The sequence below is a fragment of the Microcebus murinus genome, chromosome 8 (assembly GCF_040939455.1).
Source record: "Microcebus murinus isolate Inina chromosome 8, M.murinus_Inina_mat1.0, whole genome shotgun sequence".
NCBI lineage: Eukaryota > Metazoa > Chordata > Mammalia > Primates > Cheirogaleidae > Microcebus > Microcebus murinus.
The window spans coordinates 59,535,130-59,606,821 of NC_134111.1; the positions used below are offsets into that span (position 1 = coordinate 59,535,130).

At 37.7% G+C, this 71,692-nt stretch overlaps 1 protein-coding gene across 1 annotated transcript; it reads right to left on the reverse strand.

Annotated features, from left to right (window-relative positions):
• Positions 1 to 312: 312 nt before the first annotated feature.
• FRZB (frizzled related protein) lies at positions 313 to 31,131 on the reverse strand. The gene is made up of 6 exons (XM_012785786.2): positions 30,016 to 31,131; positions 22,643 to 22,690; positions 8,209 to 8,274; positions 4,775 to 4,979; positions 4,331 to 4,394; positions 313 to 1,267 (listed from the first exon to the last, which is right to left on the reverse strand). Exons 1-6 carry the CDS (start codon positions 30,497 to 30,499, stop codon positions 1,151 to 1,153), a joined length of 984 nt encoding a protein of 327 aa, XP_012641240.1. The 5' UTR covers positions 30,500 to 31,131; the 3' UTR covers positions 313 to 1,150.
• Positions 31,132 to 71,692: the final 40,561 nt, after the last annotated feature.

Consider the following 71,692-nt stretch of genomic DNA (forward strand, 5'->3'; position numbering starts at 1 on the left):
AAATCCAAATGATAAAGTTATTTATCAGTGGCAGGCCTGTAACTTAGTCCAGCTTGGGTATGAGTGCACACGTGCACACACACACACACACACACAAGTACACAAATACAGACGTATACACCAAAAAAAAAAAAAGAAAAGAAAAGAGGGAGAGAGAAAACTTGCACATTTCATCATCCTGTAATCTACAGCATTTCATAGAGCTATGTACTTTTTAAAAATAACACCCAGGTGCACATGCATATATAATTTTCTTTTCCTGGTCAATACAGCAAGTCTGATTTTTTTTTTTTAAAGAAGAGAAAAAAAAGATTTCCACCAATGGGTTTATTTAAAAGGAAGCAAATTAAACAGAACTATGGTGATAACAGCAGATGTCTAGTTATAATTCACTTCCTAAATGTGGATTAATATATTCATGAACAAATCAAATGTATTGCCAAAAGAAGAATGCTACTGTGAACACCCCAATGGCTACTGGTTTCAGTTGTGCTTCTCAATCAGGCAAAATGTTCTTTCCCCAGCTCCCAACACTATTTATTTTGCTTCCTGCCAATCTCAAAAATTATTCATCTTATGTGTCATTTCCTCATAAATGCTTCCTGGTGCTTGATTGCTTTGCCTATATGGCATTTGATTTCAAACTGCCATTTTACCTTTATAAACATTTAGAACTTTCTAAGCGTGAGGAAATGCCCAAGAGGCCTGGAAAATGAGGCTGTAATTAGATCAGCAAAGTGTATTTTACAGCGTAACTAGCTTTCTGTGGATACCAGAAATCTCTCTTTGCATCCAATACTGCATTCCCTATCTGGGTGCAAAATAGTAAATTAACATCTGGGGACTCCAGCAAAGAGACCTTAGTATCAACATGTTTAATTTATTATTAATGCAAAAGAACAGTTTTCCTATGATTAGTGAAACAGAGAGCATATATTTAAGGATCTGCCCCCAGTCCATTAAAAAGAGGGTGGGGGAGAGAGAGAAAAAAGCAGAAAACAAAAAGGAAAATAGAAGTATTATCAGTTACCACATGATTTTTGTAGTAAACAATAGAATATGATGTGCAATAGTGCAATTTTCCTTTGCTAGTCCAGCAACGCAAGTCTTAACAGGAAGTTCACTGATGTTACTCTTTGCATTTCAGGATTTAGTTGCGTGCTTGCCGGGGGTTAGAGTTCCTGCCAGACTTCTGACTCTGAGTGGAATCACTCATGCTAGAATCACTTTTACTCAGTCCAAGATGACGGAGCTTCATATCCCAGCGCTGTGAAATTTAAAACAGAAAATAGTCACAAGCACATATCGCCAGGGTCATCATTTCTGTGATTCTAACAGCTGGGTAAAACTGCAGACTCAGATCTCTAAAGCACTTTACTACTTTCCCAAAAGTATAAAATCCATATCCTAGGGTAACAACAAAACTGATGCTATAATGAACATAATTCTGATTTTAAAAAGCACAGACTTGGCCATCTATAATATATTCAGTAATGCTTTCATAGCAAATCTTAAACTTAAGATGTCCATCTCTGTGTGATGATACACATATCTACCTACATCTATGGGTACTTCCTGAGGTAACACACACAGGTCTAATGCTTCACAGGTGCCCAACAAATGGAAGATTAACATGGAGAATTTGAAGCAAAGGCTATTTTTCATTCTCCTCTCTTAGGACACATAAGAACAAAGCCTCTTAAAATCTGTATAATTTGAGCAGTGAAAAAATAAAGATTTTTTTTTAAATGGATGAGGTCTTTCAAAAATATTTTTCTGAGTAATATCTACCAAGTGCAACAAACAAAACAGACAAGGTCTTGCTCTTATTCCAAGTCTTACAAAGCAAGCATATCCAACGTTTGTGATAACTACAATCAAGTTTACTAATATTTCATATTAACAATGTCAACAATGCTTACATGTAATATAAATGGAAGTCATATTATGAAAGTTTGTGGAGGGAATAAGGCCCACAAGTGTACTTCTGAAACTTCAATGAACATAGAAATCACCTTGGGAACTTGTTAAAATCACAGGTTCTCATTGAATAGGTCTGAGATGGGGCCCAATGTTTTCATAACTAACAAGGTCCCAGGTGATGCCTATGTTGCTGGTCCTGGGACCACACTTTAAATAGCAAGGAGCTAATGTCAGGTGGCTCAACTTCAAATTCCAATTCCACCTCTTACCATGTGAAGGTTCTTGAACTTATTCAACCTCATTTCATCACTTATACATGGGAATTAATAGAATTGACTTACAAGACTGTTCTGAAGATTGATTTTTAAAAAGTATAAAGTGCTTAGCACATAGTAATTATTACTTTTCTATTACTCAGAGTAATTTTTCATATTAGTACACTTCACTCCACAATCTTGTTTTGATATTTTAAAAACAGTTCGATCTCAACTCCTCAAGGCAGTCCAAATATCTTGATTTAAACAATATGCCATAACAGATACTTAGGTAAACAACCATTTGCTTGGAAAAATCATCATCATAAGGTCTTTTTAAAATTCTTGATCTATTCACTGAGACTAAAAAATCAGCTAAGGGCAACTCTGATTAAAAAATAATAATAATGCCCTTCATAAAACTCTTTTTTTACCTTCTCAAATGGACTGGAGAATTAAAATGAGCACCTCAATAATTCTGGCCAAAAGGGATTTTCCACCCAAACCTTCTAGCCCTGAGTATCTGTATATGAATTAAACATTGTTCAAGTTATTGGTTTATTTCTTCCCTATAGCATGTTTAAATCCAGACTGAGAATATAAATGTCACAAAACTAATATTAATTAATAATAATAATAACTCTATGAGTCTCTGTAGAAAACAACAGGAAATGTGTTTGCCTTACTAAGAAACAGGACAAACAAACCATGTGTCCTGTCAACAACATGATGACATTGTTTTGGTACCAAAAGGGGAGCAGTAAGGCTTGTTATATGCTTTGCAGCAGGGATGTTGAAAGCTCTTCCAACTGGTACAGGAATTTAGGACAAATTCCTGTTCTGCATTAGCAAGCAGAAAACCAAATTAAAAAGACAGTAAGAGATTCCAACATACTGAACAAGAACCATTTTTTTCCTCTAATAAACATCACACTAATTGAAGAGAGATGCAAATAGAGAATGTCTGCAAGCCTGAACTTGAAATATATCTTGGTTTTTGACAAATATACGGGGGTAAAAGAAAGAACTTTCTACAGGGTAGTTTCTCCCTACAAAAATAATGCCCTCTACATTTTTGTAGGTCACTTAAACCCAAACGTGTCTGCTGTGTCAAGTGCCAGATGTATAAGATAAACTGCCCGGGGGTGTTTAACTTACCCGGTAAATGTTTCCCAAGCCTTCAAATTCGCAGAAGGAAGAGGATGTATTATGTTTGGTACGGTTCCCACTCCCCCCACCCCCCACACATCCTTTTAGATTCTTTGTCCCCCTGTGCATTTCCACCCCTCCACCCCCACATTCTTTTCTTTGAAGCAGATTTGCTTAGTGCAGTGAGAAGAAATGAAACCTTCTATAATAAAGTAATTTACTGTGTGATTTTTTTTTTTAATGTATCAGTTTCGGAATCTAAAAATAAAGCAATTTTACTTCTCTAAGGACCTAATTTGGTCAGATCTTACATGTATACAAATGAATGCTGCTGCACGGTGTGCAAAGGCATTGGTATCTATACATTGGACAACACTGGTACTTTCCTATCATTTACTCTCACCCTCTCACAAACTGCAATTTGTTCAAGAAAGCCATATGCCCAGTTAAAAATTTACATTTCCTAGCCCAGCCTCTTTTGCACCTAGGGATGGATGTGACACCCAGTCCTGACCAGAAGTCCTATGTAAAAGTTGCTGGATGAGGCTCTTAGAAATCTCTTTCAGCCCCCCTTTTTTTAATTCCCCAAATGTAGATGTGATGCTGGAGGAGGAGCAGCCACTTTGTGACCTCCAGGTGAACATGAATATATGGAAGCAATACCCTTAAAAACAGCAGAGCAATAAGCTCAGAAAAGCCTGAAACCCTAATGATAAAGTAGAGTGACACTACCAGGATGGACTAACTACAGCTAGACTCCTTGTTACAAGAAGTTAGAGAACTACAGTTAGCTCTCTGATACATGTATAGGGAACTCATTCCTTAGATGAAATAGATATTGAAGATAAATTCAGGTCTTTGAGTTTTATGTATCAAAATATACGTAAATTAGGTTTTAGTATTTCTCGTGTAGTAGAAGGCAGCTTATTTCCTTTAAATGACAGATAGCTGGTTTTCTACTTTTGTTTCTTGTGTATCACTTTGAACATAAAATAGAGGCTTACCTTAACCTTTTTGCCAAGTCGGTCCTTCCATTTCTCTGCTATAGAGCCTTCCACCAGGAGTAATCTGCGTTTTTAAAAGAAGCAACCATTTTTGAAAAATGTAAACCTATACTGAAAAGTACATGGAATCACTGCCCAGAAACACTTCTGTGTTTATTCTAGAATAGGACAGCCAAGTGTTAGACCCATAATTCTTAACTATTTGTGATTAATAGACCCCTTTAGGAAACAAATGAAGTTATGGTTCCTCTGCCCAGAAGAATGCACACATACACTTTCCTATCCAGTATATGAAATCAGAGGACCCAACTAAAACCTAACTGTAATCCCCAAGAAGGCAGACAGACCCCAAGATAGAAACATAAGAGTAAGATCTCTAGAAAGAAATGCAATGGAGGTAGGACAGGCAAAGAAATTGTTTTGAATCCTTAAGGAGTGGATTACCTGGAACGTTCCTCATCTTCGTAGCCCATGATGATATATTCGTCATTAACATTAAGTGGAGGGCACAGGCAGCCAGAGCTGGTGTAGAGGTTGACGGTATCCCTTGGAATGTTCACCAGAGAAGCCTTTAGAATCTCCTTCACTTCCACCACTGCGGTCACATCATGGCACTTAGTCTTTACCTCTTTAACTTTAGCCCGAATGACTGAGATAAAAGATAATAAAGCTGATGTAGCAATATGACACGTAACTGGTGCTCCATTCAAAAAAGACAAAGTTGGCTTTTTCTAGTCAATTCTTATTCACTTGATGCTCAATGAATGAGGAGGAAAGTCAACCAGACATTTTTGCCTTAGTCTGTAGTGACATACTAAACACCACACCCGCCCCCTTAATGTTCAGCCCTGATCTCTTTTCCAAATTTTGTGTACATATGTTTGTGTGTATATATCCATTTGTGTGTTCATGTGTTTAATTTTGAAAAATCTATTTAGATAACCAAAAGATGAGTGAATAATCTGACATAATTATCTTCCAGAATATCATTTTGGATGTGTGTATATGCATGTGTGCAGATCCAATTGCTGCCAACAGGAATTGAACCTATGTTAATTTTGCTATAGGTATAGACTTAGTACTCACATATGCTTTGTTTCCTTGTCTGCATTTTTCTAAAGGGTCTACTAATAGATTTTCTTGAGTTGGTGGGTCTCTTTAGTGTTATAAAGTTGTCCTGTTCAATATTGTTCCCAAGCTTATTCTGCGGTCTTTTCACCTTCCTCATTTTAACTCACTGTTCAGACATTAGTTCCTTTCTTCCTTTGTGTCGGTATAGATTATCTTTTATACTCTCCTTTACGTATACTAGTTTATTCGTGAATAAAATTTGTCACCACTAGACCTTGTTTTCTCCGTTTTGTTTTAAAGTCAGACACTCCATCATTCCTTCCCCTCACGTGCTATGAATATGTTAACATGTCAGTTGCATTAATCTACTCTCAATGGATATACTGACACCTAATTTATCCCACAAGGGTCAGCTTTACTTTAGAATGACAAATTGTCTTCAGTTGCAAAGTCAAAGTATTTGACTCAGAATCCAGAAGGTACAATTCTACTTCTTTTTTGTATCTCTCTCCTTTGGGAGAGCCAAATTCTTTAGATTCCTACTTCTGGTAAATGAGAAGCTTTAAAATGTCAAGGAAGAAGTAACAATGTCAATTAGTAAAAGACAATGGCATTTTCCTGGGTAAGTCCTCTCATTGCTCAAGTTCAATATCCATGGACATTATTTAGTGGAAAACACAATTTATCCAAATGAATCCATTTTTTTGCAAGCTTCTTAGGCACATATCTGTAAACCACTTTTATCTGAGTGCCTTCCCACATACTTTAGGGATTTTGGACTAAAAAGGATTGGAAAAAAACAATCCATGAAAATACGAAGCCAGCTAATAAACCATTCCCCTACTAACGCTCCAACTTCATCACAGAAACTTGATGATATTCTACCACTACAACATTTATATGACAGAAATTAAGTTGCTAATGAATTCTAAAAACTCTAAGACAAAACATTATTTTTGTTTCACAGGTATTTCAGTCTTCAAAGAATCAGGTGGCTCAAGTATGAGAACTTGTAGCAAGTAAAATATAACTGCTCAACTATCCCTGTTTGGTTCAATTTGCAAGTGGAGTCTCTTTCTATTTATGTTCTCTCTATCCTGTATTTTAACAGAAGATAAGATTGCCCTTTTTGAAATGTCACTTGGGAAAGCCAGATAATAAATTCTCAACCCCCAGCTAGCAGACATTTTTTTGTGTCCTGGCTTAAGCAAATGTGCTTCATAGCATCCATCAATTATTAGAGATTAGCGAACTGTGCAAAAGTTCTCAACTTAATGGTTTATTTACCCAGTGTCTATTATTTTCATTAGAAATTTTTAGTACATGTACCCACTCCAAAATAAATCTCTCTGTACAAGACCTTTTTTTTATTTAAGTAATTTGTTAAAGCTTAAGAGTTTTTAACTGAATTAATCTGAATGAAGCAGAGGTTTTGTCTGAATCACCAATTGCTCCCACCTCCTCTGTTTTAATAGATACATGCAGATATATAAGATAAAAATGAACATATTCTTGATTTTTTCTTCTTCTTTAGTCCAACTTAACCCTTGTAAGGAACATATTTTTGAAATAAAAACATATTTATTTGCTTTTTAGAGTTTTGTATTTAATCATTTGAGTGCCTATCTTCTCCAAAGAAGATGTAAGTCAGTCCCAAACAAATAACAGTCCTCAAACTGTAGTGCAACCTAGTTATTACATGGCTAGGAAAAAGAAATTAGACTCAGAATCTAATTGTGATCCATATCCCATTTTGTTTCATAATATTCACTCAGCTAATGTCTCTAAAATCTTCTCCTTCCATGACTTATATTTCAACTTTTAACAAAAATAATAGCACCGACCATTGCAGCATAAAGTGAAAACTGATATTAAGTAGTGATTTACTATATTCCATAATATTGATTTACTAATTCCTAATATTGATTTACTATATTCCATAGGCTTAGTCCCTTATTTATCCACTGGAAAGCTCTATTAACTGCCCTTTCTAAATATAAGGACTCTGTGTACATAAATTATACACATCAGTTCCCAAAAGTACATTATGAACAATCAAATAAGGGACAACTTGGGTTCAATAATCATTGATAAAATCAGGATAATACATCTCATGAGGCACTTGAAAAAACTAAATAAGATAGTGTATGGAAACCACTTAGCACAGTTCCTGGCACAAAAACAGCAGTCTTTTTCATCCTTCAATTAAATTTGTCACCTACATTCAGATTGGTAGCTCTTTCATTAATATTTAGTTTACCAGAATGTCAGATTTTTAGGTCAAACTAGATAACAAAACAGTTCTTTAATTGAATAGCAACAACTTGTATCAGTGTTACTTTCCAATACTGTCAATGTTTTCTATGGGATAGTCTGACTGAAGAAATCAAGTGTGACTCTTTTAACCATTCCTTATGCATCACAGAGCTCTTCTGTTCACCCCAATGAAGCACAACTGACGGCCCATGCAACTTCAAACATTTGAACTCCAATTCTCCTCAGTCTTCCAGATAGAGAAGAGTCCCATCTATTTTGAAACTTGTCTCTGTGTACTTAATTGCATGGCTCTCAGATGCCAACAATCCTTTCTGATATGCATCAGAATCAACCATTTGTTAAGAATTTTGCCCATGTGAGACACTTTAATTGGTTGGGGCAGAGGGACTATGCTCTTAAAAATTGTCCTTCTTTGTTTTTAAGCATTGTCTTAAACTGCTCTATTCATTTACACATGCGCATGCACACATATACCCCCCACCCCATTCTCAACACAGCAGTTTATAAATTAACCATAATGTTATCCTTACCATAGTTGTAATTGTTCCGGAAATAGATCTTCTGTGTAGCTCTAATAGGCTTACATTTACAGCGTTCTGAAAAATACATTTAATTATAAGCAATTTTTTTAATATTAGCTTTCTTTTGTATACTCTCATTTCTAGTTAAGACTAGATCTGAATTTGGAGGTGAGAAGGCCCTTGGCAATTCTACAAGTCTGATCTCTTTCTCCTGGAACACTATTCATGTTTATTGTATCTACACAGCCTCTTATTCAATGTCATTATGCTCTTAAGTTCCCACTCTTGAACAACCACCCAAATCATGAGGAGACACTGTTGACCCCTGCATCCTGCAAGAGATGTGCTTGGAGCTGATGGCAGCCAAATGAACGCCTACCAGGCAACAATGAGTTGCCTACACAGAGGCAACTTTCTACTCACGCTCAGGTAGCTGGTTTACTCCTGTGGAGTCCCACCTAACATTCATATGCTTTTTACAGATTATACAGCACTCCTGCAAATATTAGCCACTGAATTTGAAAGCAACTCAAGGAGATAAGCAGGTGTTATTACCACCCAATGAATTTAATGAAGTTCTTAAGCAGAGGGGCAGTGAGCCCCTTCTATGGGTAGAATAGCTGCCATTAAGCTTAATGGTATTTTTATGCTTATTGGAGGACATTACTATGTACACATTTTGGAAAGAGAAATTCTATGTTTTAAAAAATATCTGGTGAATAGTGTCCAGAATGCATATTTTATGTAATACAGATGTATGTAATAAAAGTTCTAATTATCTCAAAATGTTTCATTTATAGACCATTTAACATCTCGGAGAGTAGATGATTATACCTTTTATAGAAGAGGTACATTGCCAAGATTACTTAGCTAAAAAAATATACAACATAAGCATGGTAAATTGTTGGCAATTAAAGTCAATATAAAAATAGAAAACATGCAATTACCTTAGAAAATACTTTATTATATGTAAAGATTTATTCAAAATAGTACCCCTGGGAAAGCTTTATTAAAAATTAAATGGTATTTGTTTCTTCTATTTTAACACAGAAAAAGGAAAAGAGAACATAAGGATCAGAGAAAGAAAACTTAACAAAACATTGTGCTTAAAAAGTGCTTTGTATCAGCCTGGTGACTAATAAAAGGTAGAAGCTTTTGTTGACCAATATTAAGATTGTGTTTTCTAATCAAAATAAATTTTATTTCCAGTTGAACTTGTAGGTAATATGCTTTAAAATAGCAGTACAAAGTAGAATAGAACCCTTCCTAGAAGCTTTAAGTTGTAGAAATAAGCATCTTTACCAAAGATAGGTAGTAGCAGCAACTGTTGTTTTTGTCGTGACAGAAGGGAGAATTTCTCAATGCCACACACAGCACCTCCCTTGGTCTACAGGTAATTTTTAATACACAAATTTCTGTGAAGATCTCAGCCCAATAAATAGTGGCTAATATCAGTGCTTGTTTCTATTCTGAAGATGACTACTCCAACATTAACGTTTTTTTTTGTTTTTGTTTTTGTTTTTTTTGAGACAGAGTCTCACTTTGTTGCCTAGGCTAGAGTGAGTGCCGTGGCGTCAGCCTGGTTCACAGCAACCTCAGACTCCTGGGCTCAAGCGATCCTTCTGTCTCAGCCTCCCAAGTAGCTGGGACTACAGGCATGCGCCACCATGCCCGGCTAATTTTTTCTATATATATTAGTTGGCCAATTAGTTTCTTTCTATTTATAGTAGAGACGGGGTCTCGCTCTTGCTCAGGCTGGTTTTGAACTCCCGACCTCGAGCAATCCGCCCGCCTCGGCCTCCCAGAGAGCTAGGATTACAGGCGTGAGCCACCGCGCCCGGCCCAACATTAACGTTTTTATTAGTAAAACATTTGTATTCTCATTGAAAAGAAAATGGAAAGTTATATAGTTCTTGCTGTCTTGTATAGTTGTTTTATTTTGTACTAAAATGTTATACTTTTTTTAAGAAAGAGATTCTTGAGATGAGAATATTTGTGAAGGAACAAATGCTATGGTCTTTGATTTACAAATTATCCTCATCCATATATAGATATGGATTTGTGGTTTTTCAATTTAAAAATAGATAGTGATAAAAAATAATGCATGTAGGTAAACTACACATTTAATTTTTCAGAAATTTGCACAAACTGTAATAAATTCTTGACCAAAAAAAAATATAGCAATTATCACTGAATTGAGTCTGTTTTCATGTTATTACCCACATAATTTTGCTTGAAGCAAAAGCAAATGGATTCTATAAAACTTCCCAGGCAGAGAGTTTTTTAAAAATTGTGTTATAAAGTGATTTAGGAAGATTTCAACTAGGTATTTACATAACGATGTATACAACTATATACACATAAATAGGCGCTAAGCAATTATATTCTTGAGACTAAATTTTGCTTATATGCAATGCCCTTATTATTCCTGTGGTCTCAGAGGTGGCAGTGCCATACTACCTATATCTATATATCCCTTTCTATGCCCCAATCTCTAGTTATTGTAAACATTTGTCTACTTCAAGTAACAAAGTTGCTCAACAAGAATAACAGTATAACCAGGAAAAGTTGAGTTTCATATCCACAAGGCTCAAATATAGAGGGACTTCCTTTCACTTATTTATGCTTATGCAGCCCAAATGTATTCATATCTGAAGTTACTCATGAAAAGTGTATCTTAGATCAATAGATCTGCAGCATTATCCTCATCTAAATTGTTTACACATATCTACATCTATGTCCCCAAAAGCCTAACTGGAAAACCTCAAAGAATCCTGGAGGGATATAGTGCATGCATCATTTATTACATTTTTTGTGCCTGCCACCCTAAATCAGATTCTAACAGTTTCTTTTTCTTTACTATCAATAGCTGGTTTCTTGACACTCTTTTTATTGAGCCACTAACATTACCAGCATTTCTAGCTTAATTGCTAGTAATTTTCTTCTCACAGCTTCCCAATGGCACAAGGTTTTTAAGTTTTGATCTATTAGTTACTGAGCTTTGCACAGAGGCCACTAGACTTTGATTTTCCTGTATCTCTTTGTTGAAAAGAAAGGCTTAAAAAGGAATTGGAGTTTGCCTTGGTGCTTTATCTAGGGAAAAAAATATTTAAAGAGGTAAAGGAGGGCGGGGTGCAGTGGCTCACCCTGTAATCCTAGCATTCTGGGAGGCCAAGGCGGGCGGATTGCTCGAGGTCAGGAGTTCAAAACCAGCCTGAGCTAGACCCCGTCTCTACTAAAAATAGAAAGAAATTAATTGGCCAACTAATATATATATAGAAAAAATTAGCCAGGCATGGTGGCACATGCCTGTAGTCCCAGCTACTCGGGAGGCTGAGGCAGTAGGATTACTTGAGCACAGGAGTTTGAGGTTGCTGTGAGCTGGGCTGATGCCACAGCACTCACTCTAGCCTGGGCAACAAAGTGAGACCCTGTCTCAAAAAAAAAAAAAAGAGTTAAAGGAGCTAGCTTTGACAAAATATTCTAAGAAGTAACAAAGAGATCTTCAAATGTGGGCAGTTTTAATATGAGCAATTCGTTCACCTCAAAGTATAGAATTAATACAATACCCTGAGTTGTGAGTATGTGCATTGCTACATCCTACACTCAACCATGGCTATCACTGGGAAATGGTGGTCAGCAGTTCCCCCTCATGTGCCCTCACTCCTCTCTCATTATTCTAGCCACTCTCCTAGAATCAGTGATTTCCTACTTCTCTGCTAATAAAACTGAAGACTATTTGTTATCCCCTAGCACAAACATGAATTTAAAACTCTAGTAGAAATGCAAGTTTACAAAGTTACCATGTCCAGAGCTTCACAGAACTTAGTCTGCAACTCCAGAGATACTGTGGTACCCTGTGAAGCCTGTTTCAACAGTGAGGCTTCTTATAAACATAGTCCAGAGGGGTAAAAGAGACACATCTGTCTGTATTCGGTTTTGCTCATAAAAATAGGCTCATTTATTGAAAATACATAACAGCATTTGTAATAGGGTTTTACAAGATCTGAAGAATTATAAGTACCTGATACAATTATAATATATGATACCCATTGGCCCTTCACCATTTAATGTAACCTTGTTTGAGGTCAAGCTTAAGTGTGATACAACTTTGTAACTAGCCCTGGCCTTCATCTGAAATGCTTTGCAGTCTCATCCAGAGCTGTAAGACTATACTTAACTTCACCAGATTCTAAAACTCCCATAACTTTCCATATACCATGATTTTGAAAGACTACTATTTTTGAATGGATATTTTCTGGGTTTTAAAATTTTGTTTGTTTGTTTTTCCCTAGGAAAAGACCTTAGATCTGTGTTCAGGATTTATTGCCAAAAAGTAGGGGCAGGTGAAGAAGAAAATCTAATTCTAATTGTGTTACAATTTCAATTGTAACTCTTTCGAGACTGACCCTTTCTAATCAGATCAGAGTTTGAATAATTTTAATTTGTGCCAAATGCACCATATGTTTTATATCCTGGCATTTGACCACTAAACCCACTTGTCCTTTTCCCTCCATTTTAAAATGCAGAGAAGATAACAAATTTTAAAAGATATAAAAAGTAAATTTTATGATTTGAATATATCCTTAACTATAACTTCTTTACTGAGATCCAGATCTATATTTTCAACTGCCTATAAGAGGTGTCTGTAGCAAGTCCTTAAGTAATTTTAAGCATCTGTTAACTTCCATCACACCATGAATTTGTCTTTCTTCTATAAAAATGATAGTGTTCACTGACTCCACAGCCCTGGGATATCCATGCTTCTTGAAATATGAGATGGGAAAAGGAAAGAGAACTAACATTTCTTGAAACTTTCAGTCGCTTACATATTCATTCATTCTGCTAATATTTATTAGGCATCTGCTACATCCTAGGCTCTGAACAGCCATGTAGGACACATGATGGATAGTACAGACAATGCAGAAGAGGATACATCGAGCAAAAAATTACGCACACAGTAATTTGTCATATGAGACATGTATGAAAGAAAAGTACAATGAGTATGTGTAATGAGAACATATAACTTGATGCCCTAATCTAGTCTGGCCTTCAAAATCCTCTCAGGAAATGACAGTTAAGCTTGAAACCAGGAGTTGTCATCACCTGGGCAGGAACTACATCTTTATAAGATGAGAGAAGATGAAGTCCATAAAGGAGACTGAGAGGGAGCATCCAGTGATGTGGCAGGAAATACAGGAGAGTGTGGAGTCCAGAAAGCTGAAAGAAGAGAGTATTCCAAAAGAAAAAGAGGGCAGTCCTGCATGTCAAATGACCCTCAAAGCTCAGATGAGTTAAGAGAGAAAAGGACCCACCAAATTCAATTGGCAGGAAGATGACTAGACCCTGAGCAAAAGGGAGAATAGGACTTTGAAAGGCAGAAGATTTCTTCCACTACACAAGAAGGAAAAGGAGAGGGATACTGATGTTGACAGGTTTATAAATTTGTTGGTGGGATGATGAGAGTTCCTTCTAATGGCTTTTACTTCCTCATTGAAGGATGAAGTGAAGTCACCAGCTATGGGGAATGAGGGGCTAAGAGACAGGAGGAGAGCAGTGGGAGGAGACAACGTACAAAGCATTTATTTCATCAAGTGGAAAGGCAAACTTCCTAGTAGGTAGGACTGCTTGACAATGTTGATTATCTATTTGAATTTTCTATCATAAAATTACAGTAAAGCTAGTCACCCCAGTTGAATAGTTTGCTCCAGCTACTTGAGTTGAGAATTTGCCAGATGAGTATGGCAGAGGAAGAGAAGGCAAGGGAATTAAGGGTATTTTCAAGGGAATGATTATCAGGGTAGACCATGAAATCTCAGGTAGACAAGGAGCAAGGGCTAAACAGACAGTAAGTGGCAGGTGTTGAATAGGCTATCTCAATGGGGTAAAAAAAAAAAAAAAAAGTTAGCAGTGCTGGTACCAGAGCAAAGCAGCTGGAATGAAAAGAGGTGGTAGGCAAAGAGGTAGGATTCTTGAAATTAAAATTACAAAGCTAGCAGCACTGGTAAGGAATTGCCTGCAGAGGTGAGTAGCTGGGGGAGAATAGACAAGCAGGTTAGTAAAGTGATGAAGCCAATGCACTAGATGGGTCAACTACTTTATCATCACAGCCATCAAAACAGCAACAGGGATGGATGCCATTGTGGAACTTGTTCAGACAGCCCTTAAATGGAGATGGACAATAGAACATTTGGCCTTTCAGATACACTATCTTTCTAGAAACAAGGACATGGTAAAAGATTCCTAGATTCCACCTCTTGGACCACATTCCCTCTTCCCAAAATTGCAAGTCATCAAATGGACACTATACAGAAAAACCTATAGGGTCTTATTATTTCTAGGGCATTAAAACAAACAAAACCACCAGAGCCTTAGGATCCTGACATCAATGATGAAAGAAAAAAACAACTCCTGCAGAATTAGAAACCAAGAACTATTTTAAACTAGAAGTATATTAAAAAGGTTGGAATATAGAAATGATAGTGATATTATGCTCATACAAGTGTATACTTTCATACAATAAAAAGAAAAAAATGATGCATAGAACTAAATGGATAGATTTCAAAAAAAAATTATGGTTAGAAAAAGCAGCCAGTCACAAAAGAATAGGTACTGTATGATTCCATTCACATGAAGCTGAGGAACAGACAACACTAAGCCATGATAATAAAAATCAGAACTGTACCTGCCTTGAGGTTGGGTGAGTGGGCACAAGAGCTGATGGAAATGTTCATCTTGATCTGAATGATGGTTACATGAATACACACATTTGTCAAAATTCAATGCAGCATATACTTTAGATTTATACATTTTATTGTAAGTAAATTTTACCTTAATAAAGTTCCATTAACATAAAACTTCATACAAGATATTTCTTCCATTTTTCCACAAAATCAAGTGTCATGACTTAGTTGCCATTCATCTTTTGTTTAAAATAATATTTATTTCCTAAATATATATATAGGGAAAAGAATATCACATTAAATTTTATTTTGGATTAGAGCAGTATGTGGAAAATGTGATGAAGCTGACTGGTGAACCTTAGGTATTACAATAAGGCTTTAAAAAGCAAAAGTAACATTTGCTCAACTTTGCTGTAAAAATAAACCTCAAATATTGTAATAAAGGACTCAATTCATAGTAATTTGCACTTTGTAAAAGGGAATTGCTTAAGATTGAGAGGACTAACACTATATTAATAAGAAAAGGAAATTCAGTTTATTCCCTTTGGGATTTATGCCTTTGGAAAATTTTAAATAAACTGCCTTTCACAAGGTTTCTGGATCCAAAAGTTATTCAGGATATTCAAAATATAGAAAGAGTCAATGCAATTTTGCCTGTTCCCTCGTGATATCTGAAGTCCTATGTTTTGTGATAGACTCTAAGGAACTCAATTAACACAAAGACAAAATGGGCTTCACATCCTTTAGAAGATCATGGGTCTACTCAATGCCAAGTGCATAGAAAAGAGGTGGAATAAAGGGGGATGCCAGTCACCTGTTCACTCCCTCGTGCCACATCCTTGGCAGTAGTGTGCCTAACGCAAGAAAGTGTGCATTTGATGAGTGGTGGGATGGTTGGACCAAGACCAACTATAGAGTTTCAGTATTAGAAACCTAGGAAAATGATACTGCCACATACTAAATAAGAAAGCTGCAAGGAGGAAATTTTTAATGAAAAGTTTTCTTTAGTTACTAAATATGTTATATTTGAGGTACCAATAGGATACCCGGGTAGAAGTGTTTATGGCAGGGAAAATATGATACTCTACCTGGGACAGTGATTCCAACTGGAGTCCCAAAAGTGATAATTAAGCCTGTGTACTGGATGAATTCCAACAGGAAGAAATAATTATGAGCAGAGAGGAAACAGTCCAAGAACAGAGCCTTGGGGAGTGCCCACAGCTGAGGGACAGAGGGAAAGAACTAGTACAATCTGGGTCACAGCTAAGGATCAGAATACTTAGGAGACAGAATTGGTCAAAAGTGTCAATTGCTGCAAAGTAATAATAATAATAATAATAACAACCCTGGGAGGGGGGGAAAGGGCATTTATTGAAACCTTAAAATTTGTACCCCCATAATTTGCCGAAATAAAAAATAATAATAATAATAAAAACCCTATATCTGTAAGCTACTCTGTCATTACAAAAATAACATTTATCTGCCCTAATTTGTTTCCCAATAAAGTGTAGAAGTTACCCCACATTAATTCAGCCTCTAGAGTCAGTAAACATTTGCACTAAAGAAAAAAAAAACTGTATTTCTTCCCAAAATAGGTAGGGAGCCCAGAGGAAGGAAAAAAGTTTGGAAAAGGAGAGAGGATGGGTCTACATTACCCCAGCAAGCACAGGCAACTCCAATAAAAGAGGGAGCGGCTGGGGCAGGCCTGGCAGCTACAGGCACCAGGAATCTCCAGTTACTCAGCAGCCAACACGCAGGGTCAGGACAAGGTTAGCAAAAGCCCTGGGAGAGATCTGCTTTATACTAGGGGACACTGCTAATGTTGCCCTAATTTAAAGATACATCAGAAGGGAACTCAGATCAATGCAATCTGATTTTATATTTGGAAACAGATCCAGAGAATTTGGTCATGCTCATATAGTTAATCAGTGTCAGAATTTACTACCCGTATTTCCTCTCTGGAGAAATTTGTGTTTTTCAAATGCAAAAGCTCATAAAATTGGTCATCATCACAAAGTAGAAAACTGGGAGAATTATTTTTTGGAATTATTTTAGTCAAAAGCACAGCTTATCATTGAACCATTTGAATATCTGCCTTAATTTTCTGTGATTTGATAGCCTAAGTGACTCAATGGAATAGGACTAAAATTGGGTTTCTCCATATCAGAAAAATTATTTGGGGGAATTATTTTAATAAAAAGCATACCTTTTCCTTAAACCATTTGAATATCTGTCTTAATTTTCTGTGCTGATTTGATAACCCAGTGACTCAACAGAATAGAATTAAAATTGGTTTTCTCCATATTCCATGCTATGGAAATAGAGAGGGTCTATTCCTTATGATGATAGTGGATTTGCAACAACAAAACACACAAATTGGAAGCTGCTCAGAGTCATTATCTCCAATAAAAAGAAAGAAAAAAGAAAAATTGTTAAGTTTTGAGGCAAAGGATAAATTAACTAGAGTGAAAGAATTTCTTTTTCAAATTCCAGACAGAAACAGCTTGACACTTTGGAAAGGGGTCATTATGTGGGTTACAATGTTTTTGTGCCTTCCTCATTTCCTGCTTTATCGTGATCAACCTCAGCTGTTACATTTCCCAAAGTATAAAATTTTGAGTACAAACCAATTATATTTTCTTTTCAGAACATGTGAATATGTTAGTGTTTTGTTTTTTTTGCACACAAAAAAACGAGCTTTGGTTTTGCCTGTTGGTTTTCATCACTCCCATTATACCAGACAACAGGAAATATTTTAAAAAGAGGAGCAGTAAACACTGACTCCAAGAACATTATATTTGTTCTAGGTAGTTTTACACATTGAACTATTTTTATATATTGTTTATAGTGTTGATGTGTTGTCTTTTTTCTTTCACACATTAAAGCACTGTATTTTTCTAACCATAACTTCTGGACAAATTTATAGCATACACATGTCCTTGGCCAGAGATGTTGACTCACCAATTGCACTTGTATACAAATTAGGTTTTTGCTTTGTATTGAGCAAACATAATAGGAATGATCCTCAGAACAGCACCATTGCTGGAAACCAGTGATTTCCAACTGATGTTATAACACTGAAAAACATTCTCAATTACATCAAGAGAGTAACAAAATGATTCTAAATAAATAATTTTAATTCACTTATGTTGTTAATTTATGATAAAGATTTACTGGGGACACCTTTTGGTGAACATTTCTCAGGTCAAAGACATGTCACCTTCATAAGATTAAGTGGAAGTCAACAGTAAAAACTGTCCCTATCTAATGAAAATTGACATTTCAAACTTATTTACCACTTGACAAAATAAATGTTTTGTTTCCACATATAAAACATCTCACAAGAAAGGACATACTGACCAAAATCAGTGCAAATTACTAGAGGGAAATGAAATGGAAGACATGTATAGTAACTAATTATAGTTATTAATATCATATTCTTATAAAGACAAATGCAGCAGTAGTCATAGGAACAAAAACTAGAAACAACCCAAATATCCAGGAACATTAGAGTGAATAAATGAAGTATGGTACCTTCAATGATAGAATGCTATGTAGAGCAGTGAGAACGAAAAACTGCTCCTATACACAGCATAATGAAGAACAAAGGAAGCCACATGCACACAAAAAAGTACACACTGTAGAATTCTGTTCATATAAATTTCAGAATCAGGCAAAATTAATCTATGGTATTAGAATTCCTGCGAGAAGTTACCTTTGGGAATGAGGGAGAGGGTAGTGATTTGGACGTTCATGGAGTGCTGGCAATGTTATATATCTTGCACCGTGTGGTGATTACAAGAGAGTGTTTACTTTGTGAAAATGCAATTCTATGATTTGTGCACTTTGCTGCACGTATGTCAAACATTAAAGATTTTATGGCAGGATGGAATAAGTGGAGTCCATTTCATTTCTCCCACTGAACAGTCATAAAACCTGAAAAGAATACATGAAACAGCTACTTAAGAACCCTGAAAAGTAAATACAGTTGTAGCAAGAAGATTAGAGAAGGAAACCAGTACCATCAATCTGATAGTGGGTTCACCCTTTTTCCCCCTCTGGTGTCCACCAGTCTGGTTTCAACACAGCCTGTATCCTGAAAGTGTTCATTGTGCAGAGAAAGTACTCCAGGAGAAGCTCTGTAGTTCTAGCTCAAGAAGTGGGAAGGGTTTCTAACACTTTAGTATCTTTCACTCCACCCCTCAGTACATCCTGGGACAGTGGTAACAGCAACAGCTGCAGCAAGGAAGGCCCTCAGGAACCTAAAACTCTGATGAAGGACAACCTTCCTCTCTGATTGGAAAACTTGGAATTCCAAGAGTTTGGGGCAAACCCCCCATTACTTTCTCTCTCTCTGTCTCTCTCCCTGTCCTCCCACCACTTGACCCCAGATGCAGCAGCAATCACAAAAAGTAAACTGCAGAGTGAGGTAAAAAAGCCTGAGTTTTCTGGCCAAAGGACCAAAAGGGGGAGTTCCAAGGAACTAAAAAGTGCTAGGGAGATCACAGGGAGGAAGGACCTTGGAAACTGATCTCAAAGAGTTTTTATGAACTGCTGGGCTCAACCCTTGAGTAGTGTGAATCTAACATAAAATAGTATACCACAGACTTTGCAAGCTGAACTAGGGGATAGATCACTGCTCTGATCTCATACTGGCCACTGAGTGGTACACATGTGGGACAGATACAAAAGCTACTGCAAAGTCTTTGGATATGGAACTGACACTGAAATCACAACCCACAGAATACTAGTCAGAATTTGCAGCATAAATCTAACGAGGTTGACTCCTGCCAAAATAAAAATATCAAAATTCTTCATAGGACTTGAAATAAGACCCAAAGCTTTATTACATGATATTCAAAATGTCCACGATTCAATCCAAAATTACTTTACACAGGAAAAATTAGGAAAATCTCAACTTGCATGAGAAAAGGCAACCAAATGACACAGATGTTGTCATTATCCAACAATGACTTTAAGATAGCTATTATAAAAATGCTCCCAACAGTAATTATGAATACCATTGAAATGAATTGAAAGATAGAAAATCTTAACAAAGATATACAAAATATAATGAAGAATCAAATGGAAATTTTAATTTTAAAAAATATAGTAACAAATAAAAACTGGTCCAAGAGTCAATAAATTTAAGACAGGTTAATAGAAATTATCTAATCTAAATAACAGAGAAAAAAGATTAGAAGAAAAAATGAACATAGCCTTTGATCAAAAGATATCAAAAGATCTAACAACATTCATGTGATCATAGAAGAGACTGTGGTATAAAAAGCATTTTAAGAAATAATTCCTGAACACTTCTCTAATTTGGCAACAGGCATAAATTTAAAAATAAGTTCAGTTAACCCTAAACAGGGTAAACTCAGAGATCAATGTCAAGACATGTCATAATCAAACTGCTGAAAAGTAAAGATAAACCGAAAAAATACTGAAAGCAACCAAAGAAAACTGATACATGACTTGCAGGGGAACAATGATTTGAATGATTGCTGATTTCCCATGAAAAACGTTGAAACCAGAGTAAGCAGAATATTTGTTAAGTGCTAAATGAACTGCTAACCCAGAATCCTATATCCAGTGAAAATATCCTTCAGTAATGAAGGTGAAATGAAGACATTTTCAGGTGAAGCAAAACAGAGAATTTGTTGCCACCAGAACTGCTGTAAAAGACATGCAAAAAAAAAAAAATGCTAAAAGGAAGTCCTTCAGAAGGAAGCCAGAAATATCGGAAAGAAGAACAATTGAAATTATAAACATCTGTATAAATACAGTAGGCTATTTTCCTCTTGAGTTGTTTAAAAATACTTAATGGTTGAAAAAATATAACATTATCTCACAAGAATACATGTGTGTATGAGAGAGAGACACTAAACCCAAAAAAAGATGGAACTATCAACAAAAAGGAGAAGGAACAAACAGAAAACAAATAAAATTATAGTTCTAAATCCAAATATATCAATTTACAGTAAACATGAAATGACCCAACTATATGATGTCTACGAGAAATGTAGTTAAAATATAATGATACAGGTATGTTAAAAGTAGAAGGATAAAGAAGATATGCCTTATACCAGTGTAAACACTGACCAAAAGAAAGCTGAAGTGGCTATATTAATATCAGTCAAAATAGACGCTAGAGTAGAGCAAAGTACCAAGGTCAGAGGGATACTACACATAATGAAAACATCAATTCAACAACAAGACATCAAAAACATTAAATGTGTATGCACCCAACAACAGAGCTTTCAAAATACATGAAACAAAACTGACAGAGTAAAAAGAGAAATGGGAAAATCCACAATAATATTTGGAGAATTAGACACTGATCTCTCAGTAATCAATAGATCTAGGATACATAAAATCAGCAAGAATATAAAAGAATGAAATAACGGTATTAACTGAATTGAATTGGTATTTAAAGAACATTCCATCCAATAATAAAATATTTTTCCAAGTATACATGAAATATTCACAGATCACCTTAGATGAATAGTTATAGCATATTATTATATTAGAAAAGAAAAAGGGTCTCAAAACATAAACTTCTACTCTAAGGAACAAAACAAAGGCAAAATACATTAAATCTCCAAATCAAGAAGGAAGAAAGAAATCAATAAAATTGAAAACAGAAAAATAGAGGAAATGAATGAAACCGAGAGATGGTTCTTTGTATCCAAAATATACAAAGAACACTCAAAACATCTTAGTAAAGAAACAACTCAATTTAAAATGGGAAAAAGAACTGAACAAATACTTCACCAAGAAGGATATATGTGGATGGTAAATAAACCCATGAAAAGATATGCAACATCATTTACTATTAGAAAAATGCAAATTAAAACTATGATGAACTATCACTACACAACTATTAAAATGGCTAACAATAAAAAAAAGACAATGCCAAGTGCTATCCAGGATATGGAGCAACTACAACTCTTATACATTGCTAGTGCAAAATTGAACAGCCATTTTGGAACCAGTTTGGCAATTTTTTATAGTTAAATATATACCTACCATATAACCCAGCAATCCTATTCCTAGATATTTACACAAAAATCTGTACATGAATTTTTATAGCGGCTCTATTATGATTGCCCCAAACTGGGAAACAACTCAAATACTCTTTAAGGAGTGAATGGATAATCAAATGGTCATACATCCAAGTAGTAAAATATCCAACAATAAAAAGGAATGGACTATTTTTTTTTGTTTGTTTGTTTGTTTTTTATTTCAAAAACAATAAAGTGCAACTTCATGGAATGGACTATTGATGCATGCAACAATTGGATAAATCTCAAAGGCATTATGCTAAGTGGAAAAAAGTCGATCTGAAAAAGTTATATATTCTTTCATTCCACTTATATGGACAGTTTCAAAAAGACAAAACTATGGTGATGGAAAAAAGATCAGTGATTGCCAGTGGTTAAGGGTGAAGGAAACTTGTAATTATAGAGGGATTTAGCATGGGGACGTTTTTTGGGGTGATGGAATTTTGTATCCTGATTGTAGTGGTGATGATATGAATCTATACATGCATTGAAATTCATGTATACCAAACTATGCCAAAAGAAAAAGCCAACTTTACTATCTGATAATTTTTTTAATTAATATAAGTAAATAATTTTTAAATTTACTTTTAAAATATAGAGCACAAACTTCTCCAAATAAGACTTGACTATCTAGGTTACATCAAAGACTAATCTGATCATGAAGGAACACCAGGAAGATAATGGTATACTCACCACTGCTTGCCCCTCTACAATTTCCATTACTAGAATCCATAGGAAAATCTGAAAGCAGATAGAACAAAAAAACCATATTTGCTATTATTTCAAGAAAATTCCCATATAAAAAATCTAATTCAGTCACAAATTTGATGAAAGACCCAGGTGTCTCAAGGAAGTAGATTCTTATTAGTGTCATAAAGTTGGCACTCTTATCATTTGTGGATTGAATAAGGATGAGATCTATTCTTTCATGTGACTGAAAGGTGCTACTCTTTTGAATCCTCATCAACTGTGCATAAAATTTCAGGATTTAATATTAATAAATAATTTATTTCAATTTCACAAAATTTGTAAATGATGAGCATCCTATCACCATAAAGCCCACACAAATATTAGGCATTCACCCAACACTTGTGAGTTGATGACAAAAAGAACCAAACACACCTCTTCAACACACACATGTATCACAATGTACTAGTATATGCTTAAATCCTTAGTGCCTAGGAACACATTCAGAAAGCATTTTCATGCCCTTTGTTAACTGCAGACTAAATAGCTCTTCAGAAACGAAACCTACTATCCAGGGACTATTCAAGCCAGTGCAATTTAATAGATGTGGCAATAATTAGAAATTGCCATTGATTCTTTTCATGATGCCATAATTGCATAAAACGGTGATGATAAAGGTCTTCTGTGTTCTAATTAAGAAAGCAGCCTCTAATGAATGACACTGAGTGCCTCAGCAGAACACCATGCTGAGAAATGCTGTGCCTAGTGATAGATTCTTATTGACACGCCAACTCAGCCCTTTTATACAAGTTTAATATCTATATTAACACTTTATACTAAATGAATTTTGTGTCTATTTATTGTCACAGAAAATAGTATTCTTCCTTTGTCCTTTTTGTTTTTAAGTCCTATTAGGAATAAACAAAAATGGGTTAATATTATTTTAGGACAATAACACAATTATAATTAATGAACTATTTTCCCAGGCTTAGTAATCATCAGCTATATCCAAGAAAAGATAGAAGTCACATAAATAATCAGGAAACAAACACTAATTATAAAATATTTGGCTCAACTTGGGCATAAACTATTAATTTAATTACTTTTATTGTAGTCAAACACTGTATTTATAGTAAATATATCCAAGTATTAGAGTGATGTGCCAATGCTCTTTCCATTCCTGAATAATATGAAAAATGACTATGGTTTATATGAAAATAATCTCCCTGTAAATTAAGAAATGATATTGGTCCACATTTAAAATGTTGAGTGTGCAAAGGTTGAAATGAAAAATAAAACTCTTTTCATGGAAAAAGAAAACCTCTTTGAAACGGCTAAGCCAGGGAGAGTATTTTCCTTCTTTCATTCTTATTCACAGGAAAATGTTTCTATACCTTTAAAAATGCTTAGAAGTCAACCATTAGAATTGTGAGAGACAAAACCAAAATTTTCTGATTATAATTCATTTAATATATATAATTGTTTCCAGAAAGTTAAACTTAGGAATTCTACCAACAAAAGTATCCTAAATTAAAATAGTAGATATTAGTAGGTTTTACGCCCCAAGGATTTCTAGTGGAGGTCACAGAGGTTTCCAGGAGAAGAGACCTGAGAGAGCTAGGAAAGCTAGGGAGGGTTTTCCAGATACAGAATGCCACAAACAAACCGAGGTAAGAGACCTGCAAGTCCTCCAGAGCAGCTGAGATAGAGTGGTGTGAGCAGAGAGAAAGGGAGGGATGAGATCTCAAAACCCACATGAGAAATAGTGAGGTCCAAACTAAGAAAGTGGCATTAAAGAGAGAGGGAAGGAAATCTGATTCACAGTAGATCCAATAGCACATGATACCTATTGAATGTGGGGGACAAGGAAAGGGCATAATCAGGCCTAGAGTATGATGGTAGCTCTCAACAATATAGAAAATACTAAAAAAAAAAATAAAAATAAAAGAGTGTATAAGGGTGCAAAAATAAGTTAACTCTGAGGCATGCTGAGACTGAGAGGCTCCAAGTTAGACATGAGAATCTGAACTGTATAATCTCTATCTCAAAAGTGCAGTGAAGTAGTAATCTCTTATCTCTTAGAATCCATTATCTAGGCTGCCTTTTATTCTCTTAAGCCATATATAAATGGGCTTTCAAAATACAATGAAAAACCTTTGTTCTTTTAATTATAATCTGATGGGCAAAAGACACAGATTCTCTAGAAAGTTAGGAATCACATTACTTCTTTTTTCTCTTTTTTTTTTAATTTTAGAGTCAGGGTCTCACTGTTGCCCTGGCTGGAGTGCAGTGGCCCGATCATAGCTCACTGCAGCCTCAAACTCCTGGGCTCACATGATCCTCCTGCTTCAGCCTCCCGAAGTGTTGTGGTTATAGGCGGGAGAGACCTGCACCCAGCTGAGGAGTCATATTTCTTAATAAGAGAGGAAGCGTAGTATAAAATAAGCTTGGGTTTGAATCTTCTTTTTATTACCAGCTATATTAGCGTGGAGAAGTCACTTAACTTCTCTATATGCCTCAGCTTCCTTTTCTGCAAAATGGGAATAACAGCTCGTCCATGAGCTGCTGTGAGAATTAAGTGAATTTACATAACATGCTTAGGACAGCGCCTAGAGCATGTTAAGTGTGGCTAGCATTTATTCTGTTGCTGCTAATGATCCCTGCACTGAAGATGACATGTCCTCTCCCCAATGGTATTGTTTGAACATTTATATTGTACCTTACCATTTATCAATCACTTCACATGAATATTTATTTTGTTCTTCACAATCCCCAACCAATGTCAAAGTCAAGTGATTTGCTCAATGTACAAAAATCAATAGCAAATCTAGAATTCCAACTAAGGGCCTATAACCCTAAAACTGTGATTTTCTCTAAATTGAAGAAATGTAGCCAATTCTTAGTTATTCAAAACTGAATATCTACATGGTAGCTGTTGGTCTTCTCTTTCTAGACACTAAGTAGAAAGAAAGGCCAAACATAACCTAGTCAATTTTGCTATTTGTAGCAACAACTATTTAAAGATTTGGTGGGAATAAAAGTGAATTATTAAAATAAGATTTGGTGACTACATAAGATTCCATTATCACTGATAATTGGGTTAGCTCTAAAAAAAATTAAATACCATAGCACTGACATACCCTTCCATACCCCATCCAGAGTGCCTTTCAATATTTTACATAATGAAGAATCCTTAGAATCATGTTTTCTTTCTAGTCCTAATCTAAAATTTCCATTCCTCCTTTCCATTCCATTTTCCTTCTATCACACTAAATAAGTCTTCTTCCCTCTTGGTATTTGGCCCCTCAAATATTTACAGACCAGGGCTAAAGAAAAGACCGCCTGTTCCTCTGAGAGTGGAGAAATGATTAAACAGCAGTCCCTGCATGTGAAAGTTGGCGCAGCTCTGGCTGGAGAGAGGCAGCCTGCAGAAACGCGTTGAGCAAGAGCCGGGGAGACAAGCTAGCACTGCCACGGAAACCAGCGACGACTGAGAAGTGATTATAAAGTCCTTGGCACAGTACACTGTAGGTGTTGTAGAAATAGCTGTGAATGATCATACTGTAAATTTTCTTAAATGCTTGATCTTGTGGTTTCTGAGATTAACTATTTGTAATTAACTCATATCCATCAGACTCATTCTTTTTTTCTGTCACTCCCAAAAGGGGTTTACTCTTGAGCCTGAGGTCCAGGTTGATTTGTGTAAGATGAAATATTAACTTTATACATTCAGAAGAAAGAAGATCTGCTTTTCCAGTTAGGTCTCAGTGTAAAACTCATTTCTTTTCCCAGAGATGAACTGATAAAAGTTCTAGGCTATGTCTGCATCTACCAATATAATCATTTCAAGAAAAAGAAAAAGAAAGAAAACATTGGTCAATTTGACATAAAAGTGATAATAGTAAAATAGCAAAAGCAATTTGTTCAGGGCTTACTATATACTAGGTACTAAACTCAGTGCTTTATATTCAATTTAATTTCATCTTTACCATGCCCTTGGGACGTAGGCAGTTTTGTCCTCATTTTACAGATAAAACTTTGAAGCAAAGACATTATGTATTTTCCAATAGCGACAGTTGATGCTATTGATCAATAGCAACAATTGGTGCTCTGCTCTGATGGCACAGAGTCAAGATTCAACACCTGTTCTGCCCAACTCCAAGCCTATCCTTTTTACTCACCATGCAATATTAAAGATTTGACTAAATGTAATAATTAACTGGCTGAATGGCTAAATTGAACTGAGTTTTCAGATAAAGCAGTTATATATGTAGCCACACTCTATAGTAAATATAAAATGTGTAAAAATAATAAACTTGATATGAATTTATTAGTGATGATCTGGATGTAACATGCTTTTTTTTTGGTTTTGTTTTTTTTTGAGACAGAGTCTCACTCTGTTGCCTGGGCTAGAGTGCCGTGGTGTCAGCCTAGCTCACAGCAACCTCCAACTCCTGGGCTCAAGCAATCCTTCTGCCTCAGCCTCCAGAGTAGCTGGGACTACAGGCATGCGCCACCATGCCTGGCTAATTTTTTCTATATATTTTTAGTTGGCCAATTAATTTGTTTCTATTTTTAGTAGAGACAGGGGTCTCACTCTTAGTCAGGCTGGTTTCGAACTCCTGACCTAGAGTGATCCGCTCACCTCGGCCTCCCAGAGTGCTAAGATTACAGGCATGAGCCACTGTGCCCAGCCCTAACATGTTCTTTATTAATAAAGAATGTTTACCCTTAGTGTTTGAAGAAAAAATGGATTGAAGTATTACTCCATTTCAATACAACCTTGCTTTGTAAAATGTCCTAAGCTTGTTTGTGGAATCATAAAATACTGTGAGAGGACAGATCCCTGGGAATGGTAGGAAAGGATTTGAAAATCTTCTTGGTGTTGAAGGAATATGAAAGTTGGTCCCATTTTATTCAGGGAGGCCTCATGTTTATGTCTGGCTGGATAGATTTTAGTCATAAGACACAGGAACTCTGTTTATACCTGAATGGGGTAGGGGGTGGGAAACCTGATTCATGAACTATCATATGCCACTGAACCAAGGAGTGTATTGCATTGTAAATTAAATTGGCCACATGCGGGAGTTCCTAAGTAATTCCAGGTGTCTGACAGTTTGACCCAGCATAGGGAATGTAATTTTCAACAAGCTAGCCCTGGAAGCCAGGGGACCCTTTAGGCTAGAATGCACCCCTCCCTTCTCCATTCCCACCTCCACTTCAGCTCCTCCTGCCACCAGAGTCTCTGGGTCACACTGAAGGTTACGGTAGGGGCAGGGAGACCATCACTAAGACATGATTCCAACTGCCACCTACCTCTACTTACTTTTCTAGCAAGGATGCTGTTAACAATGCAAACATAATGGCATTTTAAAGAAGCTCAGAAATCAGGTCTCATGAACTGACAAATTGTTTCCATGCGTGTCCTATTTGAGTGCTTCAATGAGGCGATTGTTCCACATTTGGTCCACAGTGATTGGTAACTCAGGGACACTTAATTAAACTGCTTCCCATTTATATTGACTATGGCTTTTTAAGAGCCATTTAACTTTGCCAAAGCTCACTCATTTGAGGTCCATCTCTAAGAGAGATTTAAGAGCAAGTTTTGTCCTTTAAGGGGAGGAATGCATTTCAACGTGAACCACTGCCACCTCATTCCTAGCCCATGGCCTGAGAGGAGCGCCAGCATTTAACTGATTCTAAGTGCCTGGCAAACCAGGGCAGCAACTGCAGGGAGCTCTTCCCCAGTCTGCAGAGCCTGTGCCTTTAGTGAGTACAAAGGCTCAAGACTGCTCTTTGAGTTCAAATATTAATAGGAAATATATTTCTTGCTGATTATTTTACACAACCAGCTCTTGGTTCTTGATTAAAATCAAGAAGACAATAGGTATGTTCAAAAGTGATAAACTGAGGTGACCATCAAAAAGTTCTCAAAATCCTTCTGTTTAGTTTTGGTTTTTCAGCTATTTGTACAACTACTTTTCCCTTCCCCTCTCACTTTATGTTAAATGAGTCAATGAGCACACAAAACAATCTTTCCAAACCAATTTCCTGATAACTAAGAATTATTACCTAGAAGTGGACTAGGGATATGACCCTAGGCTGAGCAAACTGAGGCAGAGGAAGGAAAGCTGATGCCCAAGAAATAAACAGAGATGAAGGCAACCAAGTCAAAATGTCTAAGAACAGAGTTGATCTGGGGAGGGTTTGAAAGAGGCCCACTAGTTTAGAAAATGTTTAAATTGCCTGATTTTCGAAGTATAGGAAGGGTAAAATTTGAGGTTCACGTTAGTTGGTAGGAAGGATATTGAGTTAGAATTAGATGGACCATACTGAACTAGGTTTAGTTGGGGGTCTTAGAATTATGAATGTCATAATTAGACCAAACACTGGTGAGAAAACAATTTTTGGTTGCTTCCATTAAATATAGAACTACAATAAAGTTTTATGGTAGGGAAAGATTGAAATGAATGTGTGGTTGAGGCACACATAGAAAAAGGGCATGAAATAAGATATTAAGGACAAGTTATTTGCAGAATATGAGAGTGGGACGAGGGGCAAGATTTAAAATAACATTATACAAGTGTATAATAAGACACCTTAAATATAATTCCTTTTATCTATATGCCATTTACAAAATGATTTGAGGGCATGTGGAAGAGCCCAGTAATTTCAGTCTGCCAGCTCTAGGGCTGGAGCGAGCCACAGAAGCTAATTAGCAGTGCATAGCAATGTTTCACAGCTGTTTCACTCCGGAATAGAAGAACAATTTATCTCATTGAAAGGAGGGGGAAATTTAAGGTGAAGGTAATTGCTCAAATTGGATTTTGAGCAAACACATACCACTAACATCTGTGAGTTGGAGTAAGGTTACTGAAATTATCTTGGCATTTTTAATGATTAGAAGAAAAATGGAACTTCAGTTTTCTGTTTTCTCCATACAATCTTACCAAGCAGCTAAAACACTAAAAGACACAGAAGCCTGATGCTGACATTGCAGAAGAATCAGGCAGGAAAACTCAATGATTACAAATAAATTTTAAAAGAAAAGAGCATCACTCTACAAAATGTGGCTACTTCTACATGTAAAAAGTTGAAAGTGAAGGATCATTATGGAGTAGAAGTGTGATGGGAGTGGAAGCACAGTGTTTTAGAAAGAGAGATCACCTATTAGAATAGAGTGCAACAATGCATCCGTTTGGAAGGGGAGAGAGGTTTTTAAAGAGAAAGAGAGAATGGTGCTCAATAGAGGAGTGATTAAGGGAGAGATTAACATAAGTGATCCAAAGAGAGAAGATAGAGAGGAAAGGTGAGCAACAAGGACTCCAAGAAGTGAGGCGGCTGCGGGGCGAGGGGAGGGTGGCCGTGGCAAGACTCACCCGCTCCGTCCGCAGTGACGATGGCCTCGGGAGAGATGCACACGCCCCGGTCGTACACCGGCAGCTCCTCGCAGGCCAGGCTCTCCGGCCAGGAGTGGCGGTACTTGATGAGGATGGGCTCGCAGCCCTGCCGGGCCCGCTCGCACACAGACTTGCAGGGCTTGATGGGCTCGTGCTGGAAGTCAATGGTGCAGATGGGCGCGTACATGGCACAGAGGAAGAAGAGCAGGTCGGGGCTGCAGTGGGTGCCCAGCAGCCCCTCGAACTGCTCGATGGCCAGGATGGCGTTGGCCTGGGTGCTGTGGTGCAGGTGGTTGGGCATCTTGGTCATGTTCCAGGGCAGGGACTTGCACAGGGGGATGCGGACGGGCTCGCAGGCTGCAGCCCGGGCTCCGGGCGCCCGGAGCAGGCAGAGCGCGGCCAGGGCGGGCAGCCCGGCCCGCAGCAGCAGCGGCGGCATCGCTCCCGGGCGGCCGCGCACCATGATCCCGCGGGCTGGGGCAGGGGCTGGGGCAGCGGCGCCGTGGACCCGACCGGCGGCTCCGCGGGCTCCTCCTCCCCCCGGGAAGTGGGCACGAGGATCTGGGAGCTTCTCCTCCCCCGGCAACCGCACGGCTTCCTCGGATCAGATTCCCCCAATGGGGTCCCACGAGCTTCGCCGAGCTCCGGCCGCCGCCCCCAGCGTCTGAGCCTTCGGGGGCAGCAGCACCTATTTACGCCTCTCCCCCTGGCAGAAGCCTCCGGCTTCGCGGATCTGTCGGATGGGAGGAACACAGGAAGAAGCGAGGGGGAAATAAAAACAAGAGCAGGATTCAGCTAAGGTGGTTGGAAGCTCTGGGGTGTCACGTCCCCTGGATCACAAAAGGGTCCTAAAAAAAAGCATTAAATTCTCCAAAGTGAGGAGGAGGAGGACAGGGGACAGGGGACGGGGAGAGAAACCAGAGGGGGAAAAACTCCTAATAGGAGAGTGGGTGCAGTTAAGAGTTTGCAAGTCTTGGAGGCTGAGGAAGATCTAATTCTTAGTGTGAGCTGCAGCCGCCGCTGCTACGACGGTCGCCAGCAGGAGGGACCGGCGGGAGCAGCCTCGCCGGGAGGTCTGAGCTGGGACCCGCAGCTCTTCCCTTTCCCACCTCGGGGACAGGGAGGAGCTCCGCCCCCGGCAGTCCCTGCCTCCCACGCCCGCTCCTGGTCCCGGGAAGGGTGTGGGCGCTGGGGGCGGGGGGTCTGCGGGTCGGAGGCTGTGAGGAGGGGACGCCCTGCGAAGCAGTTGGGGTGCCAGGACCCAAGACAGCGCCAACTCGAGCAGCCCCACCCTGGGGAGCCTATCTTTCCCCCCAAAGATGAGCCCCCGGTCCCTCACCGAAGAGACCCCCCAATTCCCCACGGAGGAGTCTCCCCCGTCCCCACTAGAGAACCCGAGCGAGCCGCTCCTTTCCTAGAGGTTTTACTTTAAGCAAACTGCAGCTTTTCCTCTGCGATCACCGCCCGTGCAGCACGGCTTAAGCAAAGCCACTAACGTCCAAGTCGCAGAAAACACAAACCCCTGCTGTAGCAGTGGTGGTGGAGCCTTATTCAACCCAGAGCTAGCACTACAGAAGTCTGTATTTTTAATAACTAGGGAAGCTAGAGGGAGTTGCCTTTCATAAAGAGAAGAAATGCTATGCATGATTATAAATAGGCCACCAGAAGCAAGGGACGGGTTTGTTTTTCTTCTATTTTTCTTTGCCCTGTGGAATTTGAACTCTTGAGTTTTGCTTTTTAAGTCTAAAAGTGGAAACTAGCAGCTTTAAAGCACTTGGATTTTTATGTTTCTGATTTTACTTACTGAAATAAAATGGCATGTATTATCTCTTTTCCCCAACAATTTTGCCTAACCCTTGAAAGAAATGTGTAGGAAATTGACACCACACAGGTATAAGGACGATGATAACAACAATAAAACCCTTTCCACCCAGATGAGTTCAATCTGGAGGAGAAAATAGAAAACAGATCCCCTCCTGGTCTGCTTTCTCAACTAATGAGCCCCTCCTCCCTCCCTCTTCCCCACCCCCTCCCTTGTCAGCCCACATTGTGAATGGCGTGACCTGCCGAGGCCCCAGCACTGCGCCCTTTCAGTAGGAAACCACTGAGCAAAAGGATTGCAGAATGTCAGAAAACACAACCTTCACTGTGAGGAGAAGGAGACAAAACAGAAAACAAAACAGGAAGTCACCTTTGCTCTGCATCATTGAAATATTTCTTTGCTTTAATCCAGCCATTTCTCACCATCCTTAATAAGCAGAGAAAATATGTCCCCACTTGAGAGAACACAGTGTGTTGGTTTCCGTTCCCCAGCATTGACTTGACAGCACTTATAAAATGTCAGCGCTAACTTGAGTTTATGGTCATTTTATCTATAAAATGACCACAAACAGCAGTTTGTGACTGCAGTGAATTTTTTTGGAAGAAAATTTGTTTTACTTAGGAGAAAAAGAAAATAACAGATGGTAGATAGATAGGGAGTCATTTAGTTAGTATACAAACTTTGCCTAGTCTATAATTATTTAGTGTCATATAAGAAAACAAAGCCAAAAATTATGTAAATTAATTACATAAAAATGATTTAGCAAGTAAAATTTAGGGGAAAAACATTTTAAAAAACAGTCAATATTAAAAACATTTTGAGACTATTCTGTATAAAGAAAATGTGAGATTTTCAATAAATTAGAAGAAAAAGTGAGCAGTAGATATAATAGATTGTTAAATACATTTTTCTGTTCATCTTAAATCTTAGAGTGTAAGAAGAAATGATACAATTGTGGATTTTTTGTTTGTTTTTTGAGACAAATTCTCACTGTGTCACCCGGGGTAGAGTGCAGTGGTATCATCATAAGTCACTGCAATCTCAAACTCCTGGGCTCAAGTGATCCTCTTGCCTCAGCGTCCCAAGTAGCTAGGACTACAGGCCCATACCATCATGCAAGGCTAATTTTTTCCTTCCTTCCTTCCTTCCTTCCTTCCTTCCTTCCTTCCTTCCTTCCTTCCTTCCTTCCTTCCTTCCTTCCTTCCCTCCTTCCCTCCTTCCCTCCTTCCCTCCTTCCCTCCTTCCCTCCTTCCCTCCTTCCCTCCTTCCCTCCCTTCCTTCCTTTTCCAGTAGAGATGGAGTCTAGCTCTTGCTCAGAGCTGGTCTCAAACTCCTGCACTCCTAAGCTCAAGCAGTCCTTCCCCCCTGGGCCTTCCAGAGTGCTAGGATTCCAGGCGTGAGCCAACAAGCCCCGCCCCCACCAAGCCAATTGTTTTAATGGTTCTACAATTATCTGAAATACAGTGCCTTTTCCTTCCCCTGCACAAAAGTCAGCTACCCCCTTTGTTTAATATGTCCCCTCACAACTTTTCTTTAATTCAAATTTGTTTTTATCAAAACTCCAAGTAAATTTCACTGCCTTCAGGAAGCCTTGCCTTGTTCTGTTCATTTTTCTAGTTAGTTCCCCTTGAACATTGTTCATTTTTACAAACTATTTTTAGCACCTACTAATTTATTACTTCAAAAAATTTATTTCATTTTTTTAATCTGGGTATGCTCTGCTTTCCTACATAGTACATACAGTATGTGAAAGAAGAGAATCCATCTTCTGTTCCTTTTGAACTAAAATTTGACAAATGTTGGCTGATGAAATTTTGGAATGTAATCTTTTAAATATATTTTAATATTTACATTTTATAAAATATAAATATTTATATTTTAATAAATGACTTAAAGAGGAATAAAATACAAATTGAGTAAATACTGATAGCTAAGTTTGAAAAATAGGCTATATGATTATGAAAGAAATACAAATTATAGGACATACAGTTTCCACTAATGGATGAGCTGATCCCCAAAAATGTGGGCCTGTTTAGAAAAAAATCAAGGAAGGCTGAAGCTTGGTACCACAGGGAAAATGAGTTATAGATCATTTGTTTCTCTTATGTTTTGTTTTATGTGGTTTTATTTAACCAGAATTTAACTGACAGAACACTGATGTTTGTATAAAATTGCACCAGGGCTGCAGAGAAGATAGCTGACTGCTTTACATATTTGTCCCCAGCCATTGAAATTTCCAAGTAGATAAATCTGCAGATAGCAGACAAGGGACTGAAGAATTGGAGCTTTTAAATGATATTTTAATGGGCAAATCAAATAGTGGTCTCTTAGAACTCACTTTTTGGAAGCAAAGATAAAAACCAAAGCTTGATGCAGTAGATTTTATATTTGAGAAAGTTGTCAAGGTGGCATTGCAAATTATTAAAAAAAAATCTTATAGAAACCAGATTCCAGGACTTCAAAGGACTCCACAAGGCACATCCAGTAGACTTCTTCCAGGGGTAAGGATTCCTGGCTCTCTGAGAGCTGCAGCATAACACCCCTGAGCACTTAGTTGAGGCTTTGAGTCAATTCTGGGCTCAACAGCTGCTCATGAAGTGCACTCAGTCATGGCCTGTCAGTCTCATTAGACTGAGTCATGCACCATAATCATTGGCATTTCATTTAACTTCCTCACAGGGCTCCTGTGGCAATGTCGAGAAGAGATCTTGCTAGAAGTTATCACTTTGAAGTAGCCATATTACCAAAATTTTGCTCTCCCAGAAAAAATTGCAACATCTTATTTTGTCAATAATTTAAATATTAACTTTTTTTATCCGTTTAAATAAACATTAAACCTACCCTAGGTTTGTGTTTATAAGACTACCCACGTCTTTCCTATAAGAATATATGTTTATAATGTGCAATTATTATTTGTCAATTAGAAATAAGAAAAGAAAATGTGCTTACATTTCATAAGCAGGGCTGATATGTAAAATAATTAACAACTGGTACAATATGAACATTGATCAATCAGAATGGCTGTGGTCAGTCCCATTCTGTCCTGAGTATCAGCCCGCGGTACTCAGGGAGCAAGGGAACTAGTGTTTGAGTACTTACTTTATGCGAGTCACATGAACCATATAATGCTTTACAGAAGATATTAGTTCTAAATATGAAGAAACTGAGGCTCTGTAGAATGAAGTTTCTCAGAGTTCTCACAGATAGGTAAGGGCCTGTTAGAGTGGGATTTGAATCCATGCTCTTTTAACAATTCCAATAATCATGCTCTTTCATGGGCAGAAAGAAGCCAGGAAAAGCCTGCACCCTGAGCACACCAATTGTCAGGTGTTGGCTCTGCCTTCCCAATAGAAAGTTGTAAAGGTGTCAAGAGCTTTGGGCTCCCTACGGACTTCAGACCTCCCTGCTGATGGCCTTCACTGAGGTATTCAGCAGCTGAGTAAGTCCTAGAGTTCCAAGCTGAGAAGATCCTGCCCTTTCTAGTGTCCAGGCAATCCAATAAAAACTTCCCACCTGTTAGCTACAGCAATATTAGGGCAGTGATTTTTAAACTGTAACGTGCAACAGAATCCCCTGGAGGGCTTTTGAGAACACAGGTTGCTGGACCCCATCCAGAGTTTCTGATACAGTGGGTCTGGGGTAGGTCTGAGAACTTGCATTTTGAATAAGTTATCAGATGATTCTGATACTGCTGTCCAGGGACAACAACTTTGAGAATCACCCCTTTGAACTATTAATATATATTAAGCCTTGATTTAGTAAATTCTTTAGATGTTATAAAGCTCTCATGATTTTATCTTTTATTTTTTCTTTTTTTTTTTTTTTTTTTTTTTTTGAGACAGAGTCTCGCTTTGTTGCCCAGGCTAGAGTGAGTGCCGTGGCGTCAGCCTAGCTCACAGCAACCTCAAACTCCTGGGCTCGAGTGATCCTTCTGCCTCAGCCTCCCGGGTAGCTGGGACTACAGGCATGCGCCACCATGCCCGGCTAATTTTTTATATATATATCAGTTGGCCAATTAATTTCTTTCTATTTATAGTAGAGACGGGGTCTCGCTCTTGCTCAGGCTGGTTTTGAACTCCTGACGTTGAGCAATCCGCCCGCCTCGGCCTCCCAAGAGCTAGGATTACAGGCGTGAGCCACAGCGCCCGGCCTCTTTTATTTTTTCTTACAGACAAAGTGGAAACAAAATTTCAATAAAGCAATCTAATAGCTGAATGACACTCCAAAGGGAGGAAGAAAAGATACCTCTCTCAGTTGCTCAAAGACCATACGAATACCTCCACTGAGACTTGAGATTACAACAGCCGGCCCCTAACTTTAATGTACTTTTCTAACGGTCATAGAGCCATTGCACACCCCCATTGCAAAAAAAGAACAAAAGATCTAGCTTCAGAGGGGTTCCAGAAGGAACCTTAGTATCTTAGTGGTGGAATGAACTTTGGCAATCTAGTTCATTCACCTCTTTCCCCTTCCCAAGCTCCAACCCCTCCCCTCCATACCTTAAGTTGAAGAGAACACTCAAAGAATAAAAATCACTTAGCCAAAGTCATGAAGTCGGTTAATGGCAGTTAACTCTGCCTCCTAGTTTGATCTTCTATTTACACCATTCTCTGTCTCTATTGGGAGTGTTTTTCTTACACTTAGAAACATCAAATGCGTACATAAATGTATCTGATAATTAACATGATGGTATTCAGTTTACATAATACCTTCAAATCACCCAGACTTTTTCCAAACAGCCCCAAAAGATTTGGGGGTCTTGAAGGGGAGATGTGAAATACAGCCAAGAGAACCCCACACTGCAGGCTCTCCCTACGTCATCAATTGAAACCCAGATGATCCTGAATTTCTTTCTAATCTTCCTTTGACAAGATATAATTACAGATAATTTCTAGAACACCCTTGCTTCCATCTTACTCTAGCATAGATCTACATGTTTTGCTATACCTTTCATATTATCATGTCTTTAAAAGGCTTTTTTTTATTCCTGAGTTCTCCTTCTAATGGTGACAGAGGAGCAATCAAGTAGCATATAAGTCATTTTAACATGAGGTTTAGGTCTGAGGTATAATCTATACAACTGAACAACTAATGGTGGCCAAGTCCAAATTAGAAAATGACCTTAAGATGATCCCCACAGGATTAGAAATCCTGCAAAATAATCAATAAGCAGTAACCTGGCTAGTCCTCATTTGTCTATAATTTGTCACATGTTAGTCACATGTCTCATGTTTTATGTGGAAGATGAATCAATCTCTTTCATGAATATATAAATAATAAGAAAACTAACCTGCCAGCTTGGCAACTATATTAGTTATTAAATCCAATGCATTCTTTTTAAACATGAAAGTTTTATCCTCAGTTTTAAAGAATAAATGCTAATCAGAATGTCAGAAATGGCTATTGAAAGATTTCTAGGCCAGGTGCAGTGGCTCACACCTGTAATTCTAGCACTCTGGGGGGCCAATGTGGGAGGATCGCTTGAGGCTAGGAGTTTGAAGTTGCAGTGAGCTATGATGACACCATTGCACTCTAGCCCAGCAGGCAGAGTGAAACCCTGTCTCAGAAAAGAAAGAAAGAAGGAAGGAAGGAAGGAAGGAAGGAAGGAAGGAAGGAAGGAAGGAAGGAAGGAAGGAAGGAAGGAAGGAAGGAAGGAAGGAGAGAGAAAGAAAGAAAGAAAGAAAGAAAGAAAGAAAGAAAGAAAGAAAGAAAGAAAGAAAGAAAGAAAGAAGAAAGAAAGAAAGAAAGAAAGAAAGAAAGAAAGAAAGAAAGAAAGAAAGAAAGAAAGAAAGAAAGAAGAAAGAAAGAAAGAAAGGAAGGAAGGAAGGAAGGAAGGAAGGAAGGAAGGAAGGAAGGAAGGAAGGAAGGAAGAAAGAAAGAAAGAAAGAAAGAAAGAAAGAAAGAAAGAAAGAAAGAAAGAAAGAAAAAAGAAAGAAAACAAAACAAAAAAGAAAAGATTTCTAGGGTCATAGTGAGATATTTCAAAACAAATTAGCCAATGCAAAGTGCCTTAGTCTTAACATGGATCCTCTTAGTGCTCACAGAACATTTCGTGGGAATTGGTTTCACAGCCCTATACCACCAATCAACTCCGTGGCCATGTCTGGGAATCCTGACCTGCTGATTTTCTTGCTAAACCAAGAACATTAATTATCTTGTGCAATTTTCCCCCAAGATTCTTTCTAATTGAGGCCCTGACCCTCAAGGTGGCCCTCAGCTGTGTGGTTCTTCCCATCATTGGCTAATACCTCCATTTCTGGCTAATACTCTTTCAATGTCTGCCCATTCCTCCATCACAAAGAACTGGATTATTATCACACAACTCAGGCCGGAAGAGCGGATCCACTCAATACTAACAACCTTAGTAACTCAATAGTTGAGTTAGTAGCTAGAGAATTTCCTAATTATTAGGTCATTAAATATAAAATGTCCAATTTCGAATCAAAAATTTAGCTTATTATATTTCCAACAAGAAGCAGTACAATTAGTATGTACCTAAACTATCTACATAGTTTTGCCATCTTAACGGTAGCTTATTTATGTCAACAGTGAAGAAGCCTGGAGAGCGAGTGGCAATGAAGTGGCCAAAGGCGTTTTCCGCAGTTTGTTGATAATTGAATATTTTTCCTTGCAAAAAGTGGTCTAAAGCCTGAAAGAAGTGGTAGCCAGTTGGTGCAAGGTCTGGTGAATATGGTGGATGACAGAGAGTTTCCAAGTGCAGCTTCTGTAATTTGAGCAGTGTTTTTGGAACTTGTGGTCTTGCAAGAGGATTAACCTGTGTCTATTGACCAATCTTGGCTGCTTAATCACAAGCATCTTCATCATGACATCCAATTGGTTGCAGTAGACATCTGCTGTAATCAATTGACCAGGTTTCATGAAGCTGTAGTGGATAATACCAGTACTGGACTACGAAACACACATCATTATCTTTTTTTGATGGATATTCGGTTTTAGACCATGTTTCAACACTTCATCCTTATTCAACCATGGTGCTGAACACTTGCAATTGTCGAAAAGAATTCATTTTCATCACACATAACAATACAATATAGAAATGGCTCGCCTTTATGTTGTGACAGCAACTAAAGGCAAGCTTTGAGATGATTTCTCTTCTGATGCTTGTTTAATTTATGTGGTACCCATTAATAGTTTTAGCTGTTACATTTAGGTCTATGATCCCTTTTGAGTTAGTTTTTATGCATGGTGTAAGGAAAGGGTCGAACTTCGTTCTTTTGCATGCTGCTGTCTAGTTGTCCCTGCATTGTTTGTTATAATATAATATTTGTTTCCCCATTTCATTGTCTTGGCACTCTTGTTAAAAATCAATAGAACATATTTCTAGACTCTCAATTCTATCTTGTTGATTTCCTAGATATCTTAATTCCATCTGATGATAATTCATGAAGACTTTAATACCAACATTGGTTTTGTCTTAGGAAATTTGTTTTGTAAAGCCTGTGTCCCTTGAGCAATCTCTCAGAAATGGTAAGCCAAGACAGGAAGGTTGTAATTTTCAAATTCTGTCCTGAATCTGTGACTGATATGAGATTGATGCAATCTTGCTAAGTTAAATTTTGCTTTTACTTATTTCCTTCATAATATATAGGTTCCAAGGCTCTCTAGAAAATTATATTTGTAATTATAATTTATAATACTATGTATTTTTTTTTTTTTTTTTTGAGACAGAGTCTCGCTTTGTTGCCCAGGCTAGAGTGAGTGCCGTGGCGTCAGCCTAGCTCACAGCAACCTCAAACTCCTGGGCTCGAGTGATCCTTCTGCCTCAGCCTCCCGGGTAGCTGGGACTACAGGCATGTGCCACCATGCCCAGCTAATTTTTTTTTTATATATATATATATCAGTTGGCCAATTAATTTCTTTCTATTTATAGTAGAGACGGGGTCTCGCTCTTGCTCAGGCTGGTTTTGAACTCCTGACCTTGAGCAATCCGCCCGCCTCGGCCTCCCAAGAGCTAGGATTACAGGCGTGAGCCACAGCGCCCGGCCAATACTATGTATTTTGATCCTCAATATTGGCTTGTCAGTCTGATCATGTACATTATTACAATGCTGAGTTTGAGAGAATAAAGACAGTAAGATAACTGAGAGGCTCTCCAATTTCTTGATTGACTTGATGAGGTTTAGGATTTGATAGGACTTTGCCCATAGGTCTTCTGGGAATCCCCCTTCCCCCCAAAGGTACAAACCATGTGAAAGGTAGCATGGTGCATGGGAAGGATTCCAAGAGAATCACAAAAGATATTATATAGAATGACATCACTCAATTATTCTGTCTGAGGGAGAAAGGGAGGTGCAGACAGAAGATCAGCCATCCTTTTTCTTGGCTTGATGAAGGTAAAACCTGGCAAGGTAATGAAAACAACAACACGTGTGAAGATCAGTTAAGGCCACACAGATTCTTTCTAAGCACAGAATTTCTATAAACTCTTCATCTCCTTTCTCGATATGTCAAATTTTGAAATATCACTAGTAATTGCCAAACAAAGACAATTTGAATTCTCTAAATATTTTGCAAGACTAAAGAATAGCACCCCTTTTCTAAGATTTGCTGTTCTCAGTTTTGAAATTAAAAAAAAATTAATTTATAAGCAAAACAAAATCTGCTTTGAATGAAAACAGATTATAGATCTCCCAGAAGGGCCTTGGAGTTGATTATCCACTGGAGTCCATTTATACTGTTTTAATGTTTCTGGTGATGATGATGATGGTGATTAATATAATGCAACAAAAATATCAAGGTCTAGAACACTGTGTCTAATAGGACCAAACTGGACAGGATGCCGAGGAAACAATGAAGCTTCTTTTAGAAAGAGGGTAGAATATAATCTCCGAAGAAGGTTTAAAAGAATATTATTATCCTGAAAAAGATAATCCATCCATTTACTTATTGGACGCTTATTGCTTGCCTTCTAATTACCAGACAACATTAGGTTGCGAAGATAACTCAATAAATAAAGCAGGGTCTGAGCCATCATAAAACCCAAATTCTAATAAGTTTTCTTTACAAAATGGAAAGAACTATATAAAGGTCGGTCCTATATCTTAACTGAAGATAACTTAACTGAAGACTAAGTTACAACATTGTTTATGTTACATCAAAGAAGATTTACTTTAGAATGTTATAGTATAGAGGAGGATAAAGCCCTGAACTTGGTCCCTTGAAAATTAAGTCCTGTTGAATGAGAGAATGCCTTTCTCTTCAAAGGGTTTAGACAACACCACCCTGCAAGCCAAGCCACACAGATCACTGTTTTCTTCAGACAGACCCTAAACTGATGTGGAAGGAGGGGTCTTGGCAGGTGAGACACTGAAAGAATTGGCAGGTGGAAAATGATTAACTGGCATTTTTTGATGTATAAACTGCTTTAGAAAAACTGCTTACAGTTCACTGATGCATGTCAATGTTGGTGTCTATGTATTTAGTCACTTTTCGTCTAGTATGAACCTAAATGTGTACATTTGGAATAATTATTTGTCATGCAGGTGGCATATCTGATGTTTCATTTCACCAGATTATGGGTCCATAATTTCATTTTATTTTTGTTTCTCCTCCCACATCATCTGTGGACATGCTTTTTGAAGAAAATTACATTTCCTCTTCTAGGTATAAAAAAAAAGTTTAAGTAGAAGTATCTGTAAGACCACAATTACCAGGTTTGTGCAGGTCTCAAGGAACACTCTGTCACTTGATGCCACATCAACAATTCAGCGGGTGCTGCTTAGTGTTAAAAATATCATTTATGGTGGAAGGTTAGCTTGGGAGCTCTGCAGTGCTTTACATCTGCTGTGCATTTTGTTTTGAGCCTATTTTCTCTGAAGAATGTGGTCGACAACAGGCTAAGATTTTTCCCAAATTAATCAAGAAGAGCCAAACTGAAAATCATAAAATTGTAACACTTGATTTATGGTAAGACTATGACAAAGGAACTAAAAGCAATCAAGAAATTATTAATATATAGAAAAGAGTTCAATCACATATAGAAAAGAAAAAATTATCCAAATAGCCAGTCATTTGCTTCCATCTAGCTGTTATTACCTCTAGGAAAACACAAATTTCTAGGTTCTATTTATAAATGAACTTATTCTATATTTTAAAAATATGTAATGTTCCTTAGGTATTCACACATTCGGTATTTTCAACCTAAATGCAAATGCCTTTTCTTTCCTAAATATAGAGAATTAAGATTTGTGTCATTGTATATATAGACCTTAAAATATGTCAATTACATGTTTTTGCACTTGTGAATGGGTCAAACTAATATTGCTATCACTAAGGTTATTACATATGATTGAAATAAATTATTAGGAGAAAGTGCAGAGAAAAATGTTTGATGGCACTCCTTGATCATTAAATACAGTATGAACCCTCCAGGCAGGGAAAGAGAGATGTGGAAAGAGAAAAGGAAATGAAAAGAGGTGCAGGTTGGAAGGATGCCAGAGATGAATTTAATGTTAGTGGGAACACAAGAATATATTTCCTCCGAGAGTAAGAAATGTTCCCTCTTCTCCCTAGGACTAAAAACATGGCAGGAACCTGAATGGAGAAGTGATTTTTCAGACCTGTGAATTCAAGCAAAAGGTTCCCCCCTACATTCTCCCCTACCCTTCCACCCTCCACTTTTCTGGAGCTCTTCAAGATTTCTTGGGGACCACTTCTAGGAGTGGCTCAGCCTGCAGAGCAGGGCTGCAGTGACCCAGCACTCCCGTAACTGGGTAGTTCATTCTTATGAACTCTAAGATCAAAAATTAGCATTACCTATTAGTTATATATCTAAAACCACGTTCTTCCATCAACTTATTATATTAGTAATAATATCCCTTGATTTGTTTGCTGTGACTTATCTTTCAATTTCTAATTTGGACTGATAAGAGAGGTGTGTGTTTCATGGGCCCCTTCAAGATTTAGCAGGAATCTAATTTCTCCTGTTTGGCCTCAGGGACCACTGTGTATTCCTAGAGTCTAGTTCCTCTGCAATATGGATGGTAAGGAGACCTCTGTGCAGGGCCTCTTAGCAATATGTCACCAAAAAGGATACAATCCCAAAGTACTATTCTTAACAATAATATTGGTTACTTTTTGTTTTATTTCATTTGTAATTGACAAATAATAATTGTATCAATATATGTTTTGGGGGTGCAATGTGATAAATTTTAATACAGGTATACATTATGAGATGATCAAATCAGGATAATTAACATATTCATCACCTCAAATACTTACCATTTCTTTGTGACAAGAACATTTAAAATCTATTCTTTTAGCAATTTTGAAATATATAATGCATTACTACTAACTCATCACCATGCTATGTAATAGATCACCAGAACCTATTTCTCCTAACTGAAACTCTGTGGCCTTTGACCAACATCTTCTCTTTCCTGTCCACACTCATCCCCTAGCCTCTGGTAACCATCATTGTACTCTCTGCTTCTATGACTTCAACTTCTTTAGATTCCATATATAAGTGAGATCATACAACACTTGTCACTCTGTGCCTGGCTTATTTCACTTAACATAATGTCCCCTAGGTTCATTCATGTTGTTGCAAATGGCAGAACTTCCTAATTCTTAAAGGCTGAATAGTATTCCATTGTGTCCTCACACCACATTTTAAAATCCATTCATGCATTGATGGGCACTTCGGTTTGTTTCCATGTTTGACTATTGTGAATAATGCTGCAATGAACATGGGAGTGTAGATACCTTTTTGACATACTGATTTCATTTCATTTGGATATATACCTAGTAGTGGAATTGCTGGATCAGTAATGGTTATTTTTATAAATAGAATCACAAAGAACAAATAGGTCACAGAATGATAGAAAATAAAATGCTATTTTACCAGGGCCTCAACTCTCTCAATTTTTATTTTTTTCATGTATGTCATGACACCCACTCCAACCAATTTTCCTCTCATATTGACTATTCTTTTTTTTTTTTTTTTTTTTTTTTTGAGACAGAGTCTCACTTTGTTGCCCAGGCTAGAGTGAGTGCCGTGGCGTTAGCCTAGCTCACAGCAACCTCAAACTCCTGGGCTCCAGTGATCCTTCTGCCTCAGCCTCCCGGGTAGCTGGGACTACAGGCATGTGCCACCATGCCCGGCTAATTTTTTATATATATATCAGTTGGCCAATTAATTTCTTTCTATTTATAGTAGAGACGGGGTCTCGCTCTTGCTCAGGCTGGTTTTGAACTCCTGACCTTGAGCAATCCGCCCGCCTCGGCCTCCCAAGAGCTAGGATTACAGGCATGAGCCACAGCGCCCGGCCTGACTATTCTTTATAGACAGTTTTTGCCTACCTGTAAACAAAAATGCCCTGGAGATTAAGTACTATGTGAATATAAGACAGAACAGATGGTATGCTGAATAACTCCTTTTTCCCTCCTAGAAAACCTAGGACTAAGGTGCTTTTGACATACAATATGTTTTTATAATGCCAAAGGTGTGTTACATGTTTTTATGAGTACTATTTGGGAACTTGATCTATACTGTGGTTAATGACATAAATATTAGAAGATTCTGAGGCAAGGTCCATGAAAACCGCTGAGCTTCTGAGTGACTCTGCTTGTAATCCAACATGTGCCCTGCCAGGTTTATCATTTACTGTCACCAAGACTCTCCTGCTTATTTTATTTGCAACTCCCCACTGATAAAAGTAATGAATTCCGAGCATGTTCACATAAGACTCGAATCAAGACTTGAATCAAGTCATAAATATGTTCCCCAGTGATATGGAATGATTATAAAATAGTGATGCCTTCTGGGGTAAAAATTTTCTATACATATCCATTATTAATTAGTTTGTAAGTTGCTCACAAAAATTTATATCTAGGGAATCTTTAAATGATTTTTTTCAATTTTTTTTAAAGAGAATATTTACACATACATAGGTATTTCCTGGATAACAATAAAATGTAATTACAAAGGGGGTGGTGATCAACATTAAGGCATTCTAAAATCTTTTATTGTTCGGAAGGGTTATGTGCTTGTCAAATTATTGACATTCAATGGTGTTAGGTGAAATGTGTCTAAGGTAGCCACTACAAAAATAATAAAAGAGCACATAACTTAAACTAATAAAGCAGAACATATTAGAGGACCAGAGGAAAAAATTGAAACTAAAAACTTCAACATGCATCTCTGTATTTGAAATGATTTACATTTGCAAATGTCCCAGAGGATGCAAAACCCCTCCACCCTTGTGACCTTCAAACCCCATCCTATCATCTAACACAGGTTCTTCTCTCTCTCTCTCTCTCTCTTCTCCCCTTCTTCTTTTTTCTCTCTCTATGCATATTGACTGTTATTTATAGACAGTTTTTGCCTATCTATAAGCAAAAATGCCCTGGAAACTAAGTACTACATAAATATAAGATGAAATAGATGGTTCCATTATACATACACATTATATATACATACACATACTTAATTCTTTTTATGGTCTCTACTTATTTATTTATTTATTTATTTATTTTTTGAGACAGAGTCTTACTCTGTTGCCCAGGCTAGAGTGAGTGCCGTGGCGTCAGCCTAGCTCACAGCAACCTTAAACTCCTGGGCTCAAGCGATTCTCCTGCCTCAGTCTCCAGAGTAGTTGGGACTACAGGCATGCGCCACCATGCCCGGCTAATTTTTTGTATATATTTTTAGTTGACCAACTAATTTCTTTCTATTTTTAGTAGTGACGAGGTCTTGGTCTCACTCTTGCTCAGGCTGGTTTCAAACTCCTGACCTTGAGCGATCCACCGGCCTCAGCCTCCCAGAGTGCTAGGATGATAGGCATGAGCCACCATGCCCAGCCTTTACTTATTTTTATAACAATGTTATACCTACATTTTAAGTTCTTAAAAGACAGAAACATACTCTCAACTTCCCTGATTTAAAAACAGAGAGAAAAAAGAAATAATAAGAATTCAAAAATAAAAGAACAAAACAAAACAAGAATAAAAAAAGAAATAATGAAAAAAAACAAAGGTAATAAATAGGAAAAAAAAAAGAAAGAAAGAAAAGACAGAACCTACCCATTCTATGATTTAATCTATGTACTAATAAAGATATTTTACTAGTTAAGAATAAAAGCCAGGCTAAATATAACTGAATTTTTACCTTCCTGTTCTTTGTTTGTGGTGTCAGGGTTTTTTAAAACTATTTTCAATGATAAACCAACTCTCAATGAAACTTTTGTAGCTTAAATCACTCTATTCTATCAGAAGTATATATGAATTGTTTCATTGATGATGATAATTTAGGGGAGAAAGAGGAAGGAGAAAAAAGAAAGTGATAGAGACGTGCAGAGAAGCTGTCCAGGGTTGGGAATGAGTTTGCTATAATAGCAGGGAGAAGGAAAGAGCTTCCTTAGCCATTTCATCAGCTATTTATCAACACAACTTCCTTCCTTCTTTCTAACTCTGATTAGATGGTCCTGATTTGACAAGTGAATCACCATGAGGTTGGAATTAGATTCCATGTGTCATTATTATGGCCTCTAGGAAAGACAAGACAGTCTATACTTGTGAATAACACAATCAGCCATAGCCAAGATCTGCCATAGCCTTTGTTTATGCAGCACAGCTTGATAAGAGAAGACAGGAGGCTTTGAAATTGAATTACATGAGCAAAATACCACTCTTTAGAAAGGCATTCTAAAGAAAAGGATTTTTAATGTTTAATTTATAAAGCTCTTCAAACTCTATGAACACTCAGCAACAAATTTTAAATCTATTCGATTGATTTAAACTAACTAGAAAAACTTTAAACAGTTAGATTTTCCATTGTAGTTTAATTTATCAAATCTAAATTGAAGACTCTGTATAATTCGTTTATATTAGATATTTCCCAGAAACCCATTAAATATTATATTGACTTGAAAATTCTCCTAGATTCCCATTTTGTTTTAACATGGCATATTGAACGATAAATTTAATTTATTTTGCATATGCAATGCTCTTTGGTAGATGCATATCAGGCAGGTTTTTTTAGGCAAACATGAAATATCAAACAGCTAAACTTAAATAAAACCTGATTGCTACCAACTAAAGGTTCTTTAGTATAATGTTTTGAAAATGTTCTAGAACTCACAGCCTCTTTTTGAAAAATGAGCTTTTGGCTAAAGTGAAGGTTGTTGCATTTGCCCAGTCCTAAATGGGCTATTTAAAGGTTATAACCCTAAAGATTAAGGCTTATACAAACAAACAAAAATTTAGATGCATTCTACCAAAAGTTCTAGAGTTCATTCATTTTCTTTTGGCTTTTTTGAGTGACAAAGACATGAAGTGGACATTAAAATGTATGAAAACAGTCACAGAGTTCATCTATTTTTTATCAGAACAGTTATGGCACTTCAGATATATGCTGAAGTTTAACTGAGTCTTTCCAAATGAAGGCTTTTGGAAGAAAATCTAATGTTGTTAATAATGAAAACAATGTTTTGACTAGAAAAGTCTTAAAAGTACCTATCCCACCAAAGACCTCATGTCTCTTTCCTGTATCACTTGTTATTGGAATAAAATTATAAAACTGAACTTTAGCACTTGGCTTTTCTGAAGGCCTTTATCCCTCTCAGTGAGCACATGAACAACTTCAGCTCTGTGACTGACTGTAACAAAAAGAACAATTTGGCTTTATTTCACAAAGTGTTTGGTCATTACTTTCTCCTTTGAAGCACACAGGTGCAAAGAGTAGCTGAGTAAAGTGAGCTCCATCTACCTTGTCTTCAGCCTAGTACCTTATATATAGTAGATGCTCAATAAATGTAGACTATGAGATGAGTGAATGAGAATCCGTGAGTGAATGAATGAAAACATAAACAGAATATATGCCATCTTTATCTATTATAGAAATGTTCTGTTCTTTCAGAATATTTTGAAAAAAAAATTTGGTTTTTAAAAATTTCATAGCACATTTCCCTAGCAAGGTTAAATCCAACACTAGTGAGGGTGAAAGGAAGAATGCCCCTCTGGACATGCCCCTCATGTCCAGAGCTTCAGAGAGGACCCCCGCCCCTCAGTCTCAATGTCCAGTATGAGGAGGTGCCCAGAATCTTGGTGTTCAGGCATCTGCAAACTCATGCTTTTTCAAATAGGCATAAGAAGTAGGCTGGGCCATATTTGAACTCTTTTGTATGTTCCCTATTCTTTGCAGTGTGTTGTTCCCATTATAGATGATTAGCATTTGTAATCGAAATGAGAATATATTCTTCTTTGAAACTACCTACTATAGCTTCTTTATGTGAGGCATAACAATTCAGAGCAAAATTTTTTCCAAAATATATGATAGTTATAGAATAAGAGATAGCCCCCTTGTTATTTGAGCCAAATCAGTGATTTCTCTACTCAGAAAAGTCATCACTCCCATGGATATGAAATAGATCAGGTGTAAACTTCTTCTGAAAAACACCATTATGGCAAACCCAGTTCACATGACCATCCTGTAACAGACACGTGGTCATAGAAGTGATGACGTGGTAGTGGTGGTGGCAGACCATTTGGAAACCTAGGAGAGTCTTGGTATAGTTTCTGTGTAAAAGATGATCCTTCAAATCCTCATCTTCATGATTTCTTAATGTTGGGAGGCCTTAGGGTTCAATCCTTGATCCTCTTCTTTTCTCTATATCCACATCCTTGGCAATCTCATCCAATCTCAGAGCTTTTTATTCTGCCTAGAAACTGATGACTCCCAGACTTATATCTCTAGCCCAGAGCTTTCCCCTTGCCACATTTCCACTTGGATATCTAATAAAAATCTTAAATTGAACACGCCACAGTGTTCCTAAATCTTTCACCAGCACCACTCTCCAAAAATAAAATAAAATAATAATAAAAAATCTGGTCCATTTATGATCTTTCCAATCTTAGTTATGATAGCCTCATCCTTCCAGTTGTTCAGGTCAAAATCCTTGAAGTCATTCTTCCTTTTGGCTCTACTTTCAAAATAGGTAAAAATCTAGCCACCTCTCCTCACTCCATGTTAGCACTGTGGTTCAAGTCTAGATTATGGCAATATCCTTCTAACTAGTGTCCCTGTTTCTCTGACTTCATCCCCTACCACTCTTCCCCTCCACTCTTCCAAATGTGTTTCTTGCTGTTTTTGAAACACATTAGCAATGGAAATGCTACCAACTCCTTGATTTGCCCTTGCTAGTCCCTCTGTCTGGAGTGCCCTTTCTCTAGATGTCCACATCACTTGCTCCGGGATCTCCTTAAGTTTTTCCTTAAATATTAACTTCTTCATGGAGCCTTCCCTGACTCCTCTATTTTAAAAGGTAAATGCCCAATCCCATGGCCCACTTTATCCCTCCTCTTCCACTGCTTTGGTTTTCTCCATAACTTCTCATCACCTTCTAATATACTACATCATTCATGTATTTATTTTTGTTTTATTATCTATCTGCTTCCCCTAGAGTGTAAACTCAAATGAGGATAGTGATTTGTCCATTTGGTACTATTGCCTACAAGAGAACCAGGCAGCTCAGAGGCACTCGAAAAGTTTATTTGTTGCATGAATTAATGAATAAGTAACTGTGAAGAGTCTTCACTGACTATCACAGAAAGGAACAGCAGCATTAGGAAGTTACTCATTATGATAAATCCACAGAATATAAAGACAACCAGGGCAAGTGAGTTTTAGTCAAGGTTCCTTCTCATGCTACTATCTTGACACTGGGTAAGTCATTGAACTACTCTGACCTTCAGTGTCCTCATCTATAAAATGGGCATTGCAGTCCTTTCTCCACTTTGCATTAAAAGGCTACTTTGAGGGTAAAATATAATAGCACCTAGAAAAACAATTGTAAACCTTATGTGAGTTCTAGTTTTAACAATGGTTGGAGCTTCAGCCTCTATCTTGTATGTGTGAGGATGAAGATGAGGATGGCAGAGCAGAAAGTCTAAAGATACCTGGGTCCCTGCTGACCTTCTAGATCCTAGGATGCCCATCTCCTGACTTTTTATTATTTTAAAAATAAAACCTGTATCTTATTTGAAAAAAAAATTCCAGGATGAGTTGACTTAATTCATGTATTTCTTTTTTATTGAACTTATTGTCTGTTTGGCTTATTTAGCATTGTATCACATAGTGTTATATAAAATTTCCACTATTTTCTTTTCTTTTCTTCTTGGGTCTTGTCTGTCACCCAGGCTGGAGTGCAGTTTTGTGATCATAACTCACTGCAGTCCCAACTCCTCCTGCCTCAGCCTCCTCATACCTAGCTAATTTTTCTTATTTCTCTCAGTGATGGGGTTTCACTATGTTGTCCATGCTCGTCTTGAATTTCTGGCCTCAAACAATCCTCCCACTTCAGTCTCCCAGAGTACCAGGCTTTCAGGTGTGAGCCACTGTGCCAAGCCAAATTTCCATTATTTTCATTTATATTTACTCATTCAACTTTTCATATGTGTCCATTAGAATAAAATTTTTATGATTGCTATTATTCTCTTACAGTAGCAATAGTAAAATTTCTGAATGACAAAAATTTTATTACAAATATTTCTCTTTTATAACAGGCTTTTTATAACATTCTTGATTACTAAATTTTTGTCAAGGAGAGAGGGTAGAGGGGGTTAGGGATAAAAATCTACCTATTGCATACAAAGTACACTATTCTGGTGAGGGGTATACTGAAAGCCCTGACTTCAGCATAATACAAGTAATTTGTGTAACAAGAAATACTTGTACCCCCTAAAGCTATTGAAAAATAAATAAACACATTTTTGTCAAATGGACATATTAAATAGATTCCTTTAAAGGTAAGCTGTAGTGGAGGTGGCTCATAAACATTGGCTTGCAAAACTCAGGTTCAGTGGACTTAGACTTGAGGTATACAGCAATATATAATTAATATATTATAATGTTGTATAATTATATTATTATAATTATAACAAATTATAATATAAGGCAAAGAGAATATCAAACTGATTGCAATCTTAAATATTATCCGATTCTTTATCTTGCCTTGAAGCAACAGTGTGCTCAAACCACCTTAAGACTGATGAGAATGTAATAAAAGATCCTTATAGTTACATAGCCCTGGGCAAACCAAGACATATAGTTTCATCATTACATATGCCAGACTTATTTGTATAATTATCTCACTCTAATCCACTCCATAGTTTTCAGAAGAAAATGCAGTTTTTTGATCTTCATAATTCTTTTCTCTGTCAGTTTTCAGATTTGGGGAACAGTTGCATTGTAGAACTAAAGCTCATCTATTTAAAAAACATAGAAAAATGTAAATTCTCTTTAATTACACCCACTTTTCGCAACACGTCAGGAGCAAGTCGAGGGGAAGCAGCTGCTACTGTTAGGCCAGACTACCCAGGTCAGGAGTGGCTGGCAGCAGAGGGCAGAGAGTCTTCAACGAGTTGTGGCCACCTGATAGGAAACCACACCTTCTTCCTAGTGATAGCATAGAAGCACAGATCTAGGAAATGGAGCCTAGGAGCTTCCAAAATCCTTCAGAAAAGAATATTCCACAACTTCCCTCAGTAATGACTTGAGTCTATTTCCACAATTTAAATAGTCTGCGTTTTCTGAAATCACCTGCTTATCCGCAAGGCCTCTGAGCACGCCCAAACCATGCCCTGTGGGATCCCAGGAACCTGGCCTCCATCCCTGACCTATCTCTTGGTCATAAGCTCAATTCTCTTCACAGTCTCCAGAGATAAGCACCCAAGTTCTTTTCACTTAAAATGTTTTAAAGAGAATTTTTACAGGGAAATTGAGAGGAATGACAAGGATAGTCAACACAGGGAGGTTGCAAAGCTGGCAAACTGCTCAAACCTGTACTTCCAGGTTTATGCCTCCAACTGTCTTCTGGAATGGAAGCAGAAGCCCTCTGGTTTTATTTTTTGGGTGTGGGACTCACCAAATTGGTTCCATTTCCTCTCCCTGTCATTAGAGAAGGCCGCCAGCTCTCTGTGTTACTTGAGCAAGCATCTTACGCTTTCTCATTCTTGGTTCCCTCCTCTATAAAATGACAATAGTGACACCACCAGCCCTCACAAGGTTCTTGTGAAGATTAAATGATTTAATACATGTGAATCCCTAGAAAAGTGCCTGGCACATAGTAAAGCCCAGTAAATGATAGGCATCATTATTATTGTTTGTTCCCTGTAAGCATCTTTTCTCATTCTAAAGAAAACTCCTGCATCCCTTTGTCACATGGGCTCATTGCCTGCCCAAGCACACCAGGTCTCATGGCATCCAATATCCAAGACTCTGCTCCAGCCAGACATAACCTGGGTATGTCCCTTACCTGTCTCATTCTGAACTCATTACTTATATTTTCTCATCAAAGGACATAAGTAATTAATAATTACCATTCTCCTCCGTGCAAGAGATTCTTACCTCCACTAGAAATCCAGGAAACTAGCTACCGGTTTTTTCCACACAATAATGGTTCTAGTGGCTGTCAACGAGGCGATTTCTGACTAAGGAGATCATCATCGTGGTTTCTGCAGACACGTGAAGAGAGATATGCACCGCTATGTTGAGAATTTTCACTCTAGGACTTTTCACTGTTTGCTTCTCCTGGACTGGAAAGGGTGGGTGGGCCTGTGATTTGCGCCCTGTATGACTGTGGCTGCCCTCTCCCCCAGTATGAGGTTCCTGAAAAGCCAGGTCTGCTCAGCCCTTGCTGTGGGTATTTCAGTCACGTGTTACCATCCTGGATGAAGAAAATGTTGCATCTGTTTTAAAACATAGAAAACAGAGATAAAAGTGATCTCTCTTTATGAAAGTAATGAACTTGTTCATGCAAAAAATATTTATGAAGTAGCTCCTCTGTTCTAGGCCTTGAGTTTATAGGAATGAACAGAACAGATGTGATACCTGCCCTTGTGGCACTTGGATCACAATGAATCAATGCTGTAATTACAAAGTTGCCAGAGATGGGATTCACCCTCTATTTCCAGGTCTTACTCCATCTACGGTTAATACTGAATAAACCCTTAGTAGGCCCTAGAATTCCCAGACAATGTACCTCTTTCCCTTCTTTCTTCCCTTTCTTCTTCTTTGTCTTCCTTCCCTCTCTTATTTCTTTCAGCTTCTCTGCTTGACTTCCTTCTTCATTGGCACCATTTATTACTCTACTTCTATCTTACTAAACACCAACTGATAACTTGCCCCTCGCTCTACTTCTGTCCCAGGCAGTTCTGAATGAAGCCGGCTCTCTTAGCTCTAGTGGAAATAACTGAGCTGATGAGCTCTGCCACGGTAGGATTTAGGAGACAGGGGGTGGGGCTGTCCTTACTGCATCATAGAAATGTTGGTCTTTAGCAAATACTAATAGGTCATAGCTTATTACATTTAGAAATATCTTTCCTTTTTCCTTTCCAGAAAGGTGGAATACAGGAACATTTCAGTAGTTGGGCAGCATCAGGAAAAACAGATTAGGTGTGGAAGCTGTGGTTTTTGCAGATGGTGAAGATTGATCTTTAAGTGCTAAGAATTATATAAATATCTTCTTTCCTATAAAATGTCCTAAACTATAATATTATGCATGAGGCTGGTAGGATTCCTACAAGATTATTTCAAGTGCCAACCAAATGCATCCAAAGCTGTAAGGAAAGGCTCAGCTAGACACAGAAAAGGAAAGCACCACCTCCCCCTAATCCCTGCCTGCCCTCTTCCACAACATGCATGGTGCCTCCTGCTGCCATGCAGGTGCACATCCCAATGGACACTCGCACACATGTGCACACAGTGGCATGCCTTCCAGGCCACCTGCTCCCACCACAAGTCTTTTCAGCATGGCATAGCTGGGACTCACCTTGCTGAGGCATTCCCGGAATGCCTCTCATAGTGGGCTCAGCCAGGGCAGACAGTGGTCTCTCCCTATAACAGTTATCACCTCTTCTACCTCTTTTGTGAGGGAGTGAACGAATTCAAACCGTCCATACTACCTTAGAAAGATTTCCCAAACTGTCCATACTACCTTAGAAAGATTTTTCTAAAAAGATGCTCTTTTTTTGGATACTTTTCTTGGGAACTGAATATACTCAATATATTCACAGAGCTCAGGGAAATACATATACTGGTTTATGATATAAACTAATTCAGTTTAAAAAAAAAAAACAGCCTATAGAAACTTACAGTAACATTTGGTATGAGACAGAGAAGTAGGCCTGTAGGTAGAAGTAGAGATAGGAAAAGACTGTCTGGAGAACAAAGTGTCATCAAATGGCAGAAGCTTACAATTCTGACTTATAATTCCACTTTTGTAATTTCACCCCCCCCTTAAAAACAATAGGGGGTAAACAATAATTGGTAAAATTATGCTATATGGAATATTATGCATTAAACCATAAAAGATGATTTAGTAGACTATACAGTAGAAGAAAATGACATGGAAAAATGTTTATGATATGTTAAGTTTTAAAAAGGTATCAAACAGTGGGTACTGCAAGATCTCATGAAAGTGTATATAGATATAGATACTGAGAGAAAGAGAGAGACAGGGAGAGAGAGCAAATTAGACAATTAGATGTATAGATATGGGTAGACATAGATAAAGTTGTAGATATACATATAGATATCGCCATGGAAATACACATAGCTCTAGAATATATATAGTATGTGTGTATATCTATAGATACAGATATAGCTTTTAATGGTAACATATAGTATTCCATATAGCATATTTTTATATAGAGATATAAATTTAGACACTAAAATTTTAATAAAGACTTTCCAAGTGATGGGATTTGGGGTGACCTTAACAATTGTGTTTTTTGCTCATCTGCATTTTCCCTGAATAAACATAAATTTTTCTTAATAAAAATGTAACTTGTTGTCAATAAATATTACTTTATAATATAAAAAATTGTTACAGTTAATGGCACTAGAAGAAAACAACATATATAAACCAATTAGCAGACTATACCACACTTACTCTAAGAGAAAAAAATTATTATGCATATTTTTATGTGCTAATACTCCTCAAGCTCCAACTCTACAAATGTAGTCTTTTGTACTCTGGGCTTTATTGCAGGCAGAACTGTATCTCCTGTGCCAGATGCGAGTGGTATAGAAAGTGAGCTGCCCTCCTAGGCCTCAGCCTCAAAATTACTTGAGGACAACTGCGCGGTGGCTTTTGATCTCCTGGGACCTCTTGAGGCATATCTGACTTTTCACACAAATTCTAAGGCATTAAGCCACCCCTTATCTGAAACATGATAAGAAGTCATTTAATGCATGCATTAAACTACTCTAAATTAATTTGGGAACTATCTTCAGATTTTCGAAGGGAAACCTAATTCCACACTGAACCTTTATATAGCAAGCAAAATGGGATCCAATTTATTAACCCAAGTACTAATGGCTGGGGTAGCACAGGGAACAGGGAAATTTGTTTTGGCATCCAATTCCTTCTTGTTATATCCATCTGGGACTGCCTCCCCAGTTTAATAACAAAGAAGGAAATGTGGTCACCTCCACTAGGGAATATCACCTTAGAGCTAAATATTTCTGGTATAATATCCTCTCTGTAGAATGCTGGCTCTTAAGCAAACTGCCTTAAAGAAATAAATATGGAGAATTTCTTTTTCAGCTTTAGAAGATTGATATTCAACCTGAGACACGACAGAAGGCCTAGATGTTGTGCACAAAAAACATAGCAATGAATAATTACTGGTACTTTGCATTCTTATTCAAGCCACAGTAGAGTCTCTTTAGAGGACAGCACACGGCGTAGAAAGGTATAGATGCTAAAAGGTTCAGTGTAAAGATCTCATGGGAGAAGATTCTTTTTCATTTTTTAATTTTCTAGAATAGGGTTTGTGGTCTGAAGAAAAGAAGATTGCTTCTTCTTTGCTTTCTTTTTTAAAAGTTACCTTTCTGGCAACAGTAATTAAAGAAGAACTATGTCACATTTCTCTTGGGTGAGCTGAAAGAAACACGGGATGAGGGCATCATTCAGAGTGCTGGATATCTCTCTGCCTAATCTCCAGCCTCATAAATCAGAGACTCCTAAAAATATATATATATTGAGCTAATAAAACATATTTCTGAAAGATGTCCTAGTTTTTGAGTCACCTTTTTCCTATTCAAACTAATAAAACATAATTTCTCTTTATTTTCTAATGCTCTCAATGGGAAACCTTTCACATACTCAGTGTCAAATGCCTCTTTCTCTTCATTTCAGTATCACAGTTGATTAACTGCTACCTGCAGTGCAGACACAAGGTATTATTACAAAGAGGTGCTAAATATACAAAACAGGTTATTATTCAGCAGAGGCTATTTAGGAATATGTAACTTAAAATTTAATTTACTTGTTTCCCCCACAAGTGACTATAGCAAACATCATAAAATATATTTACTTACTGTCATAAAAGGGGGATTTATTGTACATTTCCTGTTTCCACTGAGGTCTGGCTATAGTTTCCACAGGTATACAAAACACAAGAGAATTTTAATTTCCTTTAATAATTGCTCAAACTGACTTTAACTAATGTAGGAGAAAATGGGAAAAGGTTTTCAAAAATATGCTTGGACCTGAAAAATCATTTTTCTTTTTTCTTTTGCTTGGTACCTTCTGAATGTTTGGAAATCTCTAGCTTGTATTTCTAAGTTAACATTTGATCATGTAGTCTTTTTAAAAAAATGATTGTGAATCTTCTTTTCCTAAGGGAAGAAAATCAATTAACTATTAAATTTTGCATAATCTATTAGACTATAACATCAAAGCTAGATTTTTGAAGCTACATTTTAGATTCTTTCCTTAGCAATTTGCACTTGCTTTAAAAAAAATAAAAAATAATAATAATAAAAATCATTTTCCCAAGCATCCCAGTGTAAAGTTACAGCTGTATTTGGTTACTCTTTGGATGGGAAATAGGCCGGTTCCTTTTCTTCTTGGCTTCCAAGCCTTGCTCCTGAATCCTTTCCACATACACAACTCTAATTTCAAAGAGAAACCCCACCGGGAGACTGGAAGACAGTACTGTGAGAGAAGAAAGTTATGTTAATTTCCCACCCTCAAAGATGCCAGTGAGCATTTCAAAAACGTAGGGGGGAGAAGAAGAAGCTTCATTCTGGATTGATTCAAAGTTCAGTTATCACACTTGCAAGTTTTCACGGCTCCACCATCTCGTCCTCCCTTCCCTCTCACCAGTAACTTGCTTAGTCAAAGAAACAGTATAAGGAGTGAAGCCAGGCTGAATGTGACCCCTTGTGCCCCTGGGCCACCTGGGCCCCGTGGTAATTGAAGACATGGATGGACCGAAGGCCGTTGTTTCTGGCTGCAGCTCAGCCAGGAATTGATGTTTGGGGATCAGTGGCCTCACAATGGGCCACAACTCACCCACCAAGCTTTTCCAGCACTTAGGGGTGCTTTGCCTCTCTGACTGGAAAGATTCCAGAAGAAAAGAACAGGAAGCTCTGAGCAAAGAAACAATTTTTAACGTTCGCTGAGGGTAAAATAACAGACTCTTACCTTTGTTAATTGGGAGTTACTCACGAAGAAAAGGGTATATATTGAAAGAAATCTTTCCGGGAGAAATATACTTCACTGTAAGCATTCATCCAACAAATATTTCATGCATTGAAAGGCCCAAACTAGCCTAAAGGCCCAAACTAGCCTAACCAGCTTTTCGCTTCTGTAACTATGCTTGCTCATAGGTAATTAAGACCCCTACCCCTCCCTTTTTCTTTATCTTTTCCCCTAAGTGTCCATTGCAAGTTCTCGGAATTGGGTAGTGGTCGTGCAACTGGTTGTGCAAGATGGAGCTACTGGAATTTCCCCACCCTAAACTCCCCGGCCACCTGCGTGTGGTCTCGCCCCATAAAAACCCTAAGCTTGAGAGCTTCGGGGCGGCAGCCTCCCCATCTTGGTGATGCTGTTTAGCCCCTGCGCGCGCTGGAAATAAATCCTCTTGCTCTCTTGCATCAAGCCTCTGGACTCTGAGTCTTTTTGGGCGGTCGTCTCTCTCTCCCAAACGGGCTGTACATTTCTACGGCCCAACAGCATCATGCAATCCAATAATTCTTAACCGTGTCCCTTCCTTGTGAAAATCTGATGCATTGTATGAACTATTTGCCCAGGAAAAAGCACATAAGTGTTTATAGAAATATAGAACATATGTCACACACCTGATGGAGTGGAGCCCTGGACCCCATTTTAGGTTAAGTATGGGTGGTCTGTGCCCCTCCCCGCTGCACCTACAGCCTGTCAGTGTGAAAGCAGCACAGTCTTAAGTCGCCTGGTAAGGCACATGGTGCCTGCCCACACATCCTTTTGTGCTGGCCCAAGAAAGTGTGAGAATGAAATTTTTCGGGAAGAAAAACCTTTGCTAGGCAGGCTGGGAGCCAGGAATTCTGATAGGTTTTTAACGTAGCTTCTCCTATTGACATAATCTCTCTGGAGCTCAGTTCTTCTTGTGTAAAACGAAGGAATCGACAGAGTATGAAGGCACAGATCCCCTCTACTCATAAATTCTGTAAACGGATTAGCTGTTCAGGCCATTGCCACCCAGCAATTGAGAGCCCAGGACTCGAGTCTCTGGAGTCCAATCTCGGCTTTACCAATTGCTACCTGTGTTACTGGGCAAGCGACTAGAACTTTCTGAACCTGCTTCCTCATCTGTTTTCCATACAGATGAAAGTATGATGAATGGAAGGCAATTAGATAGTGTTTCACAAAGTGTTTAATGAATAACTATTATTTTAATGAAAAGAGCTGTCTTCTCCTTAATCCTTATGCTAAAATGAGGATTATTTTTCCATGTCATCAATGACATGGAAAATTTTTTAATCTTAAAAAAATGAATTCAATTTGTCTACGTAATTATTTAAAAGTTCTGTAAGGCTAAAAAATAGTATAAAGACAAATGATAAATTAAGGAAATACTTGCCAAATATATGATGGACAAAAACTAATTTCATTCATATGTGTAAAAGTTCTTACAACTCAATAAAGAAATAAAAAAGATGCTCAGCCTCACTCAGACAATATTTTTTAATCCATCAAATTGACAGAGGTTAAAAACTTTGATCATATACATTGGTGGGAAGTGAGAAAATAGGCATTGTATGCTGGACGTGGGAGTATCGGTAAAACCACTTTGCAGGGAAATTTGACAGTCTCTATCATATTATTAAAACACTCTATCATGTAAAAACTATATTTTTAGAAACTTGTCAAGCATATGTATTTTGCCCCAGTGCCCAAAGATATATATTTAGATGTTCACCACTGCTTTGATTTTTTTTAAAAAGAATATAATCAGAATGTTCAGCGATAGGACACTGATCAAAAATTTAGGCTGCTTCAAGATAATGTTGTATTTTGACACCACCAAAAAGAATGGAGTAGATCTACATGCTTTGAACTGGAAATAGGTCCAAATAGAATAAGCAACAAAAGTAACTTAGAGAACACTTTATGTTAAAACACACATACATACATACATATATACATACATACTTTTATGTATGCATACACATATACATATACCAAATTTCCCTGAAAATAAGACCTACCCATACAATAAGCCCTAGCAGGATTTCTAAGCATTTGCGCAATATAAGCCCTACCCCCAAAATAAGACCTAGTGATGGGCGTGGCTATGCAGCATATCTGCACAACCCGTGCATTTCGTTGTGGAGCGATAAAGAAGACGAGCGGCCCTTTTCATCTGCCCCATCATGACAGCTACTATACGAGAGGTGACCAGAAAAGTTCGGGCAGCCCCACCAACAAGGTCGGCTCCCCCTGTCAGGTCCCAGCCACCCTGTGCTTTGAGGGGAAAGTAACACATCCCCTGAAAATAAGCCCTATGGTGTCTTGAGGAAAAATAAACATAAGATCCTGTCTTATTTTTGGGGAAACACAATAGGCATAGGGAAAACCCTGCAGGAATATATAAGAAAATTAACAGTGCTTGCTTCTAGATAGTATTTTACTTTTTACTGCCTTTTCTTTATTGTGGTAAAATACACATAATATAAAATTTAACACTTTAATGATTTTTTTTATTGCAGCATATTATGGGGGTACAAATGTTAAAGGTTACGTATATGGCCATCTTACTCCCCCATGCCCCTCTAGTGAGAGCTTCAAGAGTGACCATCCCCCAGATGGTGCACATTGCACTCGTTATGTATGTATATACCATCCCCTTCTTCCCCCTCCACCTGTCCGACACCTAGTAAATGTTATTCCTATTAGGTCCACTTAGGTGTTGATCAGTTAATAGCAATTTGCTAGTGAGTACATGTGGTGCTTATTTTTCCATTCTTGGGATACTTCACATAATAGAATGGGTTCCAGCTCTATCCAGGAAAATACAAGAGATGCTATATCACTCTTGTTTCTTATAGCTGAATGGTACTTCATGGTATATATATATATATACCACATTTTATTAATCCACTTATGTATTGATAGGTACTTCGGTTGTTTCCACATCTTTGCAATTGTGAATTAAACATTCGAGTGCAGGTGTCTTTTTTATAGAGTGTCTTTTGTTCTTTTGAGTAGATGCCCAGTAATAGGATTGCTGGATTACATGGTAGTTCTACTTGTATGGCTTTAAGGTATCTCCATATTGCTTTCCACAGAGGTTGAACTAGTTTGCAGTCCCACCAGCAATGTAGGAGTGTTCCTATCTCTCCACATCCATGCCAAGATTTATTGTTTTGGGACTTCTTAATAAAGGCCATTCTCACTGGAGATAAGTGATATCTCATTGTGGGTTTGATTTACATTTCCCTGATGATTAGAGATGTTGAGCATTTATTCATATGTTTGTTGGCCATTATTCTGTCTTTTTTTGGAAAGTTTCTGTTCATGTCCTTTGCCCACTTTTTGATAGGGTTGTTTGATTTTTCCTTGCTGATTTCCCTGAGTTCTAAGTATATTCTAGTTATTAGCCCTTTATTGGATGTGTAGGTTGCAAAAATTTTCTCCCATTCTGTAGGTTGTCTGTTTGCTCTTATGACAGTTTCTTTGGCTGTGCAGAAGCTTTTTAATTTGATCAGGTCCCATTTATTTATTTTTGTTATGGCTGTGATTGCCTTTGGGGTCTCCTTCATAAATTCTTTGCCTAGGCCAATGTCTAGAAGAGTATTTCCAACGTTTTCCTCTAGAATTCTAAGGGTTTCATACCTAAAGTTCAAGTCTGTTACCCAGTGTGAGTTGATTTTTGTGAGAGGTGAAAGGTGTGGGTCCTGTTTCAGTCTTCTACGTGTGGCTATTCAGTTTTCCCAGCACCTTTTATTGAATAAGGATTCTTTTCCCCAGTGTATGTTTTTGTCTGCTTTGTTGAAGATTAGATGGCTATATGAGGATGGTTTTATATCTGGGTTCTCTGTTCTATTCCACTGGTCAATGTCCCTGTTCTTGTGCCAGTAAAAAACTGTTTTAATTACTATAGCCTTGTAGTATAGTTGGATGTCTGGTAAATTGATACCTCCTATTTTGTTTTTATTGCCTAGGATTGATTTTGCTATATGGGGTCTTCTCTGGTTCTATACGAAGAGTAAAATTATTTTTTCTGTATCTGTGAAAAATGATGATGGTATTTTGATAGGGATTGCATTGACTCTGTTTATCATTTGGGTAGTATAGACATTTAACAATGTTGATTCTGCAGACCTATGAGCATGGTATGGTCTTCCACCTGTTTACATCCTCTGCTATTTCCTTCTTCAGTGTTTCATAGTTCTCCCTGTAGAGGTCTTTTACCTTCTTAGTTAAATATATTCCTAGATACCTTATTTTCTTTGTTGCTATTTTGAAGGGAATTGAGTCTTTGATTTGGTTCTCACTTTGACTGTTATTGGCGTATATGAATTCCTCTGATTTGTGTGTATTGATTTTGTATCCTGAAGCTTTACTGAATTGATTTATCAATTCAAGGAGTCTCTTGGTTGAATTCTTAGGGTTTTATAGATATAATATTATATCATCAGCAAAGAGTGAGAGTTTGATTCTTCTGCTCCCATTTGGACACCCTTAATTCTACTCTCATGTCTGATTGCTATAGCAAGGACTTCCAGCACTATGTTGAATAGAAGTGGAGATAGCAGGCAACCTTGCCTTGTTCCAGTTCTAAGTTGGAATGTTTTCAATTTTTACCCATTCAGTATAATGTTGGCTGTGGGTTTGTAATATATGACTTGTATCATTTTTAGGTAATCCCCATCTATGCCTATTTTGTTAAGCATTCTTTTCATAAAAGGGTGTTGAATTTTGCGAAATGCTTTTTCTGCATCTATTGAGAGGATCATATGGTCTTTGTTTTTGCTTCTGTTTATGTGGTGAATTACATTTATAGATTTGCATATGTTGAACCATCCTTGCATCCCTGGGATGAAGCCCACTTGGTTGTGATGGATTATTTTCTTGATAAGCACCTGGATTCAGTTAGTTAGGATTTTGTTGAGAATTTTTGCATCTATATTCATAAGGGATATTGGTCTATAGATTTTTTTGTTACATCCTTTCCTGGTTTTGGTATCAGGGTTATGTTTGCTTCATAAAATGTGTTGAGGGGGATTCCATCCTTCTTGATGTTGTGGAATAATTTCTGCAGGATATGCACCAGATCTTCTTTATAGGTGTGGTAAAATTTGGGTGTGAAACCATCTGGTCCAGGGCCTTACTTTTTAGGAAGATTTTTATTGCTGTTTCAATTTCAGTACTTGATATTGATCTGTTCAGGAATACTATTTCTTCCTGGTTGAGCCTAGGGAGGCTGTGTGTTTCTAAGAAATTGTCCATTTCCTCCACATTTTCCAGTTTGTGTATATAAAGGTTTTTGTAGTATTCATAAATTATATCTTGTATCTCCGTGGCATCAGTTGTAATTTCTCCTTTATTGTTCCTGATGGAGCTTATTAGAGATTTTTCTTTTATGCTTTTCATTCATCTAGCCAAAGGTGTGTCAATTTTGTTTATTTTTTCAAAAAACCAACTTTCTGTTTTATTAATCTTCTGTATAATTTCTCTGTTGTCAATTTCATTTAGTTCTGATTCGATCTTAATGATTTCACTTCTTCTGCTGGGTTTGGGGTCGGTCTGTTCTTCTTTTTCCAGCTCTTTGAGACAATTCATTAGCTTGTCTATTTGTGATCTTTTAGACTTTTGCATATAGGCATTTATGGAAATAAACTTTCCTCTCAGGACTGCTTTATCTGTGTCCCACAGATTTTGATAACTTGTGTCTCTTTTGTCATTTAGTTCAAAGAATCTTTTGATTTCCATCTCAATTTCCTCATTTATGAAGTGATCATTCAGCAGAAGGTTGTTTAGTTTCCACAAGTTTGTGTAGAAATGAGAGTTCCTGTTAGGGTTGATTTCTACTTTTATTACACTGTGATCTGAAAAGATACATTGTATAATTTCTATTTTAAAAAAAATTGTTTGAGACATGCTTTGTGTCCTAGGATATGGTCAATTTTAGAGAATGTCCCATGAGCTGATGAGAAGAATGTATATTCAGTGGTTTTTGGATAGAATGTCCTGTAAATGTTAGTCAGGCCCATTTGTTTTAGAGTTCTGTTTATGTCCATTATTTCTTTATTAATTTTCTATTTGGAGGATCTGTCCTGTGCTGTCAGTGGGGTGTTAAAGTCTCTGGCTATTCTGGTGGTGTCGTTTTACAATTTGTTTAGATAAAGTAGAGTTTGCTTTATGAATCTGGGTGCACCTAAGTTGGGTGCATACCTACTTAGAATTGTTATGTCTTCTTGTTGAACTGTACCCTTCACCATTACATAGTGAACTTCTTTGTCTTTTACAACTTTTGTTTATTTAAAAACTAAGTTATCTGAAATCAAAACTGCCAAGCCAGCCTTCTTTTGGCTTCCATTTGCTTGAAATATTGTTCTCCACCCCTTTACCTTTAGTCTAACTGCATCCTTGCAGGTTAGATGTGTTTCCTGAAGACAGCAGATACTTGGATTGTATTTTTTTTATCCATTCGGTCAGCCTATGTCTCTTGAGTGCAGAGTTCAAGCTATTCACATTTATTGAGAGAACTGATAGGTGGGGCAGATTTCTGTTCATTCTGTTGGGTTGAACTTTGTTGCTTTGTTTTCTCTCTTGAGCCATTGTGGTACCTGGCCTTTGATCTTTAGCTTTTGAGTGGTTTTACATTCATGAGTGTTTATTGTGCTGATCCATGGGTAACAGTGTTTTGAGTACTTCTAGGAGGGCTGGTCTTGTCTTGGTGAATTCCCTAAGTCTTTGCTTCTCTGAGAATGTCTTGATTTCTCCTTCGTATACAAAACTTAGTTTTGCAGGGTACAACATTCTAGGCTGGGCATTATTCTGTTTTAGGAGAGTGATAATGGGGCCTCAGTCTCTCTTTGCTTGTAAGGTTTCAGTAGGGAAGTGTGGTGTTATTCGGATTGGCTTTCCTTTGTATGTTACTTGCTCCTTTCACCTTACAGCTGGTAGAAGGGCCTCTTTAGTTGGCATTTTGGTCAGTCTGATGACTTCATGTGGTGTCTTCTTGTTTGCATTGAATCTCTCAGGGTTCCACTGAGCTTCTTCTACTTGGATATCTAGATTTTTAGTAAGGCCTGGGAAATTTTCCTCTATTATATCTTCAAATAGTTTATCCAACCCTTGCGTGTTTTCCTTTTCCTCTTCTCGAATCCTCATAACCCTCATGTTAGGTTTCTTCACATAATTCCACATTTCTTGTAGGCTTTGCTCTTTTCTCTTATTTCTCTCTCTGTGGCTGACTTATTTAATTGGAAGATGTTATCTTCAATCTCTGAGATTCTTTCCTCTGTTTGATATACCCTGTTCTTGAGGCTTTCCACTGTGTTTTGTAGTTCTCTGAATAGATTTTTTATTTCTAGGAGTTTGGTTTGATTTTTCTTTAATATTTCAATTTCTTTAGTGAATTTTTCTTCCAGGTCCTGGATTTTTTGTGTGTTTTTCATGCATGTCATTGAGTTTTCTTACAATCCATGTTCAAAATTCTTCTTCTGTCATTTTAGTGTTCTGATTTTGGTTGATGTCCATTTCTAGAGAGCTGGTGTTTCTCTTTGGGAGTGTGCTTTCCGTTTGAGTCTTCATACTTCAGAGTTCTTTTGCTGATTCTTCCCATCTGGATCAGTTGTTGCTTCTTACCTTTAGGTTTTTGTTTGGATAATGACACATCCTGTTTAGTCTCTGAGCCAGTAGGTGGTGTTTGTGGGTGAGATTCGGCCACACCCTGTATGATGAGTCAGTAGATGCAGTAAAAGGGTGTGCAGAATAACCTCCCTCTCAGTAGGTGGCACTTGCTGGGAGAAGCAAGCTACAGTGTTGTTTTTGAGTCCTGTGACCAGCTCTTGTGCCTCTCATGGTCGGTGGTGCCCTGGGACTTCCAGGTGTGTCCTTATTCTCCATCTCAGTGAGGGCAGGCCTGGGAGTGAGTCTGGACAGAGCTGGGTTTGGTAAGCCTGCCCTCAAGCACCACTAATGCTGTTAGCCTGGGTTAAAGGTCTGTTCTCTGCTTCTGGGCAAAGCTGTCAGGGAGGGTCTAGAATGGCCCCACTCAAATGAAAAGTCTATGTGTGGGGGTTGGGCTGTCTGAGACCTGCAGTCTGGAGCAGGCCTCGCTCTTTTCCACCCTTCCCAACTCTGTGGCTTCTCCTGGGCCTCTGCCAGAAGGCAGAACCTCATGTCAGTGGGTCTCCCAGGTTGTAAAGCAGGCCGGGAGGTTCCCTGCACAGGATCACAGCCTGGGCTGGGCACAAGGCCCTCCCATGGGAGAAGGGTTGCCCCTCAAGCACTCTGATCTGCCCCTGAAGGCACACACACCTTAGTAGTCTCATTCACAAATATCACTTCTGTGCCCCAGGGCAATGAGAGACCTGAGTGCACAGAATCTGGTCCACAGGTCTGACCTCTGGGCCCTGGAATTCAATCCCTGACCCCACCAGGGAGAGGAGTGCCAGTCCCAAGTCACCCATGGGGAGCCCAAGCTGGGGCAATGTTTCTCAGCCTCAGGATCTGCTCTGTTCTCTTAGAGTCACCAGGCCAGCAGCACCTGAGAGGGCTGGTGGGTAGGGAGCTCACAGCATGAGTTCCCCTCGGTCAGCTATAGGGCCCCCAAAAGGAAAGGTCCTGTTCCTTGTAGATGCCTCCAGTGGTGGCTAAATTGTCTCTCTTGGCAGCTGCGAATAGGGAAGGGAGAGGGGAGAATGAAGCAATATGGCGCCTGCCAATCAGCTTGGGCCTGTCCACAGAGAGGTGCCCCAAGGGAACTGGAAGCCTGGTGCAGTGTCTGCAAGAGGCTTACCACTCACTGGTGGTGGCTGTCTCTGGGCTGGTGTCCGCAGGACTCTCCAATTGCTGGGGAGTCCACCAGCAGTCTGAGATGCAAGGGAGGGGAAAGTTAACTGCTCCACCTATCCTTGTTGCTGGTCTCCAAGCTCCTCAGGGGCTCTCTTCTTCCAGTTCTCCTCCACAACCTCCTCCTGTGGAGTCTCCCTTAGTCTCAGGTACTCCTCCTTCCAACCCTTATCTGATGTATGCTTGTCTGCTTGCTTATTTCTTCCACTTTCTTCTAAAATCTGTCTTTTTTTGCAGACACTCTGGCTGGTAGTTTTTCTCCTCTGCCATCTTGCTCCCTGACCTGGTTTTTTGGTTGAAACTAACGATCAACTCACAAGTATTGGTGATTTCATTACTGCTGAAATTATCCTCAGCATGTGGTTCACTTTAACCATTAAAAAAATTTTTTTTGAGACAGAGTCTCCCTCTGTTGCCCCAGCTAGAGTTCAGTGGTGTCATCACAGTTTATTGCAACCTAAAACTCCTGAGCTCAAGCAATCCTCCTGCCTCAGTCTCCCCAGTAGCTAGGGACTACAGGCACATGCCACTATGCCTGGCAAATTTTTTCTTTTTTTAGTAGAGGCGAGGTCTCACTCTTGCTCAGGCTGGTCTCCTGATCCTCCCGCCTCGGCCTCCCAGAGTGGTAGGATTGTGGGAATAACCCCACTGTACCCAGCCCACTTAAACCATTGTTAAGCATACAGTTAAATGGCATAAATATTAATACATTCACATTGCTGTACAACTATCACTACCATCCATTTTCATAACTGTTACATCTTTCCCAACTGAACCTCTGTCCCCATCAAACACTTACTTATTTCACTTGGAATAATGGCCCCCAGGTCCATCCATATTGCTCCAAGAGACATGATTTCATTCTTTTTATGGCTGAGTAGTATTTCATGGCATATATACTACGTTTTCTCTATGAGTATCTGTTGATGGACATGTAAGTTGATTTTATGACTTTGTTACTGTGAATAGTGCTGTAATAAACATACCAGTGTAGGTATCTTTTTTTAACATAATGATTTATTTTCCTTTGGGTAGATACCCAGTAGTGAGATTGCTGGATTGAATGGTAGATCTATTTTTAGCTCTTTGAGAAATGTCCATATTGTTTTCCATATAGGTTGTACTAATTTACATTCCCACCAACAGTGTTTAAACATTCCCCCTTCTCTGCATCCTTGCTAACATCTGTTGTTTTTCGGCTTTTCTAATAGCCCTTGTGACTGGTGTAAGATGGTATCTCTACGTGGTTTTCATTTACATTTCTCTGATGATTAGTGATTTGGAGCATTTTTTCATATGTTTGTTGGCTGCCTGTATGTCTTCTTTTGAAAAATGTTGGGGTTTTTTTTATGTCTTTCGCTATTGTTGTTTTATTTACATGAACAAATAAAATACTTTACATTTTTAAAGCCTAGCTTTCTCTGAGAATATATTTAGAGCACAGGGCACCAAAGTACATATAATTATACTAGAAACAGAGAGTTTTCTGTGCTCCATTTTGAATTTTATTTGTGGTGCTCAGAATGGAGTAGGGTGTCCAACCTGAGTTGAGGTTCAAAATGAGATTCTTGGGTACTCCCAAGAAAAACTCTTCCCTGGAGTTCATTTCAGCAACTGATTTCTATAAATGCCAAATGGCCTCCTGGTCAAAGACCATAAATTCTGTCACATTTGGTGTTCAGACATGTATAACCACATATATTGGAATGGATGGAAAGGGAATTTTAAAATTCTGTATGCTTAACAGCCCATCATGTCAAAGAAGACCAATAGAATGCTGAGGGGAAAAAACAGATTTTTTTATGAGGATTCGGAATTGCAATATTATCTTGTTTCTGCTGAAGATAAGATGATTTGCTTGCTCTGTAATACTGCAATATCAACATTAAAGGAATCCAATGCTCATCAGAATTATAACACACATTAGAACAACAAATATTTTAAATTAGAGGGATAGGTGCAAAAGGTTGTATTGCAGAAATTAAAAGCTGAAAATCAAAAGCAAAGACAATTCTTTCAAGCAGCAATAAGACCTGGAAATAAGGCCAGGTGCATTGGCTGACACCTTAATCCTAAGCACTTTGAAAGGCCAAGGCAGGAGGATGGCTTGAGCTCAGGAGTTCGAGACCAGCCTGAGCAAGAGCGAGACATTATCTCTACTAAGAATAGAAAAAATTAGCTGAGTGCTGTGGCACGTACCTGTGGTCCCAGCTACTTGGTAGGCTGAGGCAGAAGGATCGCTTGAGTCCAGGAGTTTAAGGTTGGAGTGAGCTATGATGACGCCACTGTACTCCAACCCAGGGTGACTGAGTGAGACTCTGTCTACAAAAAAAAAAAAAAAGAAAAGAAAATAAAAAGAAAAAAAGAAGACCTAGAAATAATGCCACGTAAGCAACTTATAGTTTATATACTTGGGGAAAAATAGGGAAGCAATTCAGTGATACAGAAATCATGAAAGAATACATCATTAAAGTTGTAGAATACTTAACCTGATAACGTTTCAAAGTACAAACAACTACTTCTTTCAAGGAGAACTACAACTGATCAGCAGCATGAATTTGCCTTCAACTTAACAGAACAACTTCAAGCAATACTTGAAAAATGAAAATATATGTTATTCAATGGTTTTGGATGAATCAACTGATACTGACTCAACACAGGTTTTATACTTCATTCATGTCATAACAGAAGATTTTCTTTTCTACAAAGAATTACTCATTTGGGGCACTCCTGCCAACAGAACATGGAGAATAGATATCTTCAATAACTTTCAAGGTAAGTTGTCATGAAGTTGGACTGAATTTGGTAAATTTAGTTAGTGTATGTAGAGATGGTGCACCTTCCATGACAGGAAAACATGAAGGGTTTATTGCACAGATAAAAAAATATTAACAGACCCAGATGCTCTCTTTTTATTGTATCTTGCATTAGCAAAATCTCTGTGCTAAAGCTACTATTTTAAGAGACTCTTCACAACAAGTTATAAGTATTATTAACTATATTCATGTGAATGCAACACAGCATTGTTGATTTGTAACGTGCTCAAGTTGAACCATGAGGTATTCAGTATGGATTAGCTGTATCATTCTAAAGTGCATTGGCTATCGCAGGGACAGGTGTTAGCCAAAATTTTATCTCTGTGAGAATAGTTAAATTTTATGAAGAACAGAATCAGCAATGCAAATTTCTGAAAGATTTCTCTAGGAGTACAGCATTTCTGTATGATATAAAGTGACTTGAAATCAAATCAAAGTGACTTGAATTTATTTCTTTGCAAAAAACTAAGTCTATAAATGATATGTGGCAAAACGAATCTAAGCATTTCAAAAAAAGCTATCCTTTTTCAAAATTCTTCTTCAAAAGGAAATTTTGATGAAACTTTTCCCCAGTTAGCAAAGGTTACTGATGAGCAGGATGATATATGCCAATCACTGGAAGACTATATAGCTGTTATAGACCTATTAATTGAAGAATACAACAAAATGTTCACTGACTTTGAGAATCATGACATCACACTCAAATTAGCATTTCAGCCTCACCTAGTTGGTATCATCAAGGCACCTAAAGAACTACAGATGGAATTCATTGAGCTCTTAGTAGACAACATTTTAAAATCATTGTTTGATGCTAAGAAACATTTAATTGAAATATGGAAAAATGCAGAATACCCATGCCTTTGGCAGTATGTCCAAAAACTGCTTTCTTGCTTTTCAACTATCTATTGGTGCAAATCTACGTTTTCCTACCTAACCCAAATCAGACGCCCCTAAGATTACAAATGTCTGATACTCATCTAGAGGATCAACTGAAACTGTGGACCTCCACGCTGCAACCAAATATTCAAATGCTTTCCAACAAAAAGCAGACACAATAAAGTCATTAAAAGGTTAGTTAATTTTAAAATTAACAAATAGTTTTCATTTTTTGAAATTATTAAGTACATAATAGATTTTTACAAAATAATGTACAATTTTTAAGTATATCTAATTGAAGTTTCTTGAATGCAGCCTTTTTTGATTGTGGCTAAATTAATGTAGCCTTCCGACCTGAAAAGGTTCCCCACATCTGAAAGCGATGGGGAATTCAAACATTTAGGAAGGTGGTTAATTCACAGGCCAGCCTGTTATAATATATGAATAAGACCAAAAAAATGACAATAAGTTCATGACTTTATTAACTTCTATAAACTAATTCATGTTTTATATACTCTGTTATAAACAGACTATATGAAAAAAATTGAAATGTAAACTCTTAAACCATGAAAATATGTCAATATTCTGTCACTTCAAACTTTAAATTTTTAAGTGATCTATGAATGGCTGTCATGGCTTGGAGCTAGCAAAGTCGTCAATTAGTTCTGCAACATCATTTTTGTCCTCCCCTCCAGCTGTTTGAACTTTTATGCTGAATAACACCTACCTTTACATTGGGAAAATAGACTGCTGTTTATGGGAATTATTAAAACACAAAACAGATTTGAGGAGAAACCTCCCTCCCCTTATATACTCTTTATAACTGCCTCAATGAATTTGAGATGGTTATACTTTTTTTAATTTAAGTTTTTCATGATTTTATTAGAAAGCAATAACTGCATTTCTGATAGGCCTTTCTGATAGGACACTTGAGAATGACTTTTGCATTATTCATGCATTTTTCACAATAGACATTTCACATCTTTGAATTCTTTTAGTTGGAGTAGACAATGCAAACAAATCAACAAATAGACTTAGCCCTTGAAAGCTTGTGTCCAGCTGAGAAGTTATGATATCAATTACATCATAAAAAATTCCTTTTGCCTAAAAAACTGCTGAAGTTGATTGAGAGGGTTGCAATCCTATTCTTCATCACAGGATGGACTGAAAAAGAAAATGTGGATCCGTTTTAAATATCATTGGATATTGGCAAAAATTTGGGGAGTTTTTGATATGAGAAAAATATGCTTTTGCCTTTAAGGCAACATGTTATCCATCATGTATTAATAAACTGGCTTCAACAAAGACTTTCTATAGTTGCTAATCTACCAACTATAAACAGCCACCACAGCTCTGTTTTTGCCAGTGCCAAAAAGATTTCCAAATCCTTTCAGCTAAAAAGCCAGCAAAGATCAAAGAAGTTTCACATGAGCTCCCTACATGTCAGTGAAAAACAAGTGCCATCTTTTAGCATATTATAATAATCCTGTTGTGTAGTATTCTTTTCCAATGACCTGTAAAAGTTACATATTCAAGAAAGGCATTTTTCTTAGCAAAAGGGAGAGAGTATGACTTAGGAAAGGTACATTTAATGAGTTCAATGATCTACTGTAATAAGTTAATACATTTTCCCCCCATTCTGTGGAGTTCAGAATTGCAAATACTTGGCTAATTAGCCATAATAAAAATGGAATTTGAACGTTAGAGTGCAACTTGACAAAATTGCTCCTTAATCATTGGTCTAAATATATGCTCTAACATTTATAGCTTCTCACTTATTCTGTTATGCATGCCCTGTACCCAAATAAAATATGTGCACTAGCACA

Coding starts and splice junctions, on each gene's coding strand:
- FRZB (XM_012785786.2), bottom strand. CDS start 30,499: ATGGTGCGCGGCCGCCCGGGAGCGATGCCGCCGCTGCTGCTGCGGGCC. Junction 4,395..4,774: donor GAAGATGAGGAACGTTCCAG/GTAATCCACTCC, acceptor TTAAAAACGCAG/ATTACTCCTGGTGGAAGGCT. Junction 1,268..4,330: donor GACTTGGCAAAAAGGTTAAG/GTAAGCCTCTAT, acceptor TAAATTTCACAG/CGCTGGGATATGAAGCTCCG.